Below are 72,089 nucleotides of genomic sequence, written 5' to 3'. Positions count from 1 at the left end.
CGGGGGACGGCTCCTCCTCCGCCCGCCTGGGCGGGAGCACCCGGGAGCTGGAGACGGACTACTACCTGGGCGGGTACGACATCGACAGCGACTTCCCGCCGCCGCAGGAGGACGAGTTCCTGAGCCAGGACCAGCTGCCCCCGCCCCTGCCGGAGGAGTACCGGGAGCACTACGAGACGCTGCCCGCCACTCAGCCCGTCTCCGTGGAGAGCACCCTGAGTGGCGGCGGCCGGGCCCGCCCCCACTTCCACCCCAGCCAGTACCTGCCCCCGCACCAGTTCCCGGGGGAGGGCCAGTGCGGCGGGGAGGAGTTCAGCACTTTCGCCCTGGGCCCCGGGAGCCACCTGGAGGCGGACAACCTGGACAGCGTGTCCATGCGCCTGTCCGCCAACGCCTCCTCCTCCGACGTGTCCGCGCCCTGCGGCTTCGACGACTCCGAGGCGGGCACCAGCGACCTGGACAGCGTGGACGAGCTGCACTTCGAGGGCGCCCGCCCGCCCTTCGTGGAGACGCAGCAGCAGACGCAGGTCTGAGGCCCGCTGGCGCGCGGGGGGGGGAGGGCGGAGGAGCGCACCAAAGGAAACGGCACTCTTCCGGGGCGGCACCCCGGAAAACCCAGTCAGACTGAAGGAATTCCCAGTACGGCCCTCGGACAGGGAGTACAAAGAGCGGCAGTCTCTGGAAGGGCACATGGTTTTTTATTGAAACCTGCTGAATCACTGCCCCGGCGAAGGCAAGCCTGTCGTGGTTACGCGGGTATGGAGAGCACACCCTGATACCAGTTTTGTTATTTTATTATTCACTATTCTCTTTTTCTTTTTTGACAAATGATTCCTTTTGTAAGGCCTCCTGTCACTCCTCCACGTGCGCACACGCACACACAAGCACACACACACACACTCTGGGGATGGGTCTGTAGGCCGATCGGTTCAGAGCAGTGCCATTGCCATGAAGCATCTTTTTTATGTGCGCATACGTGTATCAGGTCTGCCAGTGGTCCGACTGTAACCTTGCAGGTGGGATATAACACTGCTTTCAAAATAGAAAATTAAAAAATGAAAAGGGAGAGTGGAAATTTGGCTTAACGAACACGTGATAAACACTCATTATGACGGTGTTGACAGCTCAGCTGAAGCCGAGGAGCGGGAGGAGTGTTGAGGACCGTGTTGGACACAAGATGGGACTGGCCACTCTTTCAGGACTGACCGTCGCCCCCGTATCATGGATGTGGAAGGAGTGGCCTCCTCCTTGAGGGCGAGAGAACGCCTCATGCCAGCTTTTCGCTTTCCTCATGAGGCAATCTTCTTTCCGCTGGTCCAGTGCCAACCCACTTAAATATTTTGTAGAATGCCAAGCATTTTCATTTTTTTTTTTTTTTGCACTAATATTTATGCTGCCTTCGTGATTCGGTCATCAAAGTAGCAATATATAAAAAAGACCCTCCGAAAGGTATTTGAGAGGGGTGTGACTTTTGTTGAAAAAGAAATCGAGAGAAAGATGAATTTGTGCTTCGGAAGAGTTTGCTTTAATGAGATGCACTGCAGCGTACTGTTCCTCCCGTATGAAATCCACACACACATTGTCCATTTTTACTGTCAGCTCTTCTTGTTTGGCTGATGAAGGAGGAGTCCGTGTCGAGGGGATATCAGAGGGCCAAGCCAGCAGGTTTGTTTTCTTGTTTTTTTTTTGGACACATTTTGGACTTCGATTGGTTGTTCCCGAAAGTCTCTAGAGCGTTAGGCATTCCATAGCCCCTGTCCATCCCTTCAGATCCAGCAGGAGATCTGTGTGAGGTGTGTGTTTGTCCCAGCACCAGGGAAGTGGACAGCCGGGTCTAAACACAGCCTCTCCTGCACGTGAAAGGGGCACGGACCAGAACACCATCCTCACCAGAGGCAGGGGGTGGGGGAGAGACACCAGCAGGAGCCAGCTCCAGAGCAGCAGTTCGCCATGTTATGAAAGGCCCCCCTGGAAAATATTTGGCTTTTCAGGTGCCGGTTGTGTTACTACAAGTTTAACACTTTTATACTTTTTTTTTCTTTCTTTCTTTTCTTGCTTTTTTTTACATTTTTCGTTTAAAATGATAATTTTTTGTTTGTTTTGTCAAAAGGGGGAAAGGGGGTGGTTAAGGATTTTTTGCACTGAATATGATTTCAAATTCAAGCCAGTATTTTTAAAGCCATAACAAACAAGGCCACCAGGGCGATGGGTACGGAATGCAAGGCGTTGAGCTTGCATTGGGGAAAATGTAGCAACCCCAACAAAACACATCCACGGAGCAGGGCTGTAGGCTCGGTCATCAGCAGAGCCACAGCAGAATAATGAACGTGTTTCACGTGATTCAAATCATTGTCTTGTAATATAATATGCCTGATTTTATCAGGCAGTTTTGTAAAAGATGTAAGTTTGTGTTGAAATCTTTGTACAAAGTGTACATAGCTAGGTTGTTAAAATGCAAGATTTTGTAGATATTTAATTCCAATCCTGACTGCCTTTTGATTTTCTTGGTGTTTATTGTGAATGTTGACCGTAAAGAGGCAAATATGAATCAAGAATAATTTAACCACATTTTCACTTCATTTTCATTTTCTTAAGTTTTAGTTTTCTTTTTTTTTATTAACATATGCTTTCAAACGTAAATATTCTCCTGTAGAATAGACTGATTTTTGCACATTGTGAAATGCACAGGGACTCAAAGATCAGATTGGTTGTTCTTTTTTTATGCCATACCTAACATTTCTCAAGAATCTCGAAAAAAAAGGGAAAAACTCTTGTCATGTCGTGCTCCTTGTTGTGCGAGAAGTTGTTGGTTCACGCTGTTCCCAGCCAACATCCTAGGCAGTATTAAACTATGTCTAACCTGACTGCAGCAACTGAGTGTACAAATCAATTTCTTTTTTAACTGCTGTTCTGTTTTATAAATCAATGCAGGAAATAAAAACCGTTGATCAAATTATGACACCACTGCTTACTGCACATCTTTATTACTGAACGCATTGTTCCATGTCTTCTTTCCATTTACTGACTTTAGAGAAAATATAACTATTTGTCTGGAACCTATTTAAAATGTCCATTCATTGTGTTTTGTTAGAAATCCAGCACTTGGGTCTTCAGCGACGAGCACTAGCCCACCTCCCCCTAAAGCTCGAAGAGTGCGATGTTTCTTCATCCCTATCAGTGAAGTAACGTCGTAAGTGTTGACATCTGGACCCTGGTGCGGGTATCTGACCGTTATCCCAGCTGGCAGGGCTGTGGATTCTTTGTGGTCAGAAGGAATAGGTTCTCCTCAGTGCCCGCCAGCCTTTCTCCCAGTGCCACTCGCTCACTGTCTGAAACTGCACTCCGGCACCCAGGAAAGATTCATCATACGTTCTGCTGCTGTGTCTATAGTGCTGATGGTATTATTTTATGTATCTCAGGCCCAGAGCTGATGGAGGGAATTCAGAAAATGACACCTTCTAAACAAGAAGTGCATTCCACTTATAAGTAATGTATTGCTCTGCAAGACAACCGCTATCCATCCTATGGCTGCCTTAGCACAGCCAAACATAGCACTATAAAATAGCACTCTGGATCTTTAAAAAAAAAAAAGATAGATGTTTATTGTCAATTCCTTCTAAACGTATGAAATGCTGATTTTCAAGAAGTGGGCAAGTGATGTGACACTTGCTGGGGACACACGGACTCATGCAATGCTGTCAGTAATCTGAAAAAGATCTTCCCATCTGAGGAGCGTGTCGTGTGAGCAGCAGGGCTGTACTTACTCTGTAGACTCAGGGCACAGGCCGCGCTTCTGCACTAGTCTGTGTTGAGCTTTTGTTTTGTTTGTTTCCTTTTGAAGGATTAACATACCGCTCAGGACAGGGGGCGAAGACAATCCAGAGCTCTGGGCAAAATAGGGATATGCCGCCCCCCACATTCAATTCTCAAGAGGAAAAAATGCCAATTTATCACATATTGTTATTAGTCCAACAAAGCCTCTTGGAATCGCATTGTAGGATTTATTTTTATTCCAACGGTGCAAAAAACAGCTATAAAGTGAACAGAAGAAACACAACAAATGTGTTATATGTTTATGCCCAGTGGGCAGCATGGTGGTGCATTAAAGAGCACTGTCGTCTCACAGCGAGAAGGTACTGAGTTTCAATCCATTAGATCAGGGGTGTCAAACTCCAGTCCTGGAGGGCCACAGTGTCTACAGGTGTTTGTGGTTTCCTTTCAATCGGCAGCCCATTAAGGCCTTGGGAACAAGGTGTGTAGACTCTTTAGCCAGTGAAACACTTAAAAATGTATCTCTTGTGCTGAAACACACCAAAAACCAGCAGACACTGCGGCCCTCCAGGACTGGAGTTTGACACCCCTGATCTAATGGATTGAAACTCAGTACCTTCTTAGATAGTTAGTCCAACCAATTGTATAGTCACCATTTTGATGCTCCTTGAGAAATGAAATATTTGTTGATTTTATCCTCTCAGGCACAGACCTGAAAGGTGACATTAAGGATCATGCACCCTGCTCCTGCCAAATGGCTGAAGGTAAGTGGGTGTGGGCTTGGTTAGTATGTGTGACCTCCTGGGAAAACTAAGTTGCTGCTGGAAGTGGTGTTCGTGGGCCAGTAGGGGGCGATCTTCCCTCTGGTTGAAATACCCCCAATGCCCGAGTGTTGTGATGGGGACACTGTGCTGTAGGAGACCCCGTCTTTCAGATGAGACCTTAAACTGAGGTCCTGACTCTCTGTGGTCATTAAAGATCCCATGACACTCTTCACAAAGAGCAGGGGTTCCCCGGTGTCCTGGCTAAATTCCCAACCCTGACTCTCTCAACCTGCCGCCTAATCATCCCCTGATTCAACTGGCAAAAACACTCTTCTCACCCTCTCCACCTCAGCTAGGCCAAACATAAAGATGTGCTTACATGTGTGTTGTATGAGTGGGTATGTGTGTGTGTGTGTGTGTGCTGGGTAAGTGTGCATGTGTGTTGTATGAGGGTGTGTGTGTGTGTTGTATGAGGGTGTGTGTGTGTGTGTGTTGTATGAGTGGGTATGTGTGTGTGCTGTGTATGTATGTGCATGTGTGTGTGTGTGCTGTGTATGTGTGTGCATGTTTACATTACATTACATTACATTATTGGCATTTGGCAGACGCTCTTATCCAGACTTTTGCTCAAGGGCCCAACGGCTGTGCGGATCTTATTGTGGCTAGACCGGGATTAGAACCACTGACCTTGCGTGTCCCAGTCATTTACCTTAACCACTACGCTACAGGCCGCCCTACATGTGTGTTGTATGAGTCGGTATGTGTGTGTGTGCTGTGTATGTGTGCACGTTTGTTGTAGGAGTGGCTATGTGTGTGTGCTGTGTACATGTGTGTATTTGTGTTGTGAGTGGGTATGTGTGTGTGTGCTGTGTACGTGTGTGTGTGTGTGTGTGTTCTGTGTACATGTGTGTATGTGTGTTGTGAGTGGGTATGTGTGTGTGCTGTGTACGTGTGTGTGTTTGTGTGTGCGCTGTGTGCATGTGCGTGTGTGTGAGCTGTGCGTGTGCTGTGTGTGCGTGTGTTGCTGTGTGCTGTGTGCGTATGCGCGTGCGCGTGTGCGTGCACGTGCGTGTGTGTGTGAGCATGAGGGTATTTACTGTGTCTCTCTAATCCCCTGCAACCGGAGCCATGGATGACTGCCATGACTGTTAATTAATTGAGATATAGAAACTTGCTGACATTCACAAGGCAGTTAAAGTAATTAAGCTGAAATAAGGTGAACATTGATTGTTAATTAGGTCATTGCCTGTATGAAGGGAAACATGATCAGGGTGGCTATCATTTCCCCAGCCAGCCAGGGCTTTTGTGAACCTTATGCTTTACTTTTAAGCTGACTGAATTTAATCACATGCTGAGAACTTTGCATGCGAAAAATGTGTTTATAGATGTCATCCTTTATTCAATTGTTGATACATGATACATTTTCAATGATCAATTACTTCTTTTTTTTTTAATCTAAATGAGGATATTGGTTTTGTCACTCCGCATTTCAGTCATGAGAAGAATCTTTAGATTAAATTCTGTGCTCATTTATATTTCTATATTAATTCAGAATGCCTGACCTGAGCACATATAGGACCATTCCATTTGTGAATGTTTCTGGACTCAGATCTATAGATTATACAACTGACTGCTGACAGAGCAGCTCTCTTGAAAAATGATTTTTCTACAATCCATCAAAGCAGCCCTAGCCATTGAATACTTACAAAAATAAAAATGAAATAAAAACTACAGTACGTTTTGGTAACACTTTGTAATAATGATCCCTTATAAGTAATTTATAAGTTATTAGTTATTATGAACTAAACATTACCAAATTATTTAAATACATTTGTAAATGATAATTTGTTGCTATATAGATGCGCTGTATGATATGTATAAACCATCAACTAATCATGAATAAAACACATGTAAATTATTAGTACAGTTATTTAATATTTACATGATTTGTACTTTACTCTTACTAACCAATTACTAAATACATTTCTAAATGATTAATAGATAATTTGTTGAAACATATGTAGATGAATTTACATAGATGAAGTTATAGTGCTTCTCACCTGTTATACATGATCTGTAAATGTACTAATGAATCATTTGCTAGACATTTACAAAGCTTTTGGGTGTGTACGTCGCTCTGGATAAGAGCGTCTGCCAAATGCCATTCATGTAATGTAATGTAAACTGCATGATGTAATTATGGTTACAAAACCATCAGTCTTGTAGACAGCTTTGGCATCCATTCCTTTTTTGTGTCAAAAAGGGACAAAGGGATGAGCAAGCAAAGACACCAAACAATATTTTCCTGTATTATCATCTATGCATCAGACCTATGTTTGGTGTAGTTTGGTTAGACTCACAAGTTAGTGATATAAACCTTACACTTTGCACTACTTTACAGCTTAGACTTGTGCAAATGTATTAGACAACTCTTACAAATACCATTCACTGTGTAAACTGACTTATAATGAAACATGTATAATACAATAACCCCTAACAACATAAAGCTCTTGTTTTGGGAATGTGGAGGGTATGAAATAAAACTGCAAATTGTCCCAAAGTATCAAAATACATTAATTCAAGTACCCCTTTATTTTAGTTTGTACACATTAAGGAGTGGGCAACACGGTACTTGAACCTCTCACCATACGACTGACATAATATTGTCATACACATGACATAAATGCTGTCACAAGATGGTGTAACCGATAACGTCAGGTTATGTCAAATGAAACTGTCGCACTTTTATCTAAATTATATGATAGTACCATCTCTCATAACATTTACTGATGAAAGTATCTGTTTTTTTATCATTCAACATCAGCTGACTCTTATGCCATTTGTTGACAGCTGTTATGTCATGTACATGGTAGCGTTATTTTAGCCTTATCACGAGGGGTCGAGTTAAGCGTTACCAATGTTAGTTATTTTGTGGACCTTCTGATCACTGATCTACCTGGTAGAAAAATAATGATAAAAAAAGAACTCTGCTTGTGTCGCCCAATACAAGATCAAGATCGGTTCCATTGCTCTCTAGAAGGAAACACGAAGCAGTTGGCCACGCTGGTTTCAAACGTTTCTCACTGGGACAGCCTCCGACAGACGCGGCATCCAGTTCAAGCGTGGGCTGAACCCATATTAAATCCAGGAGGAAAAAAAACAACCTGCACACATAGTATAGAATAGATACAATTAGCTAGAATATAATAGAACTTTCTATTATATATAGCATGAGACCTCATTAACTTCTACCTCTCATTCAAAACACATTCAACTCAAAACTGAGAATAGAATCTGTAACGGTAACATTACCACCTAATTAAATTTCAGGTTGTGAACAATGTATTCAGCTCATATGCTTAATTATAAGCCATCAGAGTTTGCCAAAGGCTCTTTTTTTTACCAGAGAACTCAATGGACTTGAATTCATGGACACAATATAGCCAGCTACATGACATGGGCCAAAACAGTCAGCTGCTCATCTTAACACAAAATATAAAGATACAGAATGTTCCTGTGTAATATTCAAACATGTCACAAATATATGTTTTTATTAACCACATTGGTTTTTTTGAACAGCGTGTGAGTCTAACAAAGAGAATCAGGGTTTAAACATTAGCATTTTTCAGGATAACACTGGGCTTTAGCTAGCTAAAAACATGGGTGGGTAAGTTATCTAGCTAGCTATTTCCAGGTAGAAACGTCAGAAATGTGAGTAAAAGACAAAGCCTGACTCCCACAATCAAGGATTGATATGAAACATCTGAGTATTGTCGTGTTCTGCGATCATATTTTTTAAAGCTTTCTCAGGAAGTACATTTCCAGATGATCTCACTTGAAGTCTGTATTCGTTGTAACAGCGCAAAATAATAATAACATATAATAATAATATGTTTAACCGTTTAGTAACTGAACTAAATTTCACGTGGGTTAGATGTAGGGTCAATTCAGGTAAATTGGGGCACTTTTTGTAAATTCAGTTTTAAGCACCAGTTTTAATTAGATACCCATAACACTGCAAGTATGCAAAATGCAGCTCAATTCTACCCTGCACAACTGGATATATTACTGTAAGTCTCAGTTTCAATGCAGTGTGACCTTTTTTTTTTAAACAAAAACCAGTGTAATTACAGTCTTAAACTAAATATAGAATTTAAGTTAATATTAAGTATATATTAACTGAAAGAAATCATCTCAGCCTTTAGTTGGCGTCAGCTCTGTATTGTTACCTCTAATGCTGCTTGATTTACCAAGAGCATTTTGTTTTTAGTTTTTTGCAATCATTTGTTTATTTACTGTATTTCCTTATTACTAAGAACAAAAAATGAGCCGCCTGCAAGGGCACAGACAACAAGACTTTAGTGATAAACAGTGTTGTGAAGCGTGATTTATTTATTTTAAAAAAGGAGGCATTGCTCTCCTCTGAAGTGAACCTGTCATCCGCAGGAAGGGAGCCAAACGCAGGCCATGATCTCGGCAGGGAACAGGAAGCTTTGTCATCCTGGACCATGTCCCAAGCCATATCTCCTCGAAAAGGCCCGATCTGGGCTCTGAAACTGTTTAGAATAATATCGTTGACTTTGGACAGCTCAAGGGGCAGTGGAGGGGGCTCAGGGCCCACTGAAGTGGTAGAAATGAGGACACTGGAGTGACTTGTCGGGGGCCTTGAGTGTGACGTATGATAATTGAAAGACAGTGGGTTATGGGGGCCCGTAGCCCTCTCTCATCGCGTTTATGTGGGCTGAGTGGCCATGTCTCACGCCCTCTAAATGCCACAATCAGCATTCTTTCCACACACACACACACACACACACACTGGCCGGTTGCACCGACAGCTCAGTAAACGGACACTTAAGGTGTCGCAATTCAATTCCCTTTCCACTTTTCCGTGTTGGGCGAAGACAACTGGGGGTTGCAATGACAGAGGATCCGGTTGCGGTGCCTGTAACGTGTCGGTGCCACTCGGGGCAACCTGCAGAAGACTCCGGGGATCCGGTTGTGCCGTTACACAGCGGGGGGGCTCATTGGGGTGATGTCACCTTGAGGCCTGCGAGCGAGCCACCGTTTTCAAGGAGATCCAGGTTGGAGATCTGTCTTTTGGAAAAGCTGTCAGACTGTTGTTTTCTGGGTGAAACTTTTGTTTGTCCTGAAATGCCAAAGGACACCGTGTCCCAAGAGAAGTGCCAATCCCTGATGCAGATTATAAACCACACCTGGGGCACTTTCCAATCGCTTATTTTCCACCTACTATCTCCTTGTTCTTTGCCTGACCCGGAAAGCATCTTTAAAGAAACTCCAATCCGTTAAATGTTCCTTCTAAGAGCTAAAAGCTAGAAGAGAGGAGGCTCCCAAACTTTTCTTGAGCGAGGAAACATGAGCGCATACTTTGCGGAAGTATTTTTTCAGAATGCGTGACGTATAAATGATCAACGTGGCTTTGAACTGACATTTCAAGCAAGGACATCCTATTTTGCCTGATTCACATTTTCTTGATTTCACTTCCTTCTCTTGTCTCTTTGTCTTGCCTTCCTGAGCTGGGAAAAGGAGCAAGAAAAGTATAAGGAGATGAAGTGATTGGAAAAAGCCCTTGATTTTAACAGAAGCAGGTCCATGCACTGAATTTTTTACCAGTGAGCTGCCTGTTGCCAGTTGAACTCAGTGCATCTTTGTACATATGGTTGTCAAGAAATATGTTTGGTGTCACTGTGTGGCAGATTAACACCAGCTTTAGGTTCAAGGCCACAGTTGGAGGTTGAATGGCAACAGCTCCAGTTGTTGTCATTTGAAGCTGTCGAAATGGTGGATTCAGCCATCGCCAGCTTGTATTTGAAGAACTCCAGTGCTCTGCTGGTGTCAGTCTGTGTGCCAGGCAGGCCTGGTTGAAAAAAAAAAAAAAGACTATTCTTTTTATACCACGGCACTGAAAAATAACCGACCACCTGGCATTCTGACTGGCCAAGAGGTGCATTATTTCCATATAACCTTGCTAACGACAACAGGTATGCAGAATTTTTAAACAGATAAAATATCCAACAAATATCATTGCGCACTACAGACCATGCATTTAGAATTCATGCAGGTCTGGTTATAGCCGACCTGGTGACAAAACCATGTTACTGTAGGTCGGAAAGATATCTATGGGACATCAACCATAATGTAACCAAGCATTTTAACTAGGGTAGTAGTGTGTCTAATTCCTTTCGTTTTCATAAAAACTTGTCCATACACGATCCATTTCAGCATATGGTGACATGGTAATAGTGCCCCACTGTGACATTGTGGTGGGGAAGCTACGAATCGGGTTGGCTTACATATAATACCCTGTGAACGAGTCAGTCACCCCTTCAGGGTGGTAAACGGCCCTCCATGGTATATCAACTATCAATAGCTAAGGTAAGGATGCTGACTTAATTTCTGCTGGCTAGCTAGGCAAGTTAAGATAAAAGCACAACTATAACATCCCTGTGAAAGCTAGCTAGCTAACGTTATCGATTACGCCACCTTATTAAAGCAAACTAGCTAGCTAACGTAAATTAATATTACCAGAAATAGTCTAAGATAGTTCTTAAAAGTCACTATAATTTCACCATGTTAATCCTTTAAGGCTCTAATCCCGACACATATAGGGATATTTGATAATTTAATAAATACACTTGTTAACTTTGGAAATCAAATTGTTTGTTATTTCAATGTCCTCTGAGTGTCTGTGGGATGAGAAGGTACTGTCAGATCTAGCGGTCGCATTAGCATAGCAAACTGTATCAATAGTATTGTATCATTATGAAGGAAGAGAAACATAGAGTTACTCAGAGTACAGGTATGGTATCGTCATCATGACAAAGGCTTACACCCCTAATAATGAAAGAGCCCTTGACAAAAAGAAACAAGACACAGAGCAGTGTTTACAGGGCTGATTCCACAGCAGAGGACAGACAGCTTCCTAAGAATGACAAACATGTGCCCGATTGGCTGAATCCAAAAGCGACTTTGTCTGTACAAGGGGTCATCACACAGCTCAGTCATTTCAGTTGTCACTCAGCCAGGGAAAGAGGCACCCAGACTCATATTTCAATCTTCTTAAATGTCACATTACTCTGAAGTAATCCCCCCCCCCCACACACACACACACACTCTCTCTCTCACACACACACACACACACACACACACACACTCTGTTTGCCAACTCACCACCGACCTCTTTATGTCTAATTCCACTCTACTTGGAATTAGCTTCCTATTTGCAAACCTCCGCATGACTTTAAAATTAATGTACAAAGAAAACATGTTTAGAGAAACTGTTCAAATGAACAAACAAGTGAAGTGAACCTGTTCTCCGTGGGATGTTATTTCACATAAGCAGACTCTGCTTGGCCTCTCTGTGCTCCCCTATCACTTTCTCGTCCTATTTTGCAAGTGAGCAGCTAGTTATAGTGTTTTATAAGGGTTTCATCGCTACGCCAAAGTTTATATTTTAATGAAGTAGACATTATGGGTTGTTCTGGCACAGTGTAAACATGCATTTATGGCACGTATTTTGGCATTCAGACACTTCGAGGAATGGCATCATCAATAAAACGATGAAGACGAATTACTTTTTACTTTTGTGAAGGATTGAAATGTGCTGGAACGTGGAACTGAAGCAGCTCCTGAAGCAGCTCCTGAAGCAGCCCCTGAAGCTACGTACTGTAGGTCAAATCTCCTACGTACTGTAGGTTAAATCTCCTATGCAAGTCTATGCAAGCGTGTGGTTACCAAAGAGCACACTGATCTAAAGCATCTGAATCTCTTCAGTGCATTTCCTCCACTGAAACAACGTCGAGAGGGAATATTCTGGTTACAATGACGAATTATACCATCAGGAGTATTTGCAACCAGGTTTTGATGTATATTCTTCGGGGACAGACATTTATTTAATTTTCAAATAATATTGTATTTTTTCAGTGAGTACAAGGGCTGAAGGTGGAATGTATGTTCAGGGGCATTCTTCATCAGGGATCGGAGCAAGGTGACAGGAATCTTGGCACAGCCCACAGACAAGTAATCTCATTCTCCGCCTTATCCATCAATGGTGTTGTGTACTCCATTAATTCCCCTCACTGACAGGCCCCCCTTCTTAAAGACAAGGTGTTTGGCAACCATAAATCTTCTGACAATGGCGCTACCTGCTGGGTACCTCCCACTGCGCAGTTTGAAAACTGCTGTTGCTTTCAATTACAGCTTATGAATCTTCATGAGGAAAACATACAAGCCATGTGTCCTCTTGGGGCCCTGAGACCTGCGACTACATGCCACAGAAACAGCCAAGAGCCGAAGCCGGCACTGTCCTTCTGAAGGGATGACTTAAGGTTCAGCAGCATGGTGCATCAGTAGTACGAATTCAAACGTAGGCTAGTCTGAACGTAAATTCGGAGTTATGCCATAACTTAATTTAAACTGACTGCATCAACTGATTTAGTTCCGACGTAGAGTTAAGATACAACTCAAAATTAACACCTCATCCCTACTAGGTGTAAAGTCATTCCTAAAACAGCCGTTGACGTAGAGCATCGAGGAAACTTGTTGGAGGAGAAATTCAGCGTGGTATAAAATAGCAGCGTATTCTTCGTGCTAGATGCTCCTTTCATTTGTATGATGAGATTGACGTTCACTCTTTGTTCTTTCATTTCCACAAGCAGAGATACAGAAATAGCTTATAACCGACCTTATCTCTGATTACATCAATAAATTACTTAAAATACTTTATTTCATACCAAGTGAACTGTTGGAGAGCAATATCTACATATTAAAGCCAAAAAAAAAAAACTGTTAAGGCGGTCCAAATACATCCACTAAAAGCCCATAACGAGTCACCACCTAGCTAGGTAGTGTTAGCCTACAGGCTGTGGGCAGCCGTTGAGATGGAATAATTTAGCCATCGTATTACTTGACACTTGATGTTAGAAGGGCATGAGACGCGAATAACAAGTATAAACCGAATAAAGGCACAACTTTGAAACTAAATTTTACTAACATTTAGTGTGGACTTTACACCCTAACTTGCAAACAAACTTAAGTTATACTGCTGCAGTAGGCTGCAGGTGATTAAAATGAATATGGAACTATGGAAAGTGTCTTTGACGACAACCTGAAGAAAGAATGTTTCATCAAGTGGGCTTGATTGCATCGGAATGCATAGCCTCCATTCTGCCTCACTGTTTCCTGATGATCTCTACCACACCGTGAACAAACAATCTTAAATTTCCACAGGCAAATACATACATCATTCTGCAAAAATGGGCCTGTTACTGCTCTCTTTGGACTGCTGTTATTTGCCATGCTTTATCGGTCTAATTTAGTTTTTAAAAATAAAACAAAACTTTGTGCATATTTCTTAGATCAAGGGGAAGAAGGTGAACAGAACCGTGAAAAGGCTTAGCTGAGCAGTTTAACGCAACTAGGGCATTTGTCAATGTCGCGCTTTAGTGTGCTACAATTCATGCCATCTCACAGAACAGTATTTACAATGTGTTCAATTTCAGATGACAAATGGAGGAAATTAATACTGCTGGTCAATAGAGCAGTTAAACGTTTTAATGCAAAGAGATTTGTTTTGCTAAGAGGGATGGAGGGATACGATGATAGAATTGCAGTGAAGAGCCGCTTCAGACCCTTTCAATCTACATTTTCTGTGTTGTTTTCCAGCTTTTATTGTTTCGTGCTTTGGGATAAGATGGCAGTCATTTAGGATGTGCAGCAGGTGCACTAACTCTTAGTTTATGGCTCCATTGAGCTGTGGCTTTTCTTCTGCAAACTGTTTTTTTTTTTTTATCTCCCAATTTAGCTATAGCTATATGAAGTATTGACGCTTTTAAAAATGTGCAGTTCTTCACAGCGCCATCTTGCAATTTGTTAATGAGCAGTGTGTAAAGGCTGTTCTTTTGAGCAAAGCAAAATAAACTGCACAGAAACTCCCAATTAGGAACCGAGTGCAAATACTCACTGCAGGTCCTTTTACGCAAAAACAAACACCCCAGGAAAACAACTACAGAAGTCTGCAATTATACTCCCCTCTGTGTTTTCAGTTCAGTGCCCTTCACTGTTATCAAATCAAAGAATTGACTTCATTCATCACCACTCTCGAAACGCAGAGTAAACACTGGCGAGGCAGTTTCAGTCTTCCACCCTCGAGGTGCGAGTCTTCCATGCACAGTGCCATCTGTCCAGCCAGTCGGACCAGAAATGCCAACAGATGCAGTCCTGCTCTCCTTGGCACAGCTCCGATTCCTTCTTCACCTGCTTTTTTAGTTTTTTTTGTTTTTTTCCCCAATAAGGTTTTACTCATGAACAACCTTTTGCTCTGACAGGTATCTTTGCGTTTGTGTACTAGCACAACGGCATAGATGAGAATCCAGACAGAGAATCAGGCAGTCTTTGTGAAGACGTTGGGCGGCCTGTTGCGTAGTGGTTAAGGAACATGACTGGGACACGTCAAGGTCGGTGGTTCTAATCCCGGTGTAGCCACAATGAGATCCGGATAGCCGTTGGGCCCTTGAGCAAGGCCCTTAACCCTGGATTGCTTCAGGACAGGATTTTCTCCTGCTTAGTCTAATCAACTGTACGTCGCTCTGGATAAGAGTGTCTGCCAAATGCCAATAATGTAAGATAATGTAATGGGCCACTGCACTATTGCGGCAGGTTCAGAGGTTGACCCTGATAGGCAGTTGGCCTGGATGAACTTCATTTTTTAAGACACCTTAGAACATTAAGACACCATGAAAGACTTTTTGGCTTGCTATTTCACAACACTTTTTGGCTTGCGATTTGTTATCCTTTTTCTAGTGGAGTATCTGCAGCATGTGATATGTGACATAGCGCAAAACAATTGGACCGTGTCTAAGCTGAGAAATTATTATTCTTCTTCAACTGCCATTTACAGAGGTGGCACTGTTCCTAATGGCATAAATGTATTCATGTAGGAAAGGATTTACATATTGATTGTAAACACACACACACACACACACTCAGGCACACACAATGCACATGGGTGCAGACACAGACACAGACACACACACACACACACACACACACACACACACACACACACACACACACACACACACACACACACACTACATTATTGGTATTTGGCATTTGGCAGACGCTCTCATCCACCTTATTGTGGATGCACTGGGATTTGAACCCACAACCTTGCCTGTCCCAATCATTTACCTTAACCACTACACTACAGGCCCACACATTAAAGCACACAGTCCACATGCAACTTGCGGTCACGTATTCACATACATTTCCCTCCATGAGAGAACTTCAGTTTCATCGATACTTGCTGTCACCTGGAACATGTTATACGGAATTTGCACAATGCATTTACAAATCTAAAAGTCTGAATTTGACCATGTGACTTTTTTCAAATCATCCTGTGGCACTGAAATGGGGTTTAAAAAATATATATATATGGTTTTTAACGGTGTTGTAGTCAACGTGTACTCAGCTGTTTGTTGTGACCGTTTGAAGAAATTGAATGAAAAAGCACGTTCACTTCCAATAGCAGCCGGACTGTCGATGCAAATTAGGTGAAAAGAAAGAAACGTGAGCATGGGGCTACCCACGCCTTCTCCAGTACACGATCGACAGGGGATATTAGGACCAGTTGGCGTGGTAAACTCACATACCGGGCTATATCAGAACCAGTCAGCTGAATGAAACCCTAGCTCACAGACACGAGACACCCACAAGTTTCTCCATAGCATTGAGGAAAGAAGGCTTAGTTTGAGTTTAGTTAGATATTTTTTTAATAAATGAAAAAAACTTACATAAAAAAACAGTGTCTCATTAGTAGCTAAACAAAACTGGTTGTTTAGCTACTAATGAGACACTGTTTTTTATGTACGTTTTTTTCAGAGTGATTCCGGTAATTGAATGATTCGGACAAAGGGGAAAAGAAGTTGGCGCGCAAGGCTGCCGACATGCCAGAGAGCGTCTCTCTCCTCAGGGGCCGCACCGACTGGGCGCGTGTTTGTGTTTGTCCATCAGCTGTTTGTTCAAATAAGACCCCGCCCCCGGTCCTGCATCACAGGGTTACCCTACGGGCAGCAAAGGGTGTCATCTCTTACCCACGTCTGAGCTGTGGAGCCGCAGCTTTCATATAAATTATTTATTCCGAGACGCAGTTTTAGATCCGCGGCATCGGAGAGCCTGCTGCCTGGAGGAGATAAAGGCACACATTTCACCAGACCGTCGCCTTGAAAAAGCGCCTTGCGGAAGAGGCATCGCCTTTGCGCTTCGGAATTTACAGCAGAGATAAACGGAGGGAGACCCCGCGACTGAGCCTCGTGAGAAGTGGCTCAGGGAATAATTAAGCAGAATTGCCTCTCCATGTAACGCCATGGATGGATTTAGCCATCCCTCCCGGTCCCACACTTCCATCCCCCTCGCGCCTGCTGTCACTGGAGTGACTGACAAATCAATGCGCTGAGACAAACCACGCTGGCCCCTCCTCTGTTCCGCGCTCAACATCTGCGAATCCACGTGACACTCTTCTCCAGACAACCCCTCTCGCAAAGCATACTAGCCTTCGTTACCTAGCCTTGTGCTTCTAGAGCAATCGCACTTCTTACAAAGTCATGCTGTGGTTTGAGCAGAGAATTCTGGGTCTGGGGTAAGACCCAGACGGAGCGCTGCTGATCCATCTTTTAGAGAAACCCTGCAAGTACAAAATGCTTCTGCATTATTTTAAAGGGTGTCAGTAAAGCTTGTTTAAGGTTCTGCTCAATAACACCGCTGTGGAAACATTTTTACAATTTTACATTTTTTTTTTACCACCACCAAACAACAACTTTCCAATCTAGAATCATTTAAGGAATGGTTGTGACCTGAAAACATCACCAGAACATTTTACAGCTGTCCACAACATAAGATACATGTATTTAAAACAATATGCAGATTGTTCATATTGATGCTAGCTCAGATGATGCTGTTTCAGTAACACAAACAACACAAAGAGCAGCAGCTGTAGGTCACCCTGGATCAGCGAACTCGCTACGCAAATGAATAATGTACCGCACAGGCCAAAGGCCTTTCAGGGGGAGGGAAAGGAGGTTGAGCGTCAGATCTCAGCTCAAAGTCCTTTGTGTCTGGGTATACTGGCACAGGGAGACTTGTGACATACCAGACTACAATCCCTGTGCTCGTTACAGTGAGCAGCAAACAAAGGCATGGAGATGTGCAGCTTCATATTCATATGATTCATTTCATAGTTATAAACTTTATCTTTATAAATGGGCAATATGCGTCAAAGTGAGGGGGTATACGTTTTGCTGTTAGTGTGCCTTCCAACGAAAGTGTCTGAAATTCTTTATTAATCGGGACCTTTTTAGAGATGAAGTGCCGCCTATACGAAGAGTATGCATCAATATAGAAACATTACGTCATGTCAAGCAGAGTAACTGGGTTGTTTGTATGTTAAATAGCCTAATTAACGGCGCAAAACTCAAGTTCGTTCAGCAATCTTCGTGCGGTTTCCTATACGAGCTGTATAGAATTGCGAACAAGCCTGTGCGTGTTGCAAGACATCATGACATGATGCAAAACGATTGCACCTCATAAGTCAAATGGATTCTTGTTGTGAGTCCAAATGTGAAAAATAAAACTGTACAACTAGTTTTGATGAAAGGGACACGTGACAGCTTTATGAAGTCGCCTTTTGGCTGCAGAGGCAGAGCATGCACGGAATTAAAACAGCGGTGGGAGCTGATTTTGTCGAAAGAGAAACTATTGTAAAGCCGCGGCTATCCTGTGTCATTGGAAATTATAATGTTCTAAAACCAACCATAATCTCCGTTGGTCATGCGTGGTTGAATTGATTACTACATTTATCTTTTTTTTTTTTTTTCCTTTCCCGTGACGAACGAAGAAAACTGTAGGAATTCGACCGGAAAAAAAGTATCCGTTGACCTTTCTCAATGACGGATGACAGATTACGTTTCCTAAAACCGAACGACCGCCGTAAAAAGGATCGCGCACACCGAACCTTATACATCCGCGTGTTACGAAGCTCATACATCAGAGCAGATTCTTAAACCATTTCCCTTTCTTCGACAAAGAAGCAGAAACCCGGGCAAAATCAACAGTGGCAGAAATGACCTAAACCAGCAAAGCTATGTTCGTTCCCAAAATGTAGCGTATGTCACGTGTAAATCTACTATGAAAGGGTTACGTTTGCTTCAAGACATTAGCTTCGTGAAAAAAATGTGAGTACAATAAAATAAAAAAAGCAATATCTGTTGCTATATAATATTTCCGTGTTGTAGTATGTTTTCACGGAATGTGGAACAATTCCATCATTTTTTGATAGGCTAAATAAAAACAATGCAATTACGGCGCGCTCTTTACGCGCAACTACATAAAAGGGTACTCTACAAATGCATCCTTACCCTCGTGGTTCCCAGGCACCGATAGGGTACGTACTTTTATGTCCTTCTGGCTGAGTATTTCTGCTTTTGCGCGCTTGATTTGCAATTTCGAATGGCTGCTACTTAGCAAATAACTCAGCGAAAGACGCTGCCAGTTAGGGGCACTGGGCAAGTTTCCATCTGACACGAGTGGCCGTTTGAGAAATTAAATGAAAAAGCACGTTCACTTCCAATAGCAGCCGGACTGTCTATGCAAATTAGGTGAAAAGAAAGAAACGTGGTCCTGGGACTACCCACGCCTTCTCCAGTATACGATCGATAGGGAATATTAGGACCAGTTGGCGTGGTAAACTCACATAACGGGCTATATCAGAACCAGTCAGCTGAATGAAACCCTAGCTCACATACACGAGAACCTTACCCACAAGTTTCTCCATAACAGTGAGGAAAGGAAGGCTTAGATTTAGTACCAAAAAAAACAAGAAATTGGTTGTTTTTTTTTGTTTAGCTACTATGAAACACAGTTTTTTTAATGCAAGTGGTGGTTTCTTCAGAATGATTCCGGTAATTGAATGATTCGGACAAAGGGGAAAAGAAGTTGGCGCGCAAGGTTTTCGACATGCCAGAGAATGTCTCTCTCCTCAGGAACCGCACGGAATTTGGACACAGTCGAGCGCTGGGACCGGGCGCGCGCCCCGCCTGGGTCATCACGGTGCTGGCCAGCGTGCTGATCTTCACCACGGTGGTGGATGTCTTGGGGAATCTTCTGGTGATTATTTCAGTTCTTAGAAATCGAAAACTTAGAAATGCTGGTAAGTCAAATATATATTTATGTGTATATATTATTGTGTGTGCGCGTGCGTGCTTGTGCATCTGTGGGTCGCCTACATGCCTGTATTGTATGTATTAGTGCCTAATATGTATATAATCGGACATTTTATAAATTGAAACATTGTTCACACTACTGTGGGTGCTCGACATATTGTATTAGAAGAAAGGCACTGTTTGTTACTGGGCATTGGAGCAAAATGACACAATTAAAGACTCCATAAACTATCCAAATGGCAAGTTTGTTTTATTTAAAAGCAACAACTGAAGTTATTACAATCCACACATATTGTGAGAACATCGCTTGAAATTCGCAGAACCCGTTCGCAAAACTGGTCACTATAGGGCAAACTGAAATCAGACAAAGCGAATCCCTAGTTTGGTCCTATACTTATAATCACTGAACCCGTCTCATTCGCAACACAAACCATTCACGTGCCAAATAGACAGGCGCGAGTGTTACGCGATGGAATGAATGAACTTAAAGCATTCTGTCGGCTTCTCCCTTCACGTGTAACACATCGCTGCGTATTCTCCCAGTACTCGCACGCGTTTATCTTTGAACTGGTGCGTGCACAGAGACAATAATCGAGACGTTTCAATCACTGTAGATTATTATTAAAAGTTGCTTGCAAAAGTAAAGGGAACCGTTATTATTCTGGCATCTCCATGGCATATGGCCAGAAGTTTCAGTCTGTTAGAACGTCAGATTTAGGGTAGGCACCGCTCGAGTGGGGGGCTGCCTTGATAAGGTTACTTTGCGTGAGAGCGCTACTACCCAGACAGTGCATACCTTGATGGTCTATGTGAACAAATAATTCATTTGAAGTTGAGAAGAATATTATGCTTCGTTTTTTAGCATAAGGCTCGCAGTTTGTGAAGCTGTAACTAGTTAGTCGTTTTTGTCTTTTTTTTTTTTTTTTTTCGAGTGGCTGGTTGTGAGCGTGCACGTCGAATGTTTCGTTTTCCAGTCAGTATGCAAAATTGATCCAATCATCGTTGTTATCAATAATAAAAATGCAAACCGATTAGCATTGTGCACTATTTCATTTGCTTATTTGGAATATACAGAGTAGGTAGGTCGACCATTTAGAATATGGGTATATATATAAAACATGGGGATTACATTTCTTACAGTAGCCTATATTTGCTTTTGATTCCTTTTACTGAAATAAATTATATATATATATATATATATATATATATATATATATATATATATATATTTTCCCTTTGCCGAAAGCAAGGACATCAAGAGGACAAGGGAGGAAGTGAAGACTGTCAGCAGCCTGGCAGTCATGTCACTAGAAGGTCTCTTGATTTTATCGTGACTGTGCACTCAGAAAGAAACGATTCTTTGTCTCCATATGATACAACTTTGTGGAACCCTGTATGGCACAGTAGGTGTGAAAAGGTGTGAAAAGGACTGAACAATTTTACCAGTCAGTGAAAACTTGAAGGGCTTTCTATGGAGACACGGAGAACTGTTTCTTCTGAGAGTTGCAGAAATTGTGATGGTGTTGTTTGTCCTCCTCACTGTTATACGTCAAACTTGCTTAGAGTTGTTGTGCCCATTTCACAGCAGTGCTCTTGAGTGGAAGTGGAAACCATTGCTTTAATTCAGCCTAATTAAAGTGGGCTAGTCAGTGGAGGATGGGCTCTCCATCTGTACTGTAGCTTGGCTCCTCCTGAGAGGTCCTCCCATGGGGGAGTTTCATGCCACCATTTCAGTGCTTTTCCTCCCGGTGAGGAGTTTTTTGTTTGAAACAAATTAGATTGAATTTCTGTTAGTTTGATTTATGCTTTGTGCGGAATTAGCAACTATCTCTTAAAAACAGAGAGAGAGAGAGAGAGAGAGAGAGAGAGAGAGAGAGAGAGAGAGAGAGAGAGAGAGAGAGAGAGAGAGAGAGAGACAGAGAGAGAGAGAGAGAGAGAGAGAGAGAGGGTAGTAGTAGTGGTTAGTAATAGCTTTTCTCTGAATGGGAAATTTAGCAAGTGGTGTCCATATGTGCAGGGCATCCCTGTGACAATGAGCTGAAATGAAACTGATGTGCGTCATGATTTTATGCAGTAAAAACAAAGATATTTTCAGCTGGATGGATTTGGAAAGGTGTACACTTTGAGAGATACAGTAGAGGGTGATTTTTTTGTTGTCATATTCCACTTTTGTGACTGAGTAACTGCAGTTTCATATTGGTTGTGGTGAAGTACACAGTTCATACTGTAGGCCTATGTGTGTTAAAGAAACAGACGGATGCCTTAGAAGTACAAGCCTTTTGATTCTGATCTCTACTCATCACATAGAAGAGGCACCTGGTTCATTGAAAGGTTTGAATTCTTTCACATAAGCAGGCTGTCCATTCCTCTTATGTATTGGACTCGTATTAGGGACAGAGAGGCCTGTGTTTAGGGTTAGTCCATATAGTGCAGTATGGTTTATGAACAGCTGATTGACTGAACACTCTAAAAATAGCACAGATCTGACCCAACCTTGTGGCCAAAAGATGTCAAATCGGCATACTTTCCACAAGGTAGAGGACAGCAGTAACCATGGCTTTAGAGATGTTTAGCATAGTTATGAGGCATTGCATACAGGTCTAACAGTCCAACATAGGGAACCAAGAATAATAATAATAAAATCCATAATTTATATGCATCTCTAGTTAGGATTGTAGCCAACAGTCCTGTCTTATTAGACATTTTGTCAGTTTCTAATGAAAAGGATGCCAATTAGTTTGAGACACAGAGGCACTCTGGGGGCTAGAGAGTGAGAGACCTCTTTTTTAATCAACCCCAGCTGACTTAGTACATGGCTTTCAAAAATAGCTTTGAAGCCTGCTCTTTTCCTCCCCCCTCCATTCCCCCTCTGATGGAGAGCGTTTGGGGACTGGTCCAGTTCTCACCTCTCCTCCAGTCATCATCTACAGTAGCCTTCCTCTAGGTCAGGGGTGTCAAACTGAATTCCCAGGGGGCCGCAGTGTCTGCAGGTTTTTGGGGTTTTCCTTCCAATCAGCTGTCGATGAAGGCCTTGAGAACAAGGTGTGCAGATTTTTTAGCCAATCAATGACTTAAATGAACCACAGGCTCTGACAACAACCCCAAAACAAGCAGACACTGCAGCCCTCCAGGACTGGAGTTTGACAGCTGTGCTCTAGGTGGTCCTGTGGTTTGGGTTACTTTGTCACAGAACACGGATTACGAAGGCATTTTCTCCATTTGTACGAGACCCCTTCTGCCTCCCCATCACAGGGCTACTGCAGCCAGAACTGCTATAAGCATGTTATAGCATTAAAGATATCTGGCTTTACAGCCGTCAGCCGCTGAATGAGCATGCACCCCCAACATGTGTGCTTCTTATCATGCCAGTTGGCAGCCAGATAAAAGGCCCGGAAATCACTGCAGCCTGACTGGTGAAGATCATGAACATTTTTGCATATGAAAATCAGCCAAGTTATTGCCATTCTTGGGCTGTCCCTTTGTAAAAACAGCAATCAGCTCTGTCGTTCTCATTAATGCCACTCACAGGGAAGGTGAGTGGAAGTCATTCTCTGAAAAAACATGCAGAGTAATTCTTGGTTGGTAGGTTCCAATATTATGTGAAACAAGCACAGAATGTGTATGAACTCAGGGACCACTTTATTAGGTAGACCTGTGCACCGGCTCACTAATGCAAATATCTAATCACAAAATCATGTCGCAGAAGCTCAATGCATAAAACATTGTATTAATTAGGTACTTAATGAAGTTATCTGCACAAAGCAAAGAGACACAGGAGCCGGTTGGTGAAAAAATATATTGTCGCCATAGTGTTCTATTTTGTTCTATTTTTTTTTTGTATTCTGGAATTGGAATATGCTTGTTCTGCACCATTTATTATGGGACCATTAACATATGCTGATTTTCCCTCTAAGAATTCTAATTAGGGCAGGGTTGTTTACTCTCGTAATTTATCCGGGTGAAATGAGAGTGCCAATGGGGAATCAATCGAGGAGACCACAGAGTAAGACTAGTTTTCCTTCTGTGTGGATGTTGAGTCTGCATTTTGCGGCATAAGAATATCTTCAGAGGAAAGTCTTCATCAGCAAATTCCGCCAGCAAACACTCTGGAGATTTATTTGTGCGTGTGCGTTTGCCTCTGATTGCATGTGTGCATCATGTGAATGTGTATGGGTGTTTGGTGTGTGTTTGCATGCGTGTATTCTGGCCTTAGTTATGCGGTGTTCAGGGATGCGTGTGGTCTCCAGGGTCAGTGTGGACAGCCCTGTTGACCATGGTGCCGTCATCCGTAGCATCAGGGGGACTGGCTTTGATCCACTGCCACTGAGCCATATACAATACACCAGCTCATTCTCTGATTTCAGCCTGAGGCCCCCAGAGAGACGTTATTTCAGCAGGAAATGACCACAATAATGAGGGCTAATTACTGTGAATTGCCTACATATTCCCTGCAGTAGAAACCATGGTTAATGTGAACATGGTAATACCTGCTTTTGATTCTGTTTCTGTTCTAATTTCACCATCTGCGTGTTCTTGTGGGACAGGAAGTGTTACTGTTTCGGTTTTACGTTTTGGTTCCAAAGACTAAAAATCATACTGGCCCCTCTGGTAAGTGGAAGCATACTGGGATGGATACAAAGGGTCCCAGTACCAACCTTCAATTATTATTTGTATATCACCTATTGTATTATACACAGTGCTGCTCGCATGTGAATATTGTCATATTGTCAACATGCTTTTTCTATTTTAAAGCATTAGATTATTCATTTTCCTTTCATCCACGGAGCGTTTGCACACTTTAAGGAGCTTTTTTTGTACAGTTTCAGCGAGAATGCTGGTGCCAGATGTGGAGTTTACAGAGAATGCATGATCTTGAGAGTTCTTTCTCTCTAGAGTTCACAGAGAATTTACGATCAACAGAAAAAACCCATCAAATTAGCAGCTGTTCTGTGGGTGAGAAACACCTTGTTAATTCAAAGGTAAACTTAACAGAAAGACCAAAATCGCTCAAATAACGGCCGAACGGTGGTGTGCAGAAGGCCATTTCTGAACGCACAACATATTGAACCTTGAAGTGGATGGGCTACAGCAGCAAAAGACCACTCCAGAATAAATTGTAGCTGTTGAGAAATTTCAAATGTAAATTGTTGTTGTATTGATCACCAGAAAAGGAGTGGTGCATTCTATCATGGTGAACTGCATCTAAAAAAGTCTAGAAAATTCATTGCTCTCAGTGGAACTATCAGGATGGATAGACAGTACTCTAGGTCATGTGGAAACATACTTTAACATAATCATAAATAAAGTCAATATATTTAGTACTTGGCTGCAAATCTTTTGTGTTTCATGATCGCCTGAAGTCTGCGACCGACAGACATGACCAGACACTGGATGTCTTTCACAGTAAGGCCACTGGATGTCTTTCACAGTAAGGACACTGGATGTCTTTCACAGTAAGGACACTGGATGTCTTTCACAGTAAGGACACTGGATGTCTTTCACAGTAAGGACACTGGATGTCTTTCACAGTGAGGACACTGGATGTCTTTCACAGTAAGGCCACTGGATGTCTTTCACAGTAAGGACACTGGATGTCTTTCACAGTAAGGACACTGGATGTCTTTCACAGTAAGGCCATCCACAGTTCCTGCTTCCTCTCTGCCTCTTTGCACAATGTGTCATTTTTCTTTCATCCACAGTACAAAGAAAAATAATTTCCAAGAGTAGCATTAACGACTGTGCTTACTAAACTGAACATTGTGGGGAGCTTTTGCTCTGTGAGTGTGCCGTTGTTTTTCGAGACGGTGCCAGTGCGTCTCCTACCCACCCTGCCCCTCACTAATGTGGCCTGATGTTGTGGAATCCCCAGACATATCTCAGAGAGCTTCAAACGCACACTGCCGATGCTACGCTCCTCGCACGCAGGACCAAGAGGCAGGAAATCTGCATTATTATATTCATGAAGTTTACTCAGTGCTCCCACGTGTTCAAAACATAAAAAAAGGGTCTGTATCTGTAATGGCTGTGCCACCTCATAAATAAATACTTGACGATGCCTCGTCTGGAGCGATGTTACGATTAAACATTAATTTTAGGGTCTTGCCATCCAGGGGTCTTTTTTTCCCGGCAAACAGATCCCCGCTGATATGTAGGGTGGGCTCCAGAATTATTTTTGCACAAAAATGAATGAATGTTTTCGTCAGATACAGCATCAGCATGTTTGGCGTCAAAACAGGGATGCATAAATGGAGAGGCACCTCATACCCACGGGGAAATATCATGGTGGGTCAGTGAGGTTTTGGGGCTGTTTTATGCTGTTTCATGGTCCCTTTTACACACCACAACCAGGGCACAAGTTAGCATGCAGAGCATCAGAGATCTTCCTTTGTCTCACTGAGTGTATTCTCCGCCAGTCACCTTGTATGGACGTGACCTCTCTTTTCAGCTGTTAATTTCCCTGGCCACAATGCTATTGGAAAGAAAATACTCCATTGACATATATTTTAGAATACAGTGTCAATGGAGACTGGTACTGCACGTAAGGAGTTATCCCCCTAACTTTTCTGATTAAACAAGTCACAAACTAGGTATTTACACATCGTCGCGCCAGCACACATTCACGTACAAATAGAGTCACTAGCACGCATCATTGTCTTTTATCTAATTATTAGTTTTACTACATTGTCTTTTTATTGGTAAATCAGTAGTCTTATATAGTATATTCTACAATGAACTGAACTGTTTACTATTCAAACAGCTTGTATGAAATCTGTATTGTTTTTCTATAGAATAATGTGGATTCCCCTGTGTATCGCATCGTATCGGGATATGTACTGTATCAGGATACGTACCGTGTCATGTCTCCAGGAACGGAAACATATCGTATCGTGAGTTACCTGTCGATAACCAGCAACTAGTATCAACAAGTCCAATTTAATTAGCAAACATTCGTTCAAGGGGTATCGAATTTAACAGAGGAAAAGGAAAAGCCAATGTAGACACAAGGCCTTTTTTATTGTGCTGGTAGATTTCTCTGCCAAAAAATGAAGTTCCTTGGCCTGTGGTTCTGCTTAGTTTAGGGACCTGAACACTGTCTAGGTGCCAGAGGAGGTGAAGGGAGGATTTGGGGAGGGCTTGTTTCTTTCCTGTTGCTTCTTTATTTCTCCAATTTCCTAACTTGTCAAGTGCAATTATGAAAGAATCACCTTGCATTCCTGGTCAACATGTAGCTGAGTGGAGTACTGGCCAAAACCTGACAGGACTTTGGCGGAATCGGGCCAAATAACTACTCATACGGCATGGGTTCAATCAGCTGGGTCAGATATCATTTTATCTGTTTAGCCTGCGTTTATCACTTTGAATGTAGAGCCTCTTTAGTTCAGTGTTCGGACCGCCTGTGTGCTCTGCTGTGTGTGTGTGTGTGTGTGTGTGTGACAGACTGGACCGCCTATGTGCTCTGCTGTATACACACACACACACACACACACACACACACACACACAATCTGTGTGACGGACGTACTGTATGGGCAGAAAATAGACGGACGGCCAGAGCTGCTGCATATGATGTTCATCATGAGAGGTAATTATAAGCGTCGTAATTCAACTCATGCATGGCAACACTTAAATCTGGTCCTATCTTGGGAAGGGATGATATATATATGGTTTTTATTCCTGTTCATATAAACTAAAATGATCCATGCATTGAAGCATCATTCACCAGTAGGGCACATTATTTTAATCTAAATGTTGGGTTGCCAGTGTTGTGTTGCCATGTGTTTGTGAAATGGATATTGTGGTTGGCTTATGGATGGATATCTCATGTTTTCAATCAATTTCATGGACGTAGGTACTGGTTCTGCATGTTAACCTTTTATCAGACTTGAATCAGGTCCTGGCTCAAAATACTGGCCAAACAGCACTAGTTATCGCCAAAAGAATCCACTTAACAAGTGAATAGTTTCTCTGCAGTCTGGCCTGGCAAAAGGCACAAATGTTAATCACACTTATTTAAAGTGGAGTGATATCCTGTTGGTGCCTGTGTCCATGTTGCAGCCGTTTCCTTTTATTTCTTACATGCAAAGAGAGGTCAGGAGCGAGAGAAAGGTCATTGCACATTGGCCTTCTCTTGCCAAGGGGGTTGAACTCTTCCCAGAGTTATTACCTCATAACTACCTAATAAAATAGGCCTGAGAGAGTCATAAAGGATTGTCGGGTTATGTATTGGCATTACGTGAACCGCAGTACCAGTGAAATCAGTGTTGGAGCGTTTTGTACTGAGCGACAAAACACATTTTCAAGGCATTAGCCGATGTTACACAAATAAATCACCAATCGCTCAAGTGCTAATGACATGTTTTTCATAAAGTGCTTTTGAAAGCTGAATGGTGTCTGTGTACAGATGCAGTGTGACTCACTGGTGTAACGCAGTGCAGCCGAGTGGTTATCAGACTCAGTCCTGGGGCTCAGCTGTCTCTGTTGTTTTCATTCACACCACAACTACAACCCCTGAATCATAATGAGCTATTAATTGTTATGAATTATCTGTTGAGAGATAATTTATCATTATTCTATTCCAGCGCTACTCAGCTCCACGTCTTGCGGGCAGCAGTGTCTGCAGGCATTTGCTTCAACCGTGCGCTACACCACCTGATTTCATGAATTACCTTATTATCTGAACCGAGCAGGTGGTGTGGAAAATACCTGCAGTGGCCTGCAGGACATGGAGTTGAGCAGCACTGTTCTATTCTTTGGAAATATTAATGAAGTCTTTAATTTATTTAAGTATAGACTGACAGGTGAAATTATTGGGGTCTTAACTGATTCAAAGGATGGAAACCTATTCACTGAAATGATAATTAGTGTCTACGAAGTGCCAAACCTTTGTGCATTGAGTTAAGTCTAATGAAAACAACTTTTCGAATATGTGGCAACTGCCCTGCACCTCTTATAGAAGTATGTATTTAATGTTTTAATGGGCTATTAAGAAGGCGATAATGTCACGTTATCTGCCCCTTTTCCTGTGTTCACACTCCAGGCTTTGTTCTTTTTTTTATATGTACTTCCTGCTTCTCCGCCCCAAACCCCAGATCCTACCCTCGCTCACCTTGGACCTCCTTCCCTGTCCCCGACCGTTCTCCTACAATTACCCTTCACCTGCCCCTGATTCCCTGGCCTGATTACCTGCCCCTGATTACCTGCCCCTGATTCCCTGCCCCTGATTCCCTGGCCTGATTCCCTGCCCCTGATTCCCTGCCCCTGATTCCCTGGCCTGATTCCCTGCCCCTGATTCCCTGCCCCTGATTCCCTGCTTCTGATTCCCTGCCCCTGATTCCCTGGCCTGATTCCCTGCCCCTGATTCCCTGCCCCTGATTCCCTGCCTCTGATTCCCTGCCCCTGATTCCCTGCTTCTGATTCCCTGCCCCTGATTCCCTGGCCTGATTCCCTGCCCCTGATTCCTTGCCCCTGATTCCCTGCTTCTGATTCCCTGCCCCTGATTCCCTGGCCTGATTCCCTGCCCCTGATTCCCTGGCCTGATTCCCTGCCCCTGATTCCCTGCCCCTGATTCCCTGGCCTGATTCCCTGGCCTGATTCCCTGCCCCTGATTCCCTGCCCCTGATTCCCTGGCCTGATTCCCTGCCCCTGATTCCCTGCCCCTGATTCCCTGGCCTGATTCCCTGCCCCTGATTCCCTGCCCCTGATTCCCTGCTTCTGATTCCCTGCCCCTGATTCCCTGCTTCTGATTCCCTGCCCCTGATTCCCTGGCCTGATTCCCTGCCCCTGATTCCTTGCCCCTGATTCCCTGGCCTGATTCCCTGCCCCTGATTCCCTGGCCTGATTCCCTGCCCCTGATTCCCTGGCCTGATTCCCTGCCCCTGATTCCCTGCCCCTGATTCCCTGCCCCTGATTCCCTGGCCTGATTCCCTGCCCCTGATTCCCTGCCCCTGATTCCCTGCCTCTGATTCCCTGCCCCTGATTCCCTGGCCTGATTCCCTGCCCCTGATTCCCTGCCCCTGATTCCCTGGCCTGATTCCCTGCCCCTGATTCCCTGGCCTGATTCCCTGCCCCTGATTCCCTGGCCTGATTCCCTGCCCCTGATTCCCTGCCCCTGATTCCCTGCCTCTGATTCCCTGCCCCTGATTCCCTGCCCCTGATTCCCTGCCCCTGATTCCCTGCCCCTGATTCCCTGCCTCTGATTCCCTGCCCCTGATTCCCTGGCCTGATTCCCTGCCCCTGATTCCCTGCCCCTGATTCCCTGGCCTGATTCCCTGCCCCTGATTCCCTGCCCCTGATTCCCTGGCCTGATTCCCTGCCCCTGATTCCCTGGCCTGATTCCCTGCCCCTGATACCCTGCCCCTGATACCCTGCCCCTGCCCTCCTCTCCCTCAGCCTCCCCCTGCCCGATCCCCTGTACCACTGTTAGCTTGGCTCTTGACCTATTGGTAAATGGTTGGCATTTATATAGCGCCTTTAACCAAAGCGCTGTACAATTGATGCTTCTTGTTCACCCATTCATACACACACTCAAACACCAATGGTTTTTGGCTGCCATGCAAGGCACCAACCAGCTCATCAGGAGCATTTAGGGGTTAGGTGTTTTGCTCTGGGACACACCCAGGGCGGGAATCGAACCGGCAACCCTCCTGTATTGCCCTGTTCACCGTGGGCCTGACCTTATTTCTGTTTATCTGCCATTTTCACTTCATCCCGAATTGGCTATTGGTTCCTCCATCCACACTCTCTGACAGATAATTCCTGAGATATTGTTGAGATAACAAGGAATAAGCCTGATGTGGCCTGCATTTTGAAAGGAAGCTGAGTACCTTGGAGTAACAGGCAATCTTCAGGTTTTGTTGGCTTCATTCAAAAGACCACTTTTCACAAGCAATGGATGCTAATGGATGCCCTGAAAGAGATGCTCTTTCAGATGAAGCACACGCTCCAGAAATATGATATGACACTTAGCATTTCAATTGTGAGAAAACTGGAGAGAAGGCTGGCAGATATGTAGATTTCAGGGCAGTGTATACATACCCCAGTAAAGCTTCCTCCACACAGGGTCGTCTAGTGAATGAAAATCCCTGTTGTGCATATCCAGATACGACAGTGTTAAATGAGGTAATATTCTGAGATGGAGGGTAGTGTCAATGGAAGGGATTGGATGGGGGGGGGGGGCATGATGTCTCATTGTGATCACAATGGTCTCCCCAGGTTCAGTCAATCAATTTATGTAATGTTGTTTGCCATAGTAACTCCCCTTGGTAAGGACTTGGCACAGAACATGGCGACATGGCTCAGGCAGTAAGAGCAGTCGTCTGGCAGTCGGAGGGTTGTTGGTTCGATCCCCCGCCCGGGCTGTGTCGAAGTGTCACTGAGCAAGACACCTAACCCCCAAATGCTCCTGATGAGCTGGTCGGCGCCTTGCATGGCAGCCAATCGCTGTCGGTGTGTGAGGGTGTGTATGAATGGGTGAATGAGGAGCATCAATTGTACAGGGCTTTGGATAAAGGCGCTATATAAATTCCAACCATTTACCATTTAACAGAAATCCCTGGCGCTGTAATTTCAGGTAGTAAATAGATTTATGTGAAGCTGGTGCGGTAATGTGCAATTCTGGCAATTTGTAAATTAAAACACAAAAACTTGTATTTAATCTAACTTAATATGTGTAGCAGCAGAATTTGTAGTTTCTTGTACAGTATTTCTGAAGAAATGTACAATATAGGATTTTAACAAAATGTCTTCCAGCAGTTAACCCATGGAAATCATGTTTCCATGTGATGATGTACGATTCAATGAATGTTTGCAACTGCACCTTAGTGATACGCTTCGATGTTTCCATTAAGGACCGTACCCCCTGACCCTACATTTGAAGGAAGAATTTTTTACACTAGATTTTACAATAATGTTACATAAATTGGAATTAACTAATGTAGTTAGCTCACTACTGAAAAGTTCATCTTGAACAGCTTTGTTAATGTATTTCTACATCATTAATATTAACTACATTAGCTAATGCAAATTCATATTGGAATGGAAAGAAAACAGTTAATATTTGTTAATGGTTAACTAAGATTCTTATATATATAATATCCTTTATCCTATTGTTTTCTAATGTACAGTATCAATAATCATGTAACTAACACATTCGTTAACAGATACATGAACTAATGAAATGTTATTTTCATGCTTAACTGATGTATTTGTACATCATTAATCGATTTAACAACTACATTAACCGATGCCAATTAATGTAACCTTATTGTAAAGTGTGACCAGACTGAAATACTCAACATACACTCAGTCAGTGCCATCTATTCCCTCCGTGTGCGAGACATCAACAGTGTGGGGATGCTACAAGTATCACATTTGTAGAAGAAATTGCCTGTGCCCAAACACTACAAATTGCAATATCCACAGGGGTTAGATTAATTCACAAAATGATGGTGAGTGCTGTGTTGAAATGATGAATCAAATGATGATAAGACTCCAAAGAGTCATTGTTCTGTATATCACTAGTGCTTACTACGACATCCAGAAGCATTTAAATGGCCATTGAGAATTTAAACTGCCTATAAAAAGTAAAATAAAGGCACGTGTTGCATTGTGACTATATTATTTAAGTCTTAAGCTTTGTAAGCAAGCTCTCCTTCCTGGAAATTCAGATAACAGAAAAAGGATGCATAAATGACCAATGATTACAGCTGGAAAGACTAAACTGCTACTGGGTGGTTGACTTCAGCTTATTGAGAACCAGATGAACAGTACATATCTCCATAGCATTCTGGGCCAGTAAATAACTCCCAACTCGAATGAAAATAATCAGAAAACAGGCATCAGTCAGCGCTGCAAGAACACCGTTTTATACTGTATGGCCTGTGGAATGCATTTCAGCTCTGTGGTTTAAAGCTTGGAACCATGAAGTCTACTTTAATATTGTGGGGCACCTGGAACAACATTTATTCACAGATGCTCCCTCATGTAACAGAGATATTGTTCAAGGTTTTGACATTCAGACGTTCCAACGTTTTGACACCGTGGGAGGTTTAATAACCACCTTCCAGCATAGTTGATTTCCTGCTGACTGTTTAAGAATTTGGTTCATTTTTGTACTCAGAATTGTCATAGGTTCTCCTGGTCCGATTCCACCCTGGTTGTGTCAAAGTGTCCCTGAGCAAGACACTTAACCCATAAAATGCTCCTGATGAGCTGGTTGGTGCCTTGCATGGCAGCCAATCGCCATTGGTGTGTGTGTGTGTATGAATGGGTGAATGAGAAGCATCAATTGTACAGCGCTTTGGATAAAGGCGCTATGTAAATGCCAACCATTTACCATTTACCATTTCCATGATTATTGCCTTTCTTTATAATCTGTTAAAATCAAATGTGCCTTCCAGTGTCTGCTTCCAGATTGACTGTGTTGTCCTATGTAATCTTTGCCAAAAGAAGGCCTGAATTGTTGTCAAGTTCATACAAAAGGCAAAACTATGGATAGCACATTTCCATAGGTTCTAATGCAGACATAGGGCAATCTTTAATGTCCCTCACTGCATAATGCTTTATTTTAAACCAACAGATGACTTGGTATTTTGGAGATATTCAAGGCATCAGGTAGAAAGCAATATTCACTACTTTGATGACTAAAGTTGGCAGTCTTACTGTAAATCGAGAGTCTTACTGTAACTTATTGTAACTCGAGAGTCAATTCCCCATGGATTTCTCCGTTCTCCCAGTGGTCAAGCCATTCGTGTAGACCAATCTGGACTTGTTGCTCAGTATCTTGTGACTACAACAGACAAGTGAAACCAATCCACATAACATTTTAAAAGTTTCTGAAACTGGATTTTGGAATTTAGACAAGAACACGTCAACTGGGATACAGAGAAGGTTTAATTCATAAAAACTGGTATGAATCCTGATCTGATTCAGGAGATATTAAATGTAACTTTTATATGAGCAAGGTTGAAGTGTAGTACACAACTCGAGAACTGAAACAGGAAGCTGTCGGATGTCATATTCACAAGAAGTATCCAGTTGGCATCTCAGTCAAATCTACTTAATTGTGCTCATATGGATAGCAAAACTCAAAACTTTGTGTTTTTGTGTGTGCATGTAGTATGTGTGTGTGTGTATGTGTGTGTGTGTGAGTGTATGTGATGGGGGAGGAATATCTATTGACACAAATTCAACTTCCCACTCCCTTTTTATTTTGCCGTGGGATGTTTCCCCGATGACGCATCTCCGCTGTTAAGCGCCTGCCACCTTTACGGTCTGGTGCCACGTCAGGCTTCCAGCAACACGACGTTATCTGGCCCCTGTGATCCCATCACGCCATCCCTCCGGGCTCTCAGCTGTAGGGCCCTTCCCCTGTCGAGAGTCAATTCCACTATTACGCAATCTCAACAATATGAATCACTCTGGGTGATTGTGTAATATCCATGAGTGTTCCTATTATGATGAAACCTCATATAAATGAGGCCATGAGCCTGATTTGTGTGTTCAGTGATGACGTGCACAACTTTATAATTCCACTGAATGGCCCTTGAAAGACATGTATGGTTTTTTTGTGACAGTAAATCTGAGAGAAAGTGTTTTATCCAGATCGAATATGACAAGATTTATAGATTTTTATCATTCTCAATTGCATACAATTGGCAAATACTCAAATATGGCTATAATAGTTTAAGTGTCAATAAACTATTATCACCAAAAATGAGCATGGTGCGTTTTCTTTTCTAAGCTACTACGTCGAGGCAGCTTTCCCAGGAGGACATTTGGAGACTCAAAGGGACACATTATGGGTCAAAGAGACACATTTTGGGTCTCACCATGTGTAAAATGCTGTATTTTGCTTACTAAATTATACAACATTTTTTATTCTGAAAAAAAGTCACCCTCCCCAAATAATAATAAATACAATAATCACAATAATAACATCTTGTATACTAATATACTTATTGAGATCCATTGATTGAAGCTTTTGTCAAATGTCCAACCCCCATCACTAAGTCAAACACATTCCACAATTTCGCATGCTATTTATTTTTAAAAACCCTCATCGGCCCAGCATCAAGTTGTAGCGATATAATTATTTAATGGGAAAAGGGCTGTTGCCGTAATAATGACGAAGTCATTCTAATACAAAATACTAAGGAATCCTTTTAATCCCGTAAACTGGCCAGAGTGGATTTATTTCCATTCAATTATTTTTAACTGCGAAAGCAATAGAAATAGTGGTTCTGTTTCCATAAACTTGCTGAGGATACCATTGTTTTAGCAATGGTTCCTTATTTTATTACATGTGCGGTGACAAAACAAGACTTCAACTTCTATGCATTTTAGAACATCACAGAATCAGGCTACAATTTGGTATTCTTTTCATGGTAAATGGTCCTGAGAACCAAATCCACAATAGATTTTAATTCCAAAAAGATTCCAAAGGTGGACAAACATCAATATGAAAATTCAGTCTCAAGTCTTTTTTTTTTTTCCCCTCCCCCAATTTAATTGCCAGTTGTGCACTTTTTATTTCGATAACCCATGTTGAGGAAACACCGCTGCAACCCTGGATCAGTCTCCCATTCAGTGGTGCTCATTAGTAGTGTCTTTACAGAGTTATTTTCATTTCGCCTATTTCGAGATTTCTTTGGCTTGCAGCAGCGGAAGTGTTCAGTGAGTTAATTGGGAGATGATTTGATTCACCTGCAGCTCAGGGCATGGGCGCTGCCTCTTAATGGGTAATTAAGTGCAGCCGTGTGCATTCCCCTCAGGGCCAATCAGGGTGTGACGACCCCCTTTCTTGTGGTTTTAAAAGAGGTGGGAACCAGCACACCCATGGTTCCACCCTGTGATCAAGCAGAAACTAGAAACTAGAAACTAGAAACTAGAAACTAGAAACTAGAAACTAGAAACTAGAAACTAGAAACTAGAAACTAGAAACTAGAAACTAGAAACTAGAAACTAGAAACTAGAAACTAGAAACTTTTTGGGTGTGCTGACTGGCCAAACTTACCTCCTAGTGGTGGTTATGGGTATGGGAGCTGAACACGCAGCAACCTTGATCCACCCTGGGTAGTGAGGCTTAATCAGCTGCTTGCTAACTAGCTATTATTTGGGCTTATTTAAGCACCAGAACCCCCCCCCCCCTCATTTCTTTGTTATTTTATTTTATGTGGCTTTGAGCTGTTTCTCAGCAGAAGTTGAGAAACTGTACCACTACAGCCCCGTCCCCTGGCGGCTGGTTGGAGACCGACACTGCGTCGTCTCGCCGCTCCGGACACTGATTCCGTGGCGATCCGCCGCGATTTCTGTATGCAGCGATCCTCCCTCTGCTCTCGGAGCGGCGGCCCAATTATGCAGCTCCCCTGTGTGCGCCAGCCACACTCTGCTCCCCTGTGCGCCAGCCACACTCTGCTCCCCTGTGCGCCAGCCACACTCTGCTCCCCTGTGCGCCAGCCACACTCTGCTCCCCTGTGTGCCAGCCACACTCTGCTCCCCTGTGTGCCAGCCACACTCTGCTCCCCTGTGTGCGCCAGCCACACTCTGCTCCCCTGTGTGCCAGCCACACTCTGCTCCCCTGTGCGCCAGCCACACTCTGCTCCCCTGTGCGCCAGCCACACTCTGCTCCCCTGTGCGCCAGCCACACTCTGCTCCCCTGTGTGCCAGCCACACTCTGCTCCCCTGTGCGCCAGCCACACTCTGCTCCCCTGTGCGCCAGCCACACTCTGCTCCCCTGTGCGCCAGCCACACTCTGCTCCCCTGTGTGCCAGCCACACTCTGCTCCCCTGTGTGCGCCAGCCACACTCTGCTCCCCTGTGCGCCAGCCACACTCTGCTCCCCTGTGCGCCAGCCACACTCTGCTCCCCTGTGTGCCAGCCACACTCTGCTCCCCTGTGTGCCAGCCACACTCTGCTCCCCTGTGTGCGCCAGCCACACTCTGCTCCCCTGTGTGCCAGCCACACTCTGCTCCCCTGTGCGCCAGCCACACTCTGCTCCCCTGTGCGCCAGCCACACTCTGCTCCCCTGTGCGCCAGCCACACTCTGCTCCCCTGTGTGCCAGCCACACTCTGCTCCCCTGTGCGCCAGCCACACTCTGCTCCCCTGTGCGCCAGCCACACTCTGCTCCCCTGTGCGCCAGCCACACTCTGCTCCCCTGTGCGCCAGCCACACTCTGCTCCCCTGTGCGCCAGCCACACTCTGCTCCCCTGTGCGCCAGCCACACTCTGCTGACAGGACGGGGCTGCTGCCCCCGGTCCTCTGTTCAACCGCATCAAAGTCTGACTCTACACACCGCGGTGGCACACCGTTGTCTCAAATCTTTTGAGAAATATTTCAGGTCTTTTTGATGTTTCAGCCAATTAGACACTTTTACTCCATGGGCATTGTACCTTTTTCTCTGTAGGGCATCATGTCTGGCACTACTAGACATCAGTATTAAGTTGAGTAAGCTTCATTTTGTGAGACCATTATAAGCTGAGGAAAAATGACAACAGCGTTTCAACACTTGAAGGGCCAGAGCTGACATAATTGGACATTTGGACTTAAATTACTCCAACACTGTAATACACTTCTCCTTCCATAACTGTTCCTTAATATTTGGTCCAAAAACCGCAGTAACGCAATACAGCCAGTTTGTGCCATTCATCACAAAATCCCCTATTAGCCAATAGGAAACTGCTACCCAGCTGTGAATGCCTCGCTCTCCTCCACCCCTACACTCTTCACCTGTGAATGACTGACTGACGCTTTCATGCAAATCGCTCAATCAAAGCTAATTTCAGAGTCTCACAAAATTAATTTCATTCATCTCAATCATATGATGAAGTGGTTTAAGAATTTATGGTGGATGCTGTAGTTGCAGGAAGACTCCAGAGAAACTGCCTCCAATAACTGTGAAATTTACACAAACATTGCTCAGACAAATGAAGCTGTTCTCTGTGGGATTGATGTGCAAGAGGAGAGGGGCACAGTCCATGTGTAAAGGCACACTGATTAATGAAGAAGCATGCGGAGTTTGAGTGAAGTTACTTTCTAAATAAATACATTAAGTGTGCCTGTGGCCTAATGCTTGACACATTTTATTTACAGTAGCCTATATAACAAACCACTATAATTTAGAAAGATAGATTTTTTTTTTTTTTCTTCCCTTTTCTAAGTTGTGTCCTTTAGGCTATTTCAAGAAAAATAGTTTTCCAACATTGGCTTGGATCGTCCGCATGAAACCTGGGCAGGTGCAGAACCCGATGCTGGCCAAGGCTTGACGGCTGTAGGTGGTGAAGCGCTAGACTTTCCAGTGTTTAAAATGCAGTATCAATATGCCACATGTTCTGCATATGCCTTTTTAATTCCATAACTTTTTATTGGAGCTGCTGTACATACAGATCATTTTAATAACTAATAATGCGTTTTGACGTTGACCTCGTGCAATCTACTGCCAGTCCATCCTGTGCACCACCTCAACAGGGCCTCGTGGACTATATTTAAAAATTATCGCTTTTAAAATCTTTGTTTCCGTGAGTAATTTCCTTAGTTTGATTGGTTGCATGACATTTCTTTACTAGTTTAATGGTTGCATTGACTAGCCTGCAGAGCCCCTTCACAGAGCCGATGGTGTTGACCTATACAACAGGGGCAGCAGTGCTGGCTTTCTTAGCTGTTATTTTGGTTGCAAAGCATCATCGGAATTCTGTGGATTTCTCATTTAAGAGCGAAAGTTTTAAACGCCAGAGTGGCAGACTTATGTCACACTGCAATCATTTCTTTCCATAGAGACATTCTGCTTTGATCTGGAAATCCATACATGGGCAAAGAGTTACGTAAAACCTCTATGGCCAATTGTGACGTGACGCTTTTCCACTGCTCTCTGGGACTCATGTGGAAACGCACACTGTATGACAAACACACAAAACACACATTGATGTATTGTGCAGCATGAATTGCATTCCAAAGAGCAAGTGCATTAAATAGTCAGAGGTGAGAACCAGAGAACGTCCTTAAGAGCAGGAGGGCAAGATATCAGTCGCTAGAAAATGACCACTATACAGAGAATGTCACATTTCAACACGCTTGAAACTTTAGTGCAACCTGAAATATCTTGAATTCTTTAAGTTCCATTTATTCGCTTCAATATGGGGCCAAGCATTTTTATTTGGCAGTAGTTTTTCTAAAGGCCTTTTATTTGAGGAATTCCACATTTTTATAATTCAGTGAGTGACAGGGACCAATGCCAGACTCTTGCACTTCCTGCTTGGAGGTGATCTGCAGATTGGTCTTAATTGCCTGTAGGTATGTGTGAGTTAATTGTACCCTGCAATACATTAGCAACCAGTGTATTCCTACCTCTCGCTCAGTGCATGCTGGGATAGGCTCCAGCTCCCCATGACCCTGACCCAGGTATAAGCAGTTTAGATAATGAATTGATTGAACACCATGAATCTGTCTGGAAGGGCCATTTAAAGCACTTGCTTGCTTATTCTTTTATATCTGAGATGGACTGATGCATCAGTGTAATGTGTTCATCCAGCCATTTTCTCCCTGCTCCTGAAATGTGAATCACCTTCCCTTTACATGATTGATTAGATAACTATGCCAATGAAGTCTGGGAGATGGAATTTATGCATTAGCCGAATACATGACTTGTTTATTTATTGAGTGCCAGGAATGGCATTCATACTAAGACTCCTATCACCATACTGGTGAGCGATATACACTCACTGAACACCTTATTAGGAACACCTGTACACCTACTTATTTGTGTGATCATCTAATCAGCCAATCATGTGGCAGTTGTGCAATGCGTAAAATCATGCAGATACGGGTCAGGAGCTTCAGTTAATGTTCACATCAACCACCAGAGTGGGGGGGAACGACATGCGATCTGCCATTCTGACCATTGCGTGATTGTTAGTGCCAGATTAAAAAAGTTCTTGTCAGTATCTTCTTGTCAGTATTGTGTTTGAAGTTCTGCTGCTGTGGGTAGTGTTCATTTTAACCCCTCATCTCACAAAGCACAATTTCCCCAGTGATTCAGAGTAATAAATGATTCCGTTCTTGTCCAAAAGGACAATACACCAACAGTCTTTTTTTGCTGACCCTTGCAAATGCCAGATTCATGTTCGTTTGAGTCATCATATTGCTGAATGTCAAAGTCACCTGGACAGATGATCAACGACATTCCTGCAGGGTTTTATTCCAACCAATTTCACTTTCCATGCATCCATTTTTATGGGAAGGGTATAGCTAATGCTTCTCCCAATGATAAATTAAGGGTGTAATTCAAACCCTGTGTAAAATGACATTGGAAAGTGCATGTGTCCATCCATCCATTATCTTAACCCGCTTATCCTGAACAGGGTCACAGGGGGGGCTGGAGCCTATCCCAGCATACATTGGGTGAAAGGCAGGAATACAGCATGGACAGGTCACCAGTCCATCACAGGGCACACACACCATTCACTCACACACTCATACCTATGGGCAATTTAGACTCTCCAATCAGCCTATCCTGCATGTCTTTGGACTGTGGGAGGAAACCGGAGTACCCGGAGGAAACCCACGCGAACACGGGGAGAACATGCAAACTCCACACAGACCGGGATTCAAACCCAGGACCTCCTTGCTGTGAGGCGGCAGTGCTACCCACTGCACCATCCGTGCCGCCCTGAAAGAAAGTACATGTGTATAATGTGTACATATGATGGGGATTGAACATTCAATTTTAATAAGGATTTTTTTCTTGACAGTTTCCATTCTCTTGCCTGTTCTCTTCCTCTGCTGTATTTCTGCTCGTTAGAGCTGCTCGTGCGCACTGCACACTGGCAGCTATATCTGATGTTGTTCTTAGTCCTCAGTGTCGACATGCGCTTCACCGCACAGTGAGGGGGTCCTTCACCACTACAATCCATTTTTATACTTTATATTTCAGTGTGGTCTATATCCGCCTCAGCAGGACAACTCCTGACAAGCACCAGTGGGTCAGGAAGCCAATCTGAGACATATCTCCTCCTTCTGACAGCAATTAAAGAATGCTTCTTAGATTTGTTTTTGAATTTGTCAGTCAGCCTTAACAACTGATCAATCTGAAGGGTATTCAGAGAAGCTGCTTTTAATTAAAGTACGTGCCGCCTTTGTTAATCGGTTCTAGCAGAAAGAGAGGCGTAATATGCACAGGAGAACCCGAAGTGCATGCAGTAGTTCAGAATGTTTTCAGACTCTTTAGGTTTGCTCATGCATTTTGTGGATTCAAAATGGCCGAATGCTCTAGGGAGCATCATTAATGTTCCCATCACAATATAGGGATCATTCATCCTGCAGTGATTATTTGCCGCTGTAGAGATGAAACCCTTTCACCTGCCTGACTAAGGCCATGTCATTCAGAAATGTGCTTTTACATTCTTAAACTCATTCGGTTGAATGCATTCCATTAATTATCTATCATTAGTTTTGTCTTCATTGCCAGGAACAACGGGGCCGAGACATGAGGCAGTTAAGATGATCAAAGTCAGTGCATGTAGCATCGATTTCATGCGATTCCATTGTTGCCTTAGATGCTAACTGCCAATTCCAACCAAAATCTGACAATGTTTCACTTTATCATTTTAGCAGTCACTTCTTCTGTTCACCAATGTATTAATTGTAAAAGGGTTTGTGACTAGCCGTGCCAGCATTTTTGTGTTTGACTGAATTTGTGTTCATTATGCAGTTTTAACTTCATTTTTATCAAGGGTGACCATAAGTCTGGAGCGGGCTGTGTGTTAGTTTAACCAGGGCGGTCTTCTCAAATCAAGGGGGATCTAGATGTCATGAGGTGATTAGCCAGGGTGTGGTGACAGTGAGTCGAGAGTGCAGAGGGGAAAGGGGTGGTCTGGAGAGAGGCATATTAAACATTACAGCACGGTACTTAACATGATTAAATGAGTCATTTGCTAATGCAGGACCCTTGTCTCTTTGATTTACGTCTCAAAGATGTTTAAGCCCTCAATTGAGCTTTGAGTATGGATTGGTCAGACATAACGGGACATTTTTTTGCATTACGAATGGATACTTATGGATACTTATTTTTTCTCCTTAACCTGGATCTCTAGGGGTCAATTTTCACCCATAATGCCACAGATTTCACTATGGTTAATGTAAAGTTTTATATATAAAAACATCGGTAATTTATTCTAGGAATTCTAATATTCTAATATTAGTCCTTAATAGTCAGCTAACATAATTCCTCATTGTTTTCACTCCAGGAAATATGAGTGAATTTAGACTTGTATGATTATGAATGGATAATGAGTGAATACCGTATGAGGTTAAAAAGGGATCCATTTGTGAGGTGCATGCAACTTTCTAACGCATTAAGAAGGCTAATACATATTGTGGTAATTGTCATTCATACCTGTATGTGCACTTTCAGAAATGCGCACAAGAGGAAAAGGTTAGTACGGTGGCCACGGGATTACTGCCAGTTGGCCTCACATCAACCAGCATTTTGACTTATTTATGTTTGCCGACATCTCCCTAATAGCTGAATTTTTAAATCTTATCCTTTCAGACTGATACTCGCTGGGCAGACAGATTAAGTGCAAGGAGGTATGCATTATGAATGTGAACCACATAAAATATACATTTTTCTCCCCCCATCAGATGAGTTTCATGCATATGAACTCGTAGCATATTTTATCTGCCTGTCCCAGAGACATTTTCATAACCCATGTCCTGTCCCTGACTCTGTATTTGGCCCATTTGTTGGGTCCATGTAAATGCTCTCCTCGTAATTTGAACAGCGCTATATTAAAAATCGGTATTTTCTCATTGGAACTGCCTCTTCTACCCTTTCATGTTGTATGACCAATTATGAATATTTGCAATTTTTCTTTGGGACATGGTCAATCCAAGTAAGCACAGCGCAGGATCCACGGTTACATTGACACATTCAGTTCGTCGAATGCTTTAAATCGACCGCACAGGCAGGCTGAATATGGTGAGAATAAGGCAAACTTGTGGGCCCATCAGTGCAGGTGAGGATTCTGTTTTCCCTGGGTTTATTTTTATGCACTGTGACAGTTCTGTATGCAATTTCTCATAATTTCGCAACAAATCAAAAGCTGGTCTGTGAGGTGGAAGCAGGTTTACTGGAGAGACCTGTGTTCCACTTCATAGTGTAGGCCAGTGGCTTTGTGTCATTTGCCTCGCTGTTTGAGATGACCGTGCTTGTCCCTTGGATAATGTCATTCTGGAGATGTAAAACAGTGTCCCGTCAGTCAGAGTCAGACATATTTTCATGGAGACTACAATGGCCACAGGCGCCAGTGGTGAAGAAATGCAGCATTGCAAAACCAGATTTTTTTTGTTCTGATGGATTGATAGTAAAATCCAATATTGTACATCTTTTATCATCAATGCCATGCAGCAATGTTTAAAATGAAAATGTTTGGGCTGTTTGTCTAGTGCTGGATTTTGGAAATATCCACTTAATGACAAATGTTCCAGAAACTAAGACTGCCAGCCAAAGCAGGCTGGCCTTTTTAAGTGGAGATTTCCAAAATCCAGCACTAGAGACCTAAACGGTCTGTGAGCTGGCGAGTCATGCACTCAGCTGGTAAACCTTTTATTTATTTTTAAATCGGGAATCTGCTAGGATGCCCTCTTTATTAGTCAGTCTCAACTTGTGCACTCATGTACCTGAGCCCCTGTTTTAGCCCATTGTATTTAAGGTTAAGATGAGAGAACCCGGCATTCACGGTTAACGTTGGTCATCTCCAGTCAGTGACGTTAGCGTAGCTTAGTTGTATCCCTTCATTAGCTGTTGCATTGTCTTTTTTTGCTAGATGGCTTGCATTCCTTTATAGTTGAAATATAGTTGATTGCATATTGAACTCCGATTTTCTCCTTGGCTGTGGGCTCTGAAAATGCAATGACTCCCGAGAATGGGCAGCGTGCTCTTGACGCGGACTGGAATATTCAGTCCAGAAGAGAACTTCCGGTGAATTTGTGTACTTGCCAGTTTTTGTACTTGTGTTTGGGATTCACTTGATCACATGGCCGTTAATTTCCAGGCTTGATTTGCTCACCAACTTGTCCAAGTCTGCAATTTGAGACTCCACCAGTGTCGTCTTGCCTACGGTTTACATTCGCCTTGTCATACTGAACTCCTTCACCTCTCAACTCTATATATTCAAACTACAGATTTGTGCAATATTTTATATCTAATGGTGCCAGCATTCAAGGCATTTTGACTGCTTAAATATTCATCCATCTTGATATCTTTGTTTCAATCCATTATTTTAATATCTTAGATATAATTTTAGCAGAAAACATTGGAAGAGTCTTCTGCCGCCCCCAAGTTTAAAACATAATTTCTGTAGTCCACTCTTGCCCCACCCCAATCGTTAGGTCCTCATACCTATGTTGTATAAATATCCACGATATGGATATTGTTGCCCACAAATTTCAGTTTGCTTTAACACTTTATTTGCAATGTCTGAAAGCCAGATGTTATGGCTTAATACCGCATGAAACTGCCGGCACCTGATTGGTTAGTGAATACTTTATGCAAATGAGATGGACACATTTACTCCACCCACCAAAGAAAACATTTTTCTGAGGCTGGGTGAAATTGTGAGTGAAATGACTCTTTTTAAGAAGCCTCTAAAGTTTATTACCCGCTGAAAATGGCCAGGAAGACTTACAGCCTCTGTTGCACATCATGGTCCAAGCTAGGAAGATACAGTTCATGGAATGACTGAAATTTCATTGACATGATGCGATTTGTGTTTAATTCAATTTTCCGTCATCAGCATGAGACCATTAAAAGGACCATTTACTTGCCAATGGGTTATTCAAATAAATGCCACGCCTGTTAATTGATGTAAATGAGTTAAAGTGACTTGATTTTGTATGGATGAGGGTAGTCCACCATTTCACTGACACGTGACAGAAATGGCATTCAGCCAGCTCGGTTCTCTGTCCAGGGCGGTAATCGCATTCTAGCAATATCAGCATTGTGTTGAGGTTATAATTATATTTTATGATCAGGGTTGTATGAAAAAGGCAGTAAAGATGCCGTGCTTGTGACAGAATTACAGCCCGTGTGCGGCAATCGACTCATTGTCTGCAGGTGCCAGAATTCAGCTTGGATCACCGTGCAATTTAAATGCAAATCAACGTAACAGAGCTAATAATACTTGAAGGCTGACGTGCAGTCAGAAATGGCCGTCCTGCAGATAACCTCATCAGACCACTCTCCTCGCCTCCATCAAATATAGAGTTACCAATCTGGAAACGGAATAATGTGGATGTGCCAACTTCTGGTTTCCTGAACAAATGGCTTCTTTAATGTTTAATGGTATGTATGAAATTGGGTATTGGGCTTTTTAGATTGCTGACACTAAGGGCCAGATTTCCTGGAAATCGGCTTTTGCATGGTGTATTGGCGCAGTAGGGCACGCGCACACACCTTGCCCGGTGACAGCGCCAACACGCTGCACGATGTTGATTCCTGGTGCTTTGGCAGGTGGAAAATGGGCTGGATTGTCAGACTTGCCCTTTAATCTATAAAAGTTAAATCGAAGTGTGACACTTATGTCATTTCGAAAGGTTACCTTTAAAACATTTGTGCGAACTATGTAAAGGAGAGATGAGTAGGTCTGTGCGCACACACACAATTCACATCCATGTATTGCTTCCCAATTACCGCTGATGTGCAGGCTAGCCTTGAACGATTCAACAGAAGAGTGTCTAAGAGGTGCTCTGTCCGCTGCTATCGGCCTGATTTTAAAGCAGCTGATGAGGAGGGAAGTCTGGCAGCTGAGCTACGCCAGCACCATGGAGGAGCAGTGGAGTTCCTGTAAACGTTTTTGAAATGTTATACATTGCATGTGATTTGGCTGATGCTTTTATCCAAAGCAATTTACTGTTGATTTTAGACTAAGCAGGAGACAGTCCTCCCCTGGAGCAATGCAGGGTTAAGGGCCTTGCTCAAGGGCCCAACTGCAGTGCGGATCTTATTGCGGCTACACCAGGGATCGGACCATCGACCTTGCAGGTTCCAGTCATGTACCGTAACCACAGGCCGCCCGTATAGATCAGTAATGTGCAAATTCAGGTAACACTGTGTATGATGCCTTTTGTTCCATCCACAATTGCAACCCCAGAGTTTCAAACGAGCTTAATTTCTTGATTATGCTTTATCTTCAGGGGGATTGTACGGTATACCCTTGTTTTAATTGATGAAATGAAAGACTGAGGTGACTCAGTATGCTACTAATCTGCTGAAGTGTGAACCCAAAACAAACCATTTGATAGATTATGAAGAAATGAGCAAATGAGCCAAACCTGCTTTTGTGTTCAAAGAAAAATGTCCATGCACTCCTACCTACAATAATTGAGTCTACTGCTCAGTCATTTGATCAGTTAAAGAATGTTTTCCTTTTTTATGAACTTTATGTAATACTGCAGCATGAATGTGAGCAAGCTTATTCTTCATGGCATGCATAGCCATTTTTGACATGTGTCTTAAGAGGGTAAATAATCCATATGAGCATGAGATGCATCTAAGAAAAAATAACCGCTCGTTAAAATTCTGGGATTGTAATTGTGGTTGAAACTACAAAAACCCATCATACGCTGTGGCACCCCAGGACTGAGTTTGAGAACCACTTATATGATCATAGATAATTAAATCAGTTTAAGTTTGAGGCAGTGTCAGAATACTGTTTAGTGGATTCAAGATTGATTTTTCCGGATTTAATTGTGTTCTAGAATGGCTGAAGCTGAAATGTTCACATGAGTAGAGTGAATTTCTGTGCCTTAAACAGATTGAGGGTCCGATGAAAAGCAGTCGTGTGATTGTGAATTCTTAATTATAGCGAGAACATGCACCACAATAACTGAACATTTTATTCAGTCTCTTGAATCTTATCTTAAGTGCAACCAGTATTTTTGCTCTATTGATTCATATGATTTTCAGAAGAACCGTAATTATTCAGTTGAACTTTGATAATTTATCATAGCTGTGATTAAGAAATTCTGGCCTTTTATTTTTTTAGATATTTTTTTATTTATATGTATAAGGCTGAACACTTCTGTAGATTAGCACCCCTTTCTTCTTATTGCTAAATAAACCATTGGACTTCTGTTGGTCCACTGGTATCTTAAAAAAATTAAAATAAAAAAATTCAAAACCATAATTATTTTTCTATGTATGTATTTCTTATCTGCACCAAACTCTCAAATTAGAGTTGCATATATAAATGAAGCAGTTGAAATTGTACTTCCCTCTAGGGTCTTTCAGCGCACTTATCCCTGGTTATGGATATGCACTTTGTTGTACATCGCTCTGGATAAATGCCATTAATGTAATGTAAAAATGGTAAGAACAGGATGGATGATTTGAAGACATCCACAGAAAGAAGCCACACAATCCCAGCACTCAGTGAGCTGACTGCTGTTCCACTGCCACTCTGTCAGTGTGTGAACGTCACCTCATGAATGCATGCATGTAATTCAGTGCGCCGGGCTGTCATTAATCAGCGTTCACAAATGAGACAGTTATGATCCAAAGTCACAAGTGAAGGACTGATCTAACGAGTGTTATCAGTTTCATCCGATGACATTGCTTGTCATGGCTGTGAGATTGCTGACCGTGTTCCGGTTCTTCCTTTCACAGGAAACGTGTTCGTAGTGAGCCTGGCGTTCGCGGACCTGGTGGTGGCGTTCTACCCGTACCCGCTGGTGCTGTACGCCATCTTCCACGACGGCTGGTCGCTGGGCGACACGCAGTGCAAGGTCAGCGGCTTCCTGATGGGCCTGAGCGTGATCGGGTCCATCTTCAACATCACCGGCATCGCCGTCAACCGCTACTGCTACATCTGCCACAGCTTCTCCTACGACAAGCTGTACAGCTACCGCAACACGCTGCTGCTCGTGGCCCTCATCTGGCTGCTGACCGTCCTGGCCATCCTGCCCAACCTCTTCGTGGGCTCGCTGCAGTACGACGCCCGCGTCTACTCCTGCACCTTCGCGCAGACGGTCAGCAGCTCCTACACCATCGCCGTGGTGATCGTCCACTTCCTGGTGCCCATCACCGTGGTGACGTTCTGCTACCTGCGCATCTGGATCCTGGTCATCCAGGTGCGCCGCAAGGTGAAGAGCGAGGTGCGGCCGCGGCTCAAGCCCAGCGACCTGAGGAACTTCGTCACCATGTTCGTGGTGTTCGTGCTCTTCGCCATCTGCTGGGCGCCGCTCAACGTCATCGGCCTGGCCGTGGCCATCGCCCCCGAGGCGGTCGCCCCCCGCATCCCCGAGTGGCTCTTCGTGGTCAGCTATTTCATGGCCTACTTCAACAGCTGCCTTAACGCCATCATCTACGGCCTGCTCAACCAGAACTTCAGGAAGGAGTACAAGAGGATCGTCATGTCCGTGTGGATGCCCAAGCTGTTCTTTCAGGAGACGTCCAGGGGGGGCACGGAGGCCATGAAGACCAAGCCCTCGCCCGGCCTGAACAACAACGAACAAGCGAAAGGCGAGACGTTGTAAGGATCACATCCACAGCCCGTCGTTTTTTCCTCCTGTGCCAGTTCTGTACTGTATCTATCTCATGGGGTTTCTGTAAACTCAAATTGCGTGAATGAAAACGAGGGAAATTTTTATTTTTAAACATGAGTGCCATGAATCATATATAATATAGCATATGTATCTTTACTGTAAGTTCACCTCAGGTTGCCTGTTTCTTCTGCTGCTGTAGCAATATGAATTTCTACAAGCGGAAGTACCAAAAGTGTATATTTCTTTCACGTAAATGTATTCAAAAGGGATGTTAAGAGCTTTTCATTCTGATGCATTTGGCTTGTTTTAAAAATCCTCTTGTTTGTATGCATTTTATTACCAATTTAACCATTTTTTGTAATCGGGATGTAAGCACGAGATGGGACATTTTGTATTTGAATCTTACATCTGCATTTCATGACTGACCTAACGGTGTATATGCCTCTTGACATGACATCACAGCTCTGACCTTTGCATTTTTTTACAAATGAAATATAGGGCCTAACTTTCTTCTAACACCTTCTAACATACCAGATTTGCCAAAAACTTTTAATACTAACATTCCCTCAAACCAGCACTTTTATTTTAGTTTTATATATTTTTAAAATGTATTTTAATGTGAAGAAAACAAACTACATGGTGGGTTCAAATGAAACTGAGGACAAAAACCAATGTAATCTCAAATCCTAACAATGTGTAATTTAGTCAGGAAGCAAGGAAGTTCAATTCCATCATTCTTTGGATAAGCACAATGAAACTACATTTAAACTCAGATGTGTTGAAATCAGTCAGTCAGTTTGCTGTTTCTCTTATACTCTTACAAATAGACTCTATGCATTTATGCTTCCTGGCATAAAAATCAAGTACTTTTTTCTCTGCAATGAACAGAAATGTCATGCATTTTGAGCGATTTGCTTTGGTATTGGCCATAGAGAATTCAAAAGTTAATTTTAATACAATATCATTTTTATTTGGGACAGCATTTAATCATTTATAAGTCTACTGATGATATGCGGCTCCCTGATATGATTATTATAAATAATATTGATGTTTCAAAGTGGATATAGAACATGCATGGATTTGATCGCTTTAGTTTTGTTCACGGAGGAGGCAAACTGTGTTATTTAACGCTACAGTGAGCGAAGAACAGAAGCAGATCACCCATAGCGGTTATTCAGCGGTCTGCTCATGTGGAATGTATGCATGTTGAACAAAAGATGATGATGGGAAAGTGTATATTCAACCTTAGACTGTGGCTCCGGATTCAGAATGTAATGAATTCTTATTGTGGGTTTTATGGATGTCCGTCAGGGATTTCTCGTTACTATATTTGTCTTGATTTGATGTGCAATTCAATTTCAAAGGGATTCATTGAGAAGACTGCTGATGTAAAGTTGTAAATGTTAATAAAACTTATTTTTTAAATGTAATGATGGTTTTCAAATAAATTTAAGTGATGCTCGGTTTGCACTTGATTTGAGCAAGGTCACACACTGACTTTCCTTGGATGATCGTCATCTTCTCATACATAAGAAACCACAGCATAAATCACATGCCTTTGAAGTTTGAATACTTAAATGCAAGGAATATTATTATTATTATTATGTAGCACTTTCCAGTAATGAGGGGGGAAATGTGCCTCAGCCGATGTGCCGTAGCATCAGCCATTTTGCACCAGAATGAGCTGGGGTGGAGATGGAGAACGTTTTTGTCTAATTAAATCGGGGATGATTGGGTGGCAGGTTGAGACAGCCAGGTTCCATATTTAGTCACGACACCAGGGAACCCCCCTAGTCTTTGCAAAGTGTTATGGGATCTTTAATGACCACAACATCTCATCTGAAAGACAGTCTCCTACAGCACAGTGTCCCCATCACTGCTGTCCTAAGCTGTAACCCGTTAGTAATATTACCCATTTATTCTGTTCCTTATTGCACCATTCACTCATGCATCACTCATGTCCACCCTATTGTGTTCATTGAATGACCACTATGCAAACCACACACACAAGCAAATTCAGCTGAAATATTTGCCATATGGGGCAAATGACAGAACTATAAGACAATACTGTAAGTGCTATTTGTCAGGTCTTCTCTCGCTGACAACAACCACCAACTTGTTTGTAGGAAGGTAGCATTGTCAATTTAGATGTAGTTGCACTTATTTAAGTATGTGGTCACAAATGGTTGAATCCTCCTAATGTTGTACAGAAGGTACATATAGGACACAGCCCTGCTGTATCAGGAGGAGAAGACATCTTTTTTGTATTTTTGTTCATTTGTGTGCCTACATGAGAGCTTGTCAGGAACGTCAATCCTCCCACTTGGTTTAGCCTTAATGAATTCAAAGCTGTTTAAAATAAAAACCACTTGAGATCAAAGCAAACAGCTATGCCGGCAACAAACCAAAAAAAGATCCTCTCCCTGAAAAGGCAAGTGAGGAGAATATTGAAGTCTATCCTTAATATTCATCCCAGTTATTATTTCAGGGTCCATATTCACAAAAAACATTTTCTTACAACCGATAGTTCTTCTAAGGACTAAAAGTTTCTTGATAAGAGTTTCCTCTTAATATCTATTCAAAGCTTTTGCAACCAACTTTTACTAAGGGATGTGGAGAACTCTTAAACTAAGTGAATGTGCGGGGTTGACCTCACTATGGATAATGTTGTTTTTCATGAACGGGCTTACTTACTATGCCCACGGTGGTTAAGTAGGCGAGGTACATATCATACACTTGGTGAGCACTTTATTATGTAGACCTGTACACCAGCTTGTTAATGCAAGTATTTAAACAGACAATCATATGGCAGCAGCTAAATTCATAAAAGCATGCAGATATGGTCAAGAGGTTCAGCTGTTTTTCAGACCAAATGCCAGAATGGGGAAGAAATGTGATCTAAGTGACTTTGACTGTGGAATGATTGTTGGTTTGTTGGCGCCAGACAAGGTGGTTTGAGTATCTCGGTTTGCTGAGAATGGTGAGAAAAGCAAAAAAAAACATCCAGTGAGCAGCAGAAACACGTTGTTAATGAAAGAGATCAAGGGAGAATGGGCAGATTGGTCAAAGCTGACAGTAACGCAAATAACCAGACATTACAACAGTGGTATGCAGAAGAGCATCTCTGAACACAAATAAGCAGACATTACAACAGTGGGATGCAGAAGAGCATCTCTAACACATCGGGATAGGCTACAGCAGAATCTTTACAGCCCAATCAGGTGTGGCAGTGCTGTGTCTAGTCTGGCCCTTTTCAGACTAGACACCCCTGCCTTAGCTTTTCACAAAGTTTAGGAGCTGGTTTTAGCACAAAAAAGGTCCATGGATTACTTTTAGACAAATCTTCGCAGTCCTAAAGTTAAGACTGGCACACCCATTTTTTTTTTCACTTCTTTAAGAATGGCTCCTAAAATCAGCAATTAAGGAGCTACATTCAGCCTGAAGATGTTTTGTAAGCAGCATGACCCAGGGGAGTGTAACGGAGGAGGTGGACAGTAAGTATCGGTTGTAACATAAAAATTAAACTGACTGAGCAAAGTTGAGCAGTTTGAGTTATTCCAATGCCTTGCTGCAGAAGTCTCCTGCTTTAAGTTTGTGTCATCTGGCATGTGCACCATCTTGTTGGTGAACAAAAAGGGAACACAACTGAAATGCATTTTCAGGGGCTGAATTTGAGGCTTTTCTTTTCAAAATATGTTTTTATTCCAGTGATGACGCCATAGTGATTTTGCCATAGACTTGAATAAATCACTAACACCCATCTAATAGAATTAATTAATGAGGTTCTTCAGAAATCCAGTTTTGACTGTCAATGCATCACAATCTGGAGTGCTCAGGCCTGCAGTGCCCAGGGATCAGTTCAGCAGTGAATAATGGTGCCGGTATGAGATCTCTCTTCTGGTGCCAGCCTTTCCCAGCAGCTTTGTGTTCCTATATCTTAAAATAACCAGGGGCCTCAGGTATGGGCTGTTAAACTGACTTGAATTTCATTCTTGCAATCATTTCTACCATTTTAAAAACTACAAATACAGCCTATAATTGAAACTAACATCCATTTTGTACCCAATGTTGAAGGCAGAAAAGTCATCTGATCAGCCCGTCTCTCAGACAGAGTAATATTACTGAACACACAAAGGAAATATTTCTGCCATAATTCATCCTGGAGGCTTATGAAATCTGCCAATAATCACCATATTTTTACATTGTCAGTAAAAAACAGGGATAGCAAATCTATTTTAACCACTATTCCCCCACATTTTAATTGCCCAGTCTTAAATAATGGCATCAGCAGAAAACAGTCAGCTTAGCCCATCATTTTTCAGGTCATTTTGTGAATGAAAATTGAAATATTTCTGCCCACTACTGGAAAACACTCAATAACAACTAAGATGCAAAGCTTTAAAAAACACTTAAAATGGCATTATTGAATTTTGAAAACAAAGACCATGGTAGTCACTCTGAAAGCACGTCTTATGAAAGAAAATCTCATTAAAGGAAAATAAAATGTAAAGAAGTCACATAAGGCTAGATATGCTGTAATAAGAGCATGTTTACTTTGTTGGATTAATAGTTCATGCTCAGATTTCTGCAGACAGTGCTCTGCATTCTGGATACAATATTCACCCGGGTGTGTCATAACATTAAAGGCTCACACCGATTCAAGGGCCCAAATGTGCAATACATGCAAACAAGCACACAAAATCGCACATATACAGCAAAACATATGGCAAAAATATTATTTTACCATCAAGAAAACATTTAGAATTCAAGAACAAAACGAAGTGACAATTGAAATTCTAGCATCATCACTCTGGGCATTGCTGCTGTTTGATGGCAAAACAAGAAATATGCAAACAAGAGCCAAAGAGCAGTATAATTCCACAAGAGACCTACGTATGTCTGTACAACATGCACCAAAACAAACAATATGATTTAAAATGATCAAAAAAGGTTATGGATACAAGATGCATATACAAACTACAATTTTCAAACTATTGGTGATATGTCATAACTTGACGTAGGTATAAATTGCACTGGAAATGAAAATGTATTTGTCTAGTGCGATGCTAATGTTAACGTGAGAGCAAAGAAGGTTTTAGCAATGTTTTTCATCTTGTGGTAATTTCTGGCAGCACTGGCTCTGTTCTCATTGGTATATTTACCAGCGTCACTTCATAAAGATGAATAATGTAAGAGTCCTAGCTGGTGCGATGATATGGCACATGATCTGAAATAAAACGCCATGGCAGTGTTTGCTGTGGCTTGGGGTCTCGTGGGGTGATTCATAATTGGTCATAATGCGACATCATCCTGTGAGGCCATTTCTGTCAGCAACCCACAGAACAGGTCATATCCAGTGATGTTCTGAGATTAAATTGGATTCAGTTGAAATAGTTTCATTGATTTTTGGCTCTCCTGTACAATTGGCATGCGCGTTCGATTGTGTATCTGCTGATCATGACCGAGACCATAGTTGAACTTTTAAATATTGTTAAACGTTAACATTAAAATGTTAACAGTTAACAATGTCCAGATTAAAAGTCTTATGAACTTTCATTCCGGCTACTTGCAGAATGTCCCACAAACAATATGGTGATGTTCCTCAGACATCAGATGGGAATATTGATTCCTCAGGTTGAGGGAACTGGTTTGTATGGATACTGGGTTTCACCAGGGGTAACCAGTTCCTGAATTAACATTAGGTGAAATTTGATGTGTTGCAATACGATGAAATCTGATACAGTTCTTAATATTTGTTTAATGTAGACATTCATTTTCCCTTATTAAATTGGCATTGCTTACCTTCTAATAGATATTTCATAAAAGACCAGGGAATCCAAAGTATTTATTTTATTTTACTTTATGGCACGGGGGAGGGGGGGGGGATTACATAATTTCAGAATTACATGTCATTGTTTATTATGCTATACACAGTTGGACAATAAAGACTTACTGTATGAACAAACATTTTGATATTATAGAATATAAACTGAAGTCTGTCACACCCATGCCCAGGTACCTCACTTTGGCAGTTGAAATAATTAAATATTATAAACACACAAGCCTTGGCCCTTCAGTACATCGCAATTCACAAACCTTCCGATTCGTATCGGCGAAACGTTACACACCTTCCTGCTAATATAGTGTTCCTAACAAGGTGCACAGTGAGTGTATATTCCACATGCTGTAGTCACGTTTTAGACAAAGCGTTACAGACGCGAGTGCATGAAAGTTAATGTACGCTACATTACCATTTTATTTTAGAAAGAATTCCCGGGTGCAGATGCTTTATTTTCCAGAGTTGGTGGTGACAGTTTTACTGCTGGACCTGACACGGTGGTGAGTTACAGTGCTTAACACATAGCCAACAATACTGTGCAGTCTCATAGGCAGAGAGGAAGTCTGTGACATTTCCAGGCACCAAACAGAACTATGAATATTGAATGAGACAATGTCTAGGCAAGGCTTTCTGTAAGACTGTAAGAGTGGAGATGGCAAATATGCATTTCACGAAGTAGATTTACAACTGAATTCAAATGCTGCATACATTTCCGCTGTTTAAGTCAACGTATGAATATCTATGCAGTATTGTTGATTTGCATGGGGCATTGAAATTAAAATTGGGTAATGCATTCATTTTAAATGACCCGTGATGGTCATGTGTAGTATTCTGAGACCAAATGTATCTGGTCCAGTAATCTTCCTCATGCAACTACAATAGACTCACCTGACCAAATGCCACCACTTCTTCTTATTCAAATGATCCAATTAAAGCTACTTCCTCCCTTTGATGTGGCAGATGTGGATCTGAAATTCTCCCACAAATGCCGCTCAGGTAATTACCTCAGCAAGGCGGCCCACGTTATGGCTCTGTGACGCTCTTTGTGAGTTTCTGTTCCGTGTGTGCTCTTTCACAGGTGTCTGTGCTCCATGAGGAGAGGCATTTGCACACGTAAGTACTGAACGTCAATTCAAAAATCATTCACGTATTCTTGAATGGAGGGTGAAGCGCTTGCCTGGCACTTGGTGTTACGTCTCCTCAGGTGTCTAGGGGTAGGAGGGAGTGTGTAACATATTCTGATGGGTGTTGAGCACGTTTAGTGTAAATAATGAGGGCCTGACAAGAATTAAAGTGCAAAAAGGTGTATTCTACAAAGTGCTGTTTACAAAAGTATTACAGTACAAACACACATAGGTCATAAGGCCAAGGGACACATCCATCCATCCATTATCTTAACCCGCTTGTCCTGAACAGGGTCGCAGGGGGGCTGGAGCCTATCCCAGCATGCATTGGGTGAAAGGCAGGAATACAAACTCCAGCTGAGGTGACAGTTTTTGTTGGCAAAGTAACACTCATTAAATTCAATCAGCTTCAAACACTTATCTCTGCCTTTATTTGCACGATTCACCCTTAAATTCATGTGCATTAAGGACAGAAGCGCATCTTGCAGTGACTTGCCTAAATCACATGCATACTGCGGCTCTAGCCCCGTGTGCCAGCTTGTTACATACAACACATGTTTCCTGTGCAAAATGCGTCGTGTGTGTCTGAAAATCGTTGCAAAAGGCATGGCAGATCTGGCCCTATGTTTCTCAACCAGCAATCAGCATTTTCTTGTCCATTTTTGAACAGAGTAAACAAAGAACAATAACAGCGAGTTCAAGGTTACACCTGCAGACATCATCGCATAGAAGTGGCATGGCGTGGGCGTAATTTTTTTTAGCCTCCCGTTTTGGTAAATGGCAGGCATTTATATAGCGCCTTTATCCAAAGCGCTGTACAATTGATGCTTCTCTATTCACCCATTCATACACACACTCACACACCGACGGCGATTGGCTGCCATGCAAGGCCCCGACCAGCTCGTCAGGAGCATTTGGGGGTTAGGTGTCTTGCTCAGGGACACTTCGACTGCTCTTACTGCCTGAGCCATGTCGCCCCGTTTCATGTCATTAGTTGACGATCTGTTTTTCCCAATGGGAAGGTGGTAATTTTATTTCCGTTATGACATGAACGCAGCATTAGGCTTCGTTGGCATAGCTGACCTTTACTGCTTTATTAGAAGATTTGGTGTGTGGCCACATTTGAGGCTTGTGACAGGGAAAACATATTGGCTATTGCTGTCACCCTATGGTGGGATTCCAGACAGCGAGGTCTCATAACATGGCCAATACCTTCCTCCAGCCCAGTACCTTCCTCCTCTCAGTGAAGCCTGGAAGGCAGCATCTTGTAGATCTAGTAACATAATCGTGACGGGTTTAGTTGGTTGAGCAGGTGAAATATTCTAATTCTATATTCAGACCTCTGTGCATACGTTCTCATTTTATTGAACCATTTGCATCTGACTTTCAGATGCAGGTGAGTGAGGTCAATCGCATCCCAGAGGTCCCTTTGTCATGACCTAGTCCTGGGCTCTCTCCCTGATTTGTCAGACTTAAGCTGCTGTGCCCTGACCACTGGTCTCTGAGGCACAGTTTTGAGGTCATTCTGATCCAGCGGAAGGACAGAATAAATCCACTGAGTGTCCAGGCTTTCCCCCCATCAGGCGCCTCTTTTGAAACTTTGCAGAATCTTGCTTGTTGATTTTGTCTAATTGGATTGGGTAATTGCACTCCGAACATCTAATGTGACATCACTGAGGAAGCCGGTTTAATGTAAATGATGAATCCATCATAATCAGGGGTTGACAGCCGGGCACACGCGCATGCACGAACGCACACACACACACACATACACGCACGCACGCACGCACACACTCTCTCACACACACACACTCTCTCACACACACACACACACACACACACACACACACACACACTCTCTCTCTCACACACACACACACACACACACACACACACATACACACACTCTCACACACACACACACACATAAATATAAATACAAATACATTTTGCCTCTCATGTTCTTCAGGCCTCTCTGCCAGTTCCCCTGAGCCTCTGCCCTGTTATTTGTTTGGCTATTTTAAGAACACAAAAGGGGAGATTTAAGTTTAAATTTTGCCCTTGGTAGTTTTTTTTTTGTTCATGCTACACATGAGTTCATTGAACTTGGCTGGAGTGCAGGCTACCTGCAGTAAATATTTACAAAAGAAAGAAGTCCCAATCCTGAGCCTAAAATATTGTCAGGTCAATGTACACCATCTTAAATCATAAGCTGCATCTCTCTCTCGTCTTTGTGGTCACAAAAATGTTACAATGAACCCCCCCTCCATTTGACTGCGCCTCTACCATGTAGAGTACAGTACAGTACAGAAGTCTTAGGCACCTGTATAACATTCTGTACAAATAAGATTCTTTCAAAAATAATTCAATGAAAGGTCCTGAATAAACGTACTATACATTTTACATTACATTTTAGTAATTTGGCATATTAGTTAAAAACTGAATCAAATCGATATTTTCTGTGACCACCCTTCGGCGTTAAAACTGCATCTCTTCTCTGAGAGAGCCAACATTGTCCTGCAGTTCCATAAGACGATCAGCAGGGAGGTTGTTCCAAGCATGTTGAAGAACTTGTTACAGTTCTTCTGCAGACTTTGGTTGGTCCTTGCTTCTGATCTCAGACAGCATTGATCAAGTTTTTATGTAAAAAGTAGTCAATTGCTTACAGTAATACACTTAAGGCTATGCACTGTGCGTGGACAATGTCTCAGGAACACTTTACTGTTCAATAATAGGATATTAAGCATCGAAATGGGCCTTTGCATGATCACTGCAGGAACTCTTTAACTTCTAAACCGTTTACCAATAATTACAAAATAAGTCTTCATATTCCAAAAAACAGCATGTCACAACAGTGCGCCAAAGTCACCTTCAAATGTCATCTCTTGCCTGTGCTTCAGCCTGGGCAATAGTGGATACATGATCTTTATTTTAAGTTATTTTTTTCATATGTTCATTTGGGGGTACAGGTACCCTTTAATTATACATTGGTATTAATGAATTTGTAATGGTTTCACCAAAATGAGTAAATTAAGTAAATGAGTCGTTAAGGAGATCAGAGGTGGCCAGACTATTATGTACTCATTCGTAATCGTTTTTCCTGCACAGAAAAACTTGATCATTTTCTTACCACCTTGACAAAAATGTGACAGCTGTTGGCGTTATCAAAACCCCATTTCAAAAGCCTTGTGGATTAGTGTCATGAACATACAATGGCTGCACACTACTGCAGAGTGCTGCTGCAGCATAATCTGCGCTAACACCCCTGAGGGACGAGGTGATCCACGGAGGAATAAAGCCACTGCACTGCTGTAAAGCTCCATAAAAATACAGCAATACGCCACAGGAGGACTTCAGGCTTCAGGCTGCTGGTCGCGGGGCCTGTAGCGTAGTGGTTAAGGTAAACGACTGGGACCCGCAAGGTCGGTGGTTCGATCCGCACAACCGTTGGGCCCTTGAGCAAGGCCCTTAACCCTGCGTTGTTCCAGGGAAGGATTGTCTCCTGCTTAGTCTAATCAACTGTACGTCGCTCTGGATAAGAGCGTCTGCCAAATGCCAATAATGTAATGGAATGTAATGTAATGGTTCACAAACTTTATCGACCAAAATACGTAATGCAAGTAAGTTCTCGTTGCGCTGTGTGACAATTAGACTTCCAAAACCAACAGTGCGGCAATGACACTTCTAACAATACTGTATTTTTTCATTTCCATGATAACATATTGAATGGATTTTTTAAAATTCAAACTCTCCGCATCCCTTTCATCTGAACTAAATTAAAGAGGGATGCACTGGCAAAAATACACAGGTATTTGCATAATTCTTCTGATTATGCAGGGCTCACCCTGTGATTAACCTGATTTATGGAGGACCGTGTGCCCATCATCGCCCTAATTGGTGCCATCTTTCCACATTACCTAATGACATCATACTTTGCACGGCTGCATGCATTAGCGCGCCACCAATGAAACCTGCACCGCCGCGAAACAGTAATTGCATGTGTTGCCGTGGCGTCTATGCAAATGCATGATTAATCTCACCTTGTAATGCAGGACTACTTTGCATCCGTGTGATGCATGAAGTGTGTTATGCCTCCAAAGGCAAGGAGCCCGCCGCGTGACTACCGCACAAAGGCTAATTTCATTAATATTTATGAAATTTGGCCTTCTGCTCGGTGAAAATTTAAGTACTCGTGTGGATTAGGAGCATTACCAAACACCGTGCAGCTTCAGCTTTGGGGAAACGGCAAGATGTAACCTTCAGGATGCAATACGATGTAACCTTCACAATGTCACCCCCCACCTCACCCCCACCCCGCCCCGTGCAGTGGGAGGGGGGTATCTGCTTGCTGTGCAAGGTTAATAACCGAGTCTATCATCTGATTCTTTGAGTAATTTTACTGGTGGCACAATCAATCTATCTGCCCCGGCATAAAAGCCTCTCGAACGGGCACTGGCGGCAACGGTGCCTGCCATCTCTCAAAGCTAGCTGGCTTCCCCACGAGCGCTTTGTTACAAGGTAAAGAAATAAAAAAAGATTATCGTATTTATTATGTCACGCTTAATGTCCCTTCAGTGATTCCCCGTCATGCCCTGCGACGTCCGTCTGACCGCTGTTGTGACATGCCTGCAGTGTTAACAGCGCCCGTTGAAGCTAGATGCAGCTGGGTTGACCCACCACCCCCCACCCATAGCAGTACATCAAATATCACTTATCATTAGTATTGCTTCAGGCTCCCACATCAACCTGATCTTGACAACAGGCTCCTGAAAGAGCCCAACCTGGTAAAGGCGGGGGACCACACAGGGAAATTACAAGTTTACAAGTTAGAAATTAAGCTAAATTAACACAAAGATATGACAAGTGGTGTGAAAGTCAGTATCAGTAAAAGATATATGTATCTATGTATCTATATATCTATAAAGATATATGTATATATATATATATCCCTCACACAGGAGAGGATCTTCATCTCTGGCCACAGGTGTTCCCAAGTACTCCAAAAACTCCAACACCCCACCCCATAGTGACTCACAGTTGATTTAGACTAAGCAGGAGACAACCCTCCCCTGGAGCAATGTAGGGATAAGGGCCTTGCTCAAGGGCCCAACGGCTGTGCGGATCTTATTGTGGCTACACCGGGATTAGAACCACTGACCTTGCAGGTCCCAGTCATGTACCTTAACCACTACAGGCGCCCTGCCACAAGCAGAGTTCCAAGTCCACCCCTGGACCAGAATCCATATTCCAAACCAGTCACAAAATCCAGGTCAGAACCGCAAACAGTTAATGAAAAGCAAAGTCCAATGGATGAAGGAATGAGCATCGGTGGCCTGACTACAGAGCACCCCAAACCAAACAAGCACTGAGTGTACACCTGGGGTGGAGCTTCCCAGATAAACTGTCCAGCCAATCCCTGTATATTTAACGGAACCTAATGCCTGTACACCAGTCGACCAGCACTTAGACTTCCATCCTCAGTCCAATGTCAGTAAGCAGAGTAGAGCATCTCCAGACTGGGCCAAAAATAAACAAACAAAAAAAAAGGGAAAATTTGCTCCCCTCTCCCCAAAAAGCACACACACCACAAAAACAAATCAAACACTGCACACGGACAAGAGCGAAGTAAGCACTCTCCTTTAGGCACTCAAACTGTGGAGCAACGCTACCAAAATACACTTACAGGTCCAGTACAAATCCATGCAGACATCCACAAGGCTACAGAACTAAAGCAAATAAAAACTGTGGACGAGCCGTTTGGTACGTCCCAACCTGGGGAGGCCGTGATGAAGGAGGGAAAAACAGATTTATTCAATGAAGCTAAATTAACACACAGACCAGTGTGGTGTGAAGGTCAGTATAATCAGCAGTGTAGATGTGAATGCGCTCACTATAACATTCTGCAAGCAGATTATTTAAAAAAACATGTATTATAGTAATAATAAAGGTGTTCGAAAATTAGATTAATCAAGAAATGGATTATTCGTGTTTGATTAGCGTCCTTCCAGTTGGAAAACGTTGCTTTTTCAGGCTGCTTACAATGGCCGTGTCTACTGTATGTACTTTATAATTTAGTGAACCGCAAACAACATGGCGGTGTCCTTTTAATGCACTTTTTTTGTGGCCAAATTTGAAGGCAGCATTGTGTCCTTTGCTAAATGGCATCTCATACAAATTTTATAGCTACAATAAAGAAAACTCATCAAATTCATTTACACAATGCATCTGGTGTTACTGCGATCAGATGGTGACACCAAAGGCAACAAAAGCAGTTGTGTAAGACACTATCTTCTAATCCATCTAATTTCACAGGTGGGTTTAAGCGGTTAGAAACCAATTTCCTGAAACAAGTAGCCAGCTAAACTGTATAGAACAACAAACAAAAACAAACTATCATCTGAAACGCTAAACCCTCAGATTTAACTTTTGAAAACACTGATCTCATGTGCAGTCCGTACATGCTCTCTGACATGCTCCTACCTTCAGAGGGCGTCTTTAAGGTGCTTTTAGGCTTCAGCCCTGCCTGAGATGGCTATCGGCACAGAGCCAGACTGATGACTTTCAATTGACATGCACCTGATGAAGCCTCCTGATGAATCTGATGGGAACTTTGACTACATGAATTCATGGAATAGTGAGAAGCCAGTCTATTGTACATGGTTAGCTCAATGAGCCTCTTGTCTGACAGTTTCAGTGCCAAGGCCATAATCTCCACACACTGAAGATTAATTCATCCACGCTTTCAGGCTTAGATTTACGTTCTCAAAAAATGATTGAGCAGGAATGGGGGCAAAGTTATTGCTCAAAAATATGCCAACATATGCTCAACAGTTAATTTTATCTGCAGCCCTCAGGCATTTCCTGATCTCTGATCATACCAGAACTGAAATGTAGTATGTTCTAAACTGCAAAAGACATTGCAAACCTAAGAAATTCAAAGGTTTACAGTTGGGTGGCCTGTAGTGTCGTGGTTAAGGCGCCTGACCGGGACACACACGGACTTTCAGCTAGGTTCGATCCCCGGTGTCCTAGGTTCGATCCCTGGTGTAGCCACAATAAGGTCCGCACCACCGTTGGGCTCTTGAGCAAGGCCCTTAACCCTGCATCGCTCCGGGGGGCCCTCCTGCTAAGTCTAATCAACTGTAAGTCACTTTGGATAAAAGCATCAGCTAAAATACATGTAATATGATAATGTTTTATGAATAAAAACTGTGTATGATTATTATATGTTCTACTGGTTGTCTACTGTGATAAATAATAATTATTTTTGGAAAAGTGCAATTTTCCTTGTTAAGAACAAAAATAAATATAATTGCATGTAGAAATGGCATTTCTTTTTACTGGACAAATTGTCTTTCAGAATAAAACACAATAGGGTAATAAAAGGTTATCGTGATATTCATTGAATTTCTTTGAATTTTGACCCGGTTCCTGATGATGAAATATGTGATACTACTTATGATGCACAGTATATCTTATAAACATACTTTACAAACTAAACAAAAAAGACGTATTCTTTACAAAGGAACCACACAGAGGCCTGTCTCACTGGTGCCATCCCTGATTATGAAGGCAGTGTGGAAAGTGTTTAAATCACCCCCATCGTCCATGTTGATTCATATTCATTTAACATTTTTACTTTTTTATGTCTCTAGTAGGGGAAATAAAGCTGCTACTGCTAGATATGAACCTCTTTCTAGTTCTGTGGGATTTATTTTTATTTATTAAGTCCAGGCTTCCAATGAGATTGAGCTCTTGTGTACGTTTTCAATTTATTCTGGCTGTCATCCCAAACAACAGAATACTCAGGCAAGCAGAAATTTCAGTAAATGTACAAAAAAAAAACCTTCTATCCCATAAAATTGGTAATGGGACCAATGCGTCAAGGGAGCCCCAGCCATAAGCTTTGTCTTCGGAGGTTGTTCTGAAATTACAGTAAGGACCACATTTTTTACTTTTTTTTTAATCTACAAATGGTATTATAAAGGTATTTGGACTGGTACATTTCAGGAGCTAATAATGGAAGGCTGCTGTAATAAATTTGTTGTGTTTTATATTTTCAGTAGCACACGAAAGGAATATGACTGCCAGGGGAATAGGACACTTAAGTGAAATGGCAGTTAAGTGAAATGGCGGTTGACTTTCAGCCTTGAATTAGATTAGTGTTTGTTTGTGATACTGTGTGTTCCTTTTTGTTCCTTTTTGTTTCCTGCGTTAAGTCTCTCTCCCACAAGTTTTTGGGATAATGCCTTGAATATACAATTTTATACGGCCATATCCAGAGAATAACGCCTTGAATATAAAGTGTATATGGCCACATCAAGGGAGGTCAAATGACAGCGAACATTTGGAGAAACGTTGCACATTCATAGACCCAGACCTGGTGTGAAAATCGAATCCATTGTCGGTACCGTCACGACCCAAACGGGATCTCGGGCTCGTCAGCCCAGAGGGTCAGAAAAGGCCATAAATACCTTCGGCAGGAAATGCCTCAAGGTTAAAATGCGTTAGAATGTTCTATATCCCATCTCCACAAGACACCTGCCAAAGAGAGTTACTAATAATAATTACTGGCATTTATACAGAGCTGTTCCCACCAGCCAGAGGCTCAGAGCACTTTACAGTGATGAGGAGGAAACCCACCTTCATCACCACCAATGTGCCGCACTGAGGTGATGCACCAGACGCTCACCACATCTGAGGTAGAGAGGAAGAGAATGATTTTAGCCAGTTATTAACCTGCAGCGTAGTGGTTAAGGTGCATGACTGGGACCCGTAAAGTCGGTGGTTCAATAAGATCCGCCCAGCCATTGGACCCTTGAGCAAGGCCCTTCACCCTGCATTGCTCCAGGGGAGGATTGTCTCCTCCTTGGTCTAATCAACGGTAATGTAATGTAATGTAATGTAATGTAATGTAATATCGGGGAATGATTTATCACCACAGCATGCAATGTGTCTGCAGTGTTAAAATGGCAAAAGTCAGGGGTAAATGAGTTGCCCTGGGAGAGAACCTATAACCATTTGGTTTCAAGGTGGTCGCTCCAGTCTTGAAGCAAATGAACTGCCTGTTTCTTAAAACAGATGTGTCCTGTACATGTGAAGTAGTCTAAATAAAGAAACGCATAATACATCACATGTTTCTGTGGATGTTTGCCATTCATAGCCCTGTGAATGTTCCAGGGGGCAGGAATGTAACGGCACTCAGGAAGTAATTTTGAGATGATGAGAATAATGATGATAATGGATTTATATCTACAGTCTTCATGAAGCTGTTCTCATGCCCTCTTCTCTCCTGATTACTCCAGGCAGATACCTAAAGAGAATAAAAGAGAATCTTCCACCATAATTACTCTCATTAGTGGGCTGTAAGCTAGCTCACTTATGTTATCTCCACTCTTTATTCTTTATTCTCCACAGGTTTTCCACTTCGGCATACTTTCACCTTTATTGAAAAACTTTATTGAAAACGTTAAGCTATTCTGCTTTTTTTTAGGAATGGTATGCTATTTCTTTTAATATTGAAATCTTATTTAACTTTTAATTCAGATTTTCATGCTATTATATTGATGGCATTTGGCAGACGCTCTTATCCAAAAAATTACAAAATAAAAATCCAGTGAGCAGCAGTTCTGCAGACAAAAATGCCTTGTTAATGAGAGAGGTCAGAGGAGAAGGGCCACACTGGTCAAAGCTGACAGGAAGGTGACGGTAATGCTAATAACCACACATTACAACAGTGGCATGAAGAAGAGCACCTCTGAACACACAACGCATCATAACTCTATATAGGCTACAACAGTAGATAAATATAAGTCTAATAACTACCTAAAAGCACTCCCTGAGTGTCTACTCAGCTTTTGATGTGTGAGAAAACTGAGATGAATGACCTGGTCTCTCTTCATGCACAGTAGGTGGTGTCCACAGAATGTGTTATATTTTCCATGCATACATCCCATGTTTGAACTTGTGATTCCCCGGGAGCAAATAAGATAGTGTGTTCTACTCAGGGGTACAGCAAGAAGCAGTACATCAATCAGGATTCAAGCCCGTGAAAATGTTTCCAGACCTACTGACTAATTCCCCAACACCAAGCCTCCTCTCTGATGGTTTCCACAGCAAATGAAAAACTGTGAGCTGGAGGCACAGCCTCTGAATGGTGGTCAGGCTGTGTGAAAACAAGCAGAGCTTGTTATATCCTCTTATTGTTTAGTCCAACACCACAGCTCCTACGAACCATCCATCACTGTGGAGAATGATGACTCCAACTCAGCAGGGGCAGAACTGGGGTAGAGAAGCAGATTTTCATGTAATAAATGACTATGTGCAATAATAATTCACAAAAGGGGAAAGAAAAAAAGTCTTACATGAAGGGGTGATGTCCCTTCAGTGCTGTGTCAGTTTTGCTTCATGTTTTGTCTGTTTTCTCTCGTTTAATGGAGCTGCATATGAAAGATGATAGCAAATGGCCTGCTGTTACACAGACAGCATGTGTAGAAGTCATTCCCTCCCTCTGGTTCATTCCCTGTTTCTCCAGGTGATGGGACTCTTTTTTTAACTGCATACAGTAAAACATGTAAGGAAGGAGTACGTCAAAAAATTGAAAGTGAAGTCAAAAAGTCAAAATACACCCATTTGAAGAATCTTTTTTTTTTTCTTATTGGAATCCATGTTTTTAATTATTGTAAGCTGATGTTTTAAATAGACAGGCTTTCTCTTATTCTGCTCATTTGAACTTAAATTAACCAATAATCAGACCAGTCGGTAACCAAAAATGTTCTACTGTATGTTGACTATTGAAACAAGGCCCTGCTCCAGGGGAGGATTGTCTCCTGCTTAGTTTAATCAACAGTATGTCACTCTGTATAAAAGTGTCAGACAAATGATATGGAATGTAACAAATTTTAGATTGTATGTCATTGTGTACCAATGGGGGTGTATGTTGAGCAATTGTCAACCTTCCACTCCACTCCAATCAATGTTCACAGTTTGTGGCATTACATGAATGGCATTTGGCAGACACCCTTATCCAGAGCGACGTGCAGTTGATTAGACTAAGCAGGAGACAATCCTCCCCTGGATCAACGGAAGGTTAAGGGCCTTGCTCAAGGGCCCAACGGCTGTGCAGATCTTATTGTGGCTACACCGGGGATCGAACCACCGACCTTGCGGGCCCCAGTCATGTACCTTAACCACTACGCTACAGGCTGCCCCAGTCATGTACCTTAGCCACTAGGCTACAAGCTGCCCCAGTCATGTACCTTAGCCACCACGCTACAGGCCACCCCAGTCATGTACCTTAGCCACCACGCTACAGGCTGCCCCAGTCATGTACCTTAACCACTACGCTACAGGCTGCCCCAGTCATGTACCTTAACCACTAGGCTACAGGCCACCCCAGTCATGTACCTTAACCACTAGGCTACAGGCCACCCCAGTCATGTACCTTAACCACTAGGCTACAGGCCGCCCCAGTCATGTACCTTAACCACTACGCTACAGGCTGCCCCAGTCATGTACCTTAGCCACCACGCTACAGGCTGCCCCAGTCATGTACCTTAACCACTAGGCTACAGGCCACCCCAGTCATGTACCTTAACCACTAGGCTACAGGCCACCCCAGTCATGTACCTTAACCACTAGGCTACAGGCCGCCCCAGTCATGTACCTTAGCCACCACGCTACAGGCTGCCCCAGGCATGTACCTTAACCACTAGGCTACAGGCTGCCCCAGTCATGTACCTTAACCACCACGCTACAGGCTGCCCCAGTCATGTACCTTAGCCACTAGGCTACAGGCTGCTCCAGTCATGTACTTTAGCCACTAGGCTACAGGCTGCCCCAGTCATGTACCTTAGCCACTAGGCTACAGGCTGCTCCAGTCATGTACCTTAGCCACTAGGCTACAGGCTGCTCCAGTCATGTACCTTAGCCACTAGGCTACAGGCTGCCCCAGTCATGTACCTTAGCCACTAGGCTACAGGCTGCCCCAGTCATGTACCTTAGCCACTACGCTACAGGCTGCCCCAGTCATGTACCTTAGCCACTAGGCTACAGGCTGCCCCAGTCATGTACCTTAGCCACTAGGCTACAGGCTGCCCCAGTCATGTACCTTAGCCACTAGGCTACAGGCTGCCCCAGTGATGCACCTTAGCCACTAGGCTACAGGCTGCCCCAGTCATGTACCTTAGCCACTAGGCTACAGGCTGCCCCAGTCATGTACCTTAGCCACTAGGCTACAGGCTGCCCCAGTCATGTACCTTAGCCACTAGGCTACAGGCTGCCCCAGTGATGCACCTTAGCCACTAGGCTACAGGCTGCCCCAGTCATGTACCTTAGCCACTAGGCTACAGGCTGCCCCAGTCATGCACCTTAGCCACTAGGCTACAGGCTGCCCCAGTCATGCACCTTAGCCACTAGGCTACAGGCTGCCCCAGTCATGTACCTTAGCCACTAGGCTACAGGCTGCCCCAGTCATGTACCTTAGCCACTAGGCTACAGGCTGCCCCAGTCATGTACCTTAGCCACTAGGCTACAGGCTGCCCCAGTCATGTACCTTAGCCACTAGGCTACAGGCTGCCCCAGTCATGTACCTTAGCCACTAGGCTACAGGCTGCCCCAGTCATGTACCTTAGCCACTAGGCTACAGGCTGCCCCAGTCATGTACCTTAGCCACTAGGCTACAGGCTGCCCCAGTCATGTACCTTAGCCACTAGGCTACAGGCTGCCCCAGTCATGTACCTTAGCCACCACGCTACAGGCTGTCCCAATTATGTACCTTAGCCACTAGGCTACAGGCTGCCTGTGGTGTGGTGTGGTGTGGTGAGGTGAGGTGAGGTGTGTGAGGTGAGGTGTGGTGTGTGTGGTGTGGTGAGGTGTGTGTGGTGTGGTGTGTGTGGTGAGGTGAGGTGAGGTGTGTGAGGTGAGGTGAGGTGTGGTGTGGTGTGTGTGGTGTGGTGTGGTGAGGTGTGTGTGGTGTGGTGTGTGTGTGTGTGTGGTGTGGTGTGGTGTGGTGTGGTGAGGTGAGGTGAGGTGTGTGTGGTGTGGTGTGTGTGGTGTGTGTGGTGTGGTGTGGTGTGGTGTGGTGTGTGTGGTGTGGTGGGTGAGGTGTGTGTGGTGTGGTGGGTGAGGTGTGTGAGGTGAGGTGTGGTGTGGTGTGGTGTGTGTGTGTGGTGAGGGGAGGGGAGGGGAGGGGAGGGGAGGGGAGGTGAGGTGAGGTGTGTGAGGTGAGGTGTGGTGAGGTGTGTGTGGTGAGGTGAGGTGAGGTGTGGTGAGGTGTGGTGTGTGTGGTGTGGTGAGGTGAGGTGAGGTGAGGTGTGGTGTGTGTGGTGTGGTGAGGTGTGTGTGGTGTGGTGTGTGTGTGTGGTGAGGTGAGGTGTGTATGGTGAGGTGTGTGTGGTGTGGTGTGGTGTGTGTGGTGTGTGTGTGTGTGTGTGTGGTGTGGTGTGGTGTGGTGTGGTGTGGTGTGGTGAGGTGTGGTGTGGTGTGGTGTGTGTGTGGTGTGGTGTGGTGTGGTGTGGTGTGGTGAGGTGTGGTGTGGTGTGGTGTGTGTGGTGTGGTGAGGTGAGGTGAGGTGAGGTGAGGTTTGTGTGGTGAGGTGAGGTGTGTGTGGTGTGGTGTGGTGAGGTGAGGTGAGGTTAGGTGTGTGAGGTGAGGTGAGGTGTGTGATGTGAGGTGTGTGGTGTGGTGTGGTGTGGTGTGGTGTGGTGTTGTGTGGTGTGGTGAGGTGAGGTGAGGTGAGGTGTGGTGTGATGAGGTGTGTGAGGTGAGGTGTGTGTGGTGTGTGTGTGTGGTGTGGTGTGGTGTGGTGTGGTGTGTGTGGTGTGGTGTGGTGTGGTGAGGTGTGTGTGGTGTGGTGTGGTGAGGTGAGGTGAGGTTAGGTGTGTGTGGTGTGTGTGTGTGGTGTGGTGTGTGTGGTGTGGTGAGGTGAGGTGAGGTGTGGTGTGTGTGGTGTGGTGAGGTGTGTGTGGTGTGGTGTGTGTGTGTGGTGAGGTGAGGTGTGTATGGTGAGGTGTGTGTGTGTGGTGTGGTGTGGTGTGTGTGGTGTGTGTGTGTGTGTGGTGTGGTGTGTGTGTGGTGTGGTGTGGTGTGGTGTGGTGTGGTGTGGTGAGGTGAGGTGTGGTGTGGTGTGTGTGTGGTGTGGTGTGGTGTGGTGAGGTGAGGTGTGGTGAGGTGAGGTGTGGTGTGGTGTGGTGTGGTGAGGTGTGGTGTGGTGTGGTGTGGTGTGGTGTGGTGAGGTGAGGTGAGGTTTGTGTGGTGAGGTGAGGTGTGTGTGGTGTGGTGTGGTGTGGTGAGGTGAGGTGTGGTGTGGTGAGGTGAGGTGAGGTGTGTGTGGTGTGGTGTGTGTGGTGTGTGTGGTGTGGTGTGGTGTGGTGTGGTGTGTGTGGTGTGGTGGGTGAGGTGTGTGTGGTGTGGTGGGTGAGGTGTGTGAGGTGTGGTGTGTGTGTGTGTGTGGTGTGGTGTGGTGTGGTGAGGTGAGGTGAGGTGTGTGTGGTGTGGTGTGTGTGGTGTGTGTGGTGTGTGTGGTGTGGTGTGGTGTGGTGTGGTGTGTGTGGTGTGGTGGGTGAGGTGTGTGTGGTGTGGTGGGTGAGGTGTGTGAGGTGAGGTGAGGTGAGGTGTGTGAGGTGAGGTGTGGTGTGGTGTGGTGTGTGTGTGTGGTGAGGGGAGGGGGTGGGGGGGGGAGGGGAGGTGAGGTGAGGTGTGTGAGGTGAGGTGTGGTGAGGTGTGTGTGGTGAGGTGAGGTGAGGTGTGGTGAGGTGTGGTGTGTGTGGTGTGGTGTGGTGAGGTGAGGTGAGGTGTGGTGTGTGTGGTGTGGTGAGGTGTGTGTGGTGTGGGTGTGTGTGTGGTGAGGTGAGGTGTGTATGGTGAGGTGTGTGTGGTGTGGTGTGGTGTGTGTGGTGTGTGTGTGTGTGTGGTGTGGTGTGTGTGTGGTGTGGTGTAATGTGGTGTGGTGTGGTGAGGTGAGGTGTGGTGTGGTGTGTGTGTGGTGTGGTGTGGTGTGGTGTGGTGAGGTGAGGTGTGGTGTGGTGTGGTGTGTGTGGTGTGGTGAGGTGAGGTGAGGTTTGTGTGGTGAGGTGAGGTGTGTGTGGTGTGGTGTGGTGTGGTGAGGTGAGGTGAGGTTAGGTGTGTGAGGTGAGGTGAGGTGTGTGATGTGAGGTGTGTGGTGTGGTGTGGTGTGGTGTGGTGTTGTGTGGTGTGGTGAGGTGAGGTGAGGTGAGGTGTGGTGTGATGAGGTGTGTGAGGTGAGGTGTGTGTGGTGTGTGTGTGTGGTGTGGTGTGGTGTGGTGTGGTGTGTGTGGTGTGGTGTGGTGAGGTGTGTGTGGTGTGGTGTGGTGAGGTGAGGTTAGGTGTGTGTGGTGTGTGTGTGTGGTGTGGTGTGTGTGGTGTGGTGAGGTGAGGTGAGGTGTGGTGTGTGTGGTGTGGTGAGGTGTGTGTGGTGTGGTGTGTGTGTGTGGTGTGGTGTGTGTGGTGTGTGTGTGTGTGTGGTGTGGTGTGTGTGTGGTGTGGTGTGGTGTGGTGTGGTGAGGTGAGGTGTGGTGTGGTGTGTGTGTGGTGTGGTGTGGTGTGGTGAGGTGAGGTGAGGTGTGGTGTGGTGTGGTGTGGTGTGGTGAGGTGTGGTGTGGTGTGGTGTGGTGTGGTGTGGTGTGGTGTGTGTGTGGTGTGGTGAGGTGAGGTGAGGTGAGGTTTGTGTGGTGAGGTGAGGTGTGTGTGGTGTGGTGTGGTGTGGTGAGGTGAGGTGAGGTTAGGTGTGTGAGGTGAGGTGAGGTGTGTGATGTGAGGTGTGTGGTGTGGTGTGGTGTGGTGTGGTGTTGTGTGGTGTGGTGAGGTGAGGTGAGGTGAGGTGTGGTGTGATGAGGTGTGTGAGGTGAGGTGTGTGTGGTGTGTGTGTGTGGTGTGGTGTGGTGTGGTGTGTGTGTGGTGTGGTGTGGTGTGTGTGGTGTGGTGTGGTGAGGTGTGTGTGGTGTGGTGTGGTGAGGTGAGGTGAGGTTAGGTGTGTGTGGTGTGTGTGTGTGGTGTGGTGTGGTGTGGTGTGGTGTGGTGTGGTGTGGTGTGGTGTGGTGTGTGAGGTGAGGTGTGTGTGGTGTGTGTGTGTGGTGTGGTGTGTGTGGTGTGGTGAGGTGAGGTGAGGTGAGGTGAGGTTTGTGTGGTGAGGTGAGGTGTGTGTGGTGTGGTGTGGTGTGGTGAGGTGAGGTGAGGTTAGGTGTGTGAGGTGAGGTGAGGTGTGTGATGTGAGGTGTGTGGTGTGGTGTGGTGTGGTGTGGTGTTGTGTGGTGTGGTGAGGTGAGGTGAGGTGAGGTGTGGTGTGATGAGGTGTGTGAGGTGAGGTGTGTGTGGTGTGTGTGTGTGGTGTGGTGTGGTGTGGTGTGTGTGTGGTGTGGTGTGGTGTGTGTGGTGTGGTGTGGTGAGGTGTGTGTGGTGTGGTGTGGTGAGGTGAGGTGAGGTTAGGTGTGTGTGGTGTGTGTGTGTGGTGTGGTGTGGTGTGGTGAGGTGAGGTGAGGTGAGGTGTGGTGAGGTGTGTGAGGTGAGGTGTGTGTGTGGTGTGGTGTGGTGTGGTGTGTGTGGTGTGGTGAGGTGAGGTGAGGTGAGGTGAGGTTTGTGTGGTGAGGTGAGGTGTGTGTGGTGTGGTGTGGTGAGGTGAGGTGAGGTTAGGTGTGTGAGGTGAGGTGAGGTGTGTGATGTGAGGTGTGTGGTGTGGTGTGGTGTGGTGTGGTGTTGTGTGGTGTGGTGAGGTGAGGTGAGGTGAGGTGTGGTGTGATGAGGTGTGTGAGGTGAGGTGTGTGTGGTGTGTGTGTGTGGTGTGGTGTGGTGTGGTGTGTGTGTGGTGTGGT

At 43.8% G+C, this 72,089-nt stretch overlaps 2 protein-coding genes across 4 annotated transcripts in view; both read left to right on the top strand.

The window, feature by feature from the left end:
* Nucleotides 1-533, top strand: part of fat3a (FAT atypical cadherin 3a) — a 175,416-nt gene extending 174,883 nt beyond the window's left edge. For both annotated transcript variants that reach the window (XM_061218131.1, XM_061218130.1), the window contains exon 25: nt 1-533. This exon is cut by the window's left edge and continues 75 nt beyond it. In XM_061218131.1, coding sequence (XP_061074115.1) covers nt 1-533 — 533 coding nt within the window.
* A 19,008-nt stretch (nt 534-19,541) lies between these two features.
* On the top strand, nt 19,542-48,387 carry mtnr1ba (melatonin receptor type 1Ba). Of its 2 annotated transcripts, none has more exons than XM_061217424.1 (2): nt 19,542-19,755; nt 47,423-48,387. In XM_061217424.1, the coding sequence occupies exons 1-2, from the start codon at nt 19,563-19,565 to the stop codon at nt 48,289-48,291; spliced, it is 1,062 nt and encodes a 353-aa protein (XP_061073408.1). In that variant the 5' UTR covers nt 19,542-19,562; the 3' UTR covers nt 48,292-48,387. The 2 variants fall into 2 exon arrangements, with proteins under 2 accessions (XP_061073408.1, XP_061073407.1); XM_061217423.1 differs by lacking the exon at nt 19,542-19,755 and adding an exon at nt 44,966-45,100.
* Nucleotides 48,388-72,089: the final 23,702 nt, after the last annotated feature.

This window comes from Conger conger, chromosome 13 (assembly GCF_963514075.1).
Source record: "Conger conger chromosome 13, fConCon1.1, whole genome shotgun sequence".
Taxonomy (NCBI): Eukaryota; Metazoa; Chordata; class Actinopteri; order Anguilliformes; family Congridae; genus Conger; species Conger conger.
The sequence above is the reverse complement of the archived record's forward strand: the minus strand, read 5'-3'. Positions and strand labels throughout refer to the sequence as shown.

Bases quoted from the DNA above. Each gene is read 5' to 3' on its own strand.
- mtnr1ba (XM_061217424.1), top strand. From the start codon at position 19,563: ATGCCAGAGAATGTCTCTCTCCTCAGGAACCGCACGGAATTTGGACAC. The intron at 19,756-47,422 runs GTAAGTCAAATA...TTCCTTTCACAG, and splicing joins TCGAAAACTTAGAAATGCTG to GAAACGTGTTCGTAGTGAGC.